At 38.7% G+C, this 51816-nt stretch overlaps 2 protein-coding genes across 2 annotated transcripts; one reads left to right on the top strand and one right to left on the bottom strand.

Annotated features, from left to right (window-relative positions):
• Positions 1 to 13764: 13764 nt before the first annotated feature.
• On the bottom strand, positions 13765 to 15054 carry LOC122060706. Its single transcript, XM_042623817.1, has one exon. It carries the CDS (start codon positions 15052 to 15054, stop codon positions 13765 to 13767), a length of 1290 nt encoding a protein of 429 aa, XP_042479751.1.
• Positions 15055 to 23878: 8824 nt separating this feature from the next.
• Positions 23879 to 27942, top strand: LOC122060430 (UPF0481 protein At3g47200-like). Its single transcript, XM_042623518.1, has 3 exons — positions 23879 to 24733; positions 24878 to 24937; positions 26366 to 27942. Exons 1-3 carry the CDS (start codon positions 24664 to 24666, stop codon positions 27718 to 27720), a joined length of 1485 nt encoding a protein of 494 aa, XP_042479452.1. The 5' UTR covers positions 23879 to 24663; the 3' UTR covers positions 27721 to 27942.
• The last annotated feature ends 23874 nt before the right edge of the window (positions 27943 to 51816 follow it).

The raw sequence follows: 51816 nt of genomic DNA, 5'->3' as shown, positions 1-51816 counted from the left end.
GCCTAAGTTTTCCAAGACTGATAACACATGAGCTAAGCCATTGATGAGAGAACCATTCGTATGATGAAAGTACCTCAATTTAAGAATCTGAGTTCACAAATCATTAATCATTAGGGGAGAACAAGAATCTCCTAGCAAGCTTATCTGAAACCCAAACTGCCCAACATTTGGGGCAAACATAGCTTACTCAAAGACACAGGGGAGCAACCCTTATGATTATCAAGAGCTCCTCTCCAAAATCTAGCATTGAATGAGTCTAGTTGTTTCACCCCAAAAAAAAAAAAAAAAAAAAAAAAGGGTTGGCTGCAAATTGAAATCGGATGAGTAAAGCAGACATCCAAAGGTGGGCTACCTTTCATAACCCCAGTGGATACACACCTTTTGGCTTTATAAAACTATTATTATTTTGAAGGAAGTAGAATACTACCTAGATGTGTTCCCTTCATCCTCTCATAAGGTATCATGAAATGATGACCCTACCGTAGGTGGATACCCCATGCATGCTCCCATGGATACATTGGCCTAGATGTTGATGTGGAGCACACAATTAGGCAGGTTCTTTATCCCTGTTTTCATTTATTAAGTGATATCAAAATACAATTATGTTCATGACTTACTAAACAGTTCGGTAAAAGTAAAATCATTTTAATCAATTATATAAGTGAGTCCATGGGAGAGAATGGTGCCATTCTATGCAATGTCATAAATCCTCCTGGGAGGGGGATCATTGTCAAGTTGTGTGGATTTTACATCAATGTGGGAGTCAATGAGAACAATATGTAGTTGGTAATCCAAGGTGGGATTTTAATGGGGGATATCATTTTGCCCTTCTTATGTCTAGGCACCTTGGATAGGAAAGCCAAGTCACAGACTTTATTTTCGCTAAAAAGTCATTGTATTAATAGAAGAGAAAAAAAAAAAAAAAAAAAGAATATGCAAAAACATTATGACATTTAGAATCTGGAAAATTCTACTCCATCTTTGGCATTGCCATCAGCAGAGAAGAACCCACAACAGAAACCAAATCACAAAAATTGAAAACAACCAGAATACATTAAAAGAAACGGTATCTAGGCCGAGATTGGCAATCAACTTCTAGCTCCATAGCAATCAGCGTAGGCCAAGATTGGATAGGAGAAGAAACTTCAAAATTTACAGTTGTTTTTGCCAAAAAATCAGCCACAAGATTTGCTTCACGCATACAGTGAGTGATTTTCCAGGTAAGAGAGTTCAAATAGGAGGTTAAACTCATCCACCTCTGAAGACAAATCCAAGGGATTCTTCCATTTGATCAACTACTGAGTCGCTCTCAATCCACATATGAGTAATGCCCATATCTCTTGCGACTTCCAGCCCAGCAATAACAGCTATCTCTCAACTTCAAAATTTGTGTGGACACCAAGAAAAGTTCTAAAAGACTGTAATATTTTCGAATTTTCATTCCGAAATACTCCACCCACTCCTGATTTTCCTAGATTTCTCAAAGAGCATCCATCCGAGTTTAACTTCACCCATCCCCTTTGGGGAGGACACCAAAAAACATCCATTACCTCTCTCTGTTTGTATCACACCCTAGAGATCCCCAATTGTCTGACACACATTAAGGAGCTAACTGAGAGAGGGATACCCATAGCAGCGGTCATTTGAAGGCTGATTTCACTTTTAATCATGGCAAAATAGTGTCTAGTCGATTTTGAGACCTCCTCAAAACGTCTTGCATTCCTTTCCTGCCATAAGACACTAGGAACCAGGGAGAAGCCACTAATCCACACCTTTTTAAAGTGGAGGCTCTTTGCTGTTTATTTCCACCAAGTAATAAAGCTGATCATGTCCACCTAAGATTTCCATTGCACATCGAAGCCTTCACAGAAAGCTCTCCACAAACTGCGAGCAAACTCACAATTATAAAATAAGCGAGATATTGATTCTACATCTTTACCACACAAACTGCACCGGGAAGCCATATGCACTCCACGACGAGACACATTTTCATCTGTTGGTAATCTATTTTGAACTAACCGCCAAGCAAAAATAGCTTGCCTTGGTTAGATGAGTTCCATATAAGAGAATACCTAACTCACTTTCTGATATTTTTCTCTACTTTCTTCCCAGACAGATTTAATAGAGAAAATACCTGAAGTGGTCAATCGCCAAAGACATAGGTCATTCACACCTTGGATGTGAATACGTTTAGCTTTCTCCCATATTTCAGCAAGTAAAATCGACTCAACATGAGGGAGGTCCCAGGAGGATTGGCGGATGAAATCAGAGACTTTTTCTTTTAAATCAGAGAAGAAAGAAGGGTCCAAGTTTGCCTTCTCAGCGATGGATTGATTGTCAATCCATCTATCTAACCAAAAGCTAATTTTTTCCCCATTTCCCACAATCCATTGCTCGTTCTCCGCAATGAAACTCCAAACTCTTTTCAAGCCCAACCATATAGAAGAAGACTTATATCCCTGTCGCAACAACCCATCCTCTTTGATAAATAGTTCCCTGAAAAATCTACTCAGGATTGAATCTTCATGTTTGATTTGCCAAGCCAGTTTATATAAATAAGCAAAATTCACTTCTCTCATCCTTTTAATTCCCAGACCCCCTTCCTTTTTAGGCTTGCACACCCCTTCCCATTTCATAACAATCTTCTTTGCCATGTCTGTCACCTGACTAAATAAAATTCCTCATCCACCATTCCACCACCTTAGTAGTCTCATCCGGCCACCAGTACACAGAGAAGTTGTGTATGGAAATACCAGAACTAACTGACTTAACCAATTCAATTCTCCCAGCCATAGAGAGAATTTTTCCCTTCCACCCTGCCAAATGACCCTTTGTCTTATCTAGGAGAGGAAGCAAATGACAGTTCTTCACTCTGCCTTTAAAAATCTCTACCTCCAAAGATTTTGTAGGGAGATCAACCACTGCAATGCCTAGAAAATCACTAATAAAATGACTTCTATGAGGGGGTATCTTCCCAAAAAATATTTTACTTTTTTTCCAAGTTTATTTTTGCCTTGAAAAAGACTGATACTTGGATAAAAACTCATGAAGGTGCTTCACGTACCTAGCTGACCCATTCATAAAGATGAAAATATCATCTGCGAAAAGTAAATGGGAAGGAGTAATTGCCCCTCTAGGGCCTGGGAGAGCTTTCATCTTCCCTTCAGGAATCAAGTTCTTCAGCCCCCTAAAAGAACTTCCTCTACCAGAATAAAAAGAATTGGGGAAATAAGGTCCCCTTGCCTGAGACCAAACTCCACACCAAAGAATTCCATTGGACCTCCATTTAGAAAAATTGAAATCCTTGTTGAGAGCAACATCTGGTGGATTTTGTTGATCCAACTAGGAGAGAAACCAAATTTCTTCATAGTTGCAAAAAGGAATTCCCAAGACAGGGAATCGTAGGCTTTCTGCACATCGAGCTTTAGAGCCATACCTCCACCTCGAACGGATGAGTGCATCAGGTATGCCAACTCTGAAGCAAGGCTTATATTTATTGAAATAATCTTACCCCTCTGGAAGGCACCTTGTTCTTCTAAGATTAATCTTGGGAGAAGGAAATTTAACCTGGAAGTAGCTATTTTGGACAACACCTTACAAAAAAATTTCCCATACATATGGGACGAAACTTATCCAAAGAAGATACACCATCACCTTTATGGATAAGTGTTAGGAAACAATTATTTACCCCCTTAGGAATTTTTCCTACTAAAAGAATGAAAAGACAGCCCTACAAAAATCACTTTCCACAATATCCCAACAACTTCTGAAAAACTGACCTGGAAAGCTGTCAGGGCCTAGAGAGCTATCCGCATCTAGATCCCAGATCGCCTGCTTAATCTCTTCCCTTGAAGGAAAAACATCCAATAAAGCATTGTCTTCATTAGAAATGATCTTAGGAATTTGGTCAAGTAACTCATAGTGTGGTTCTACAGGAATTTCAGAGTGAAAATTCTTGTAAAAATCCAAAATAGAATTGGCCAACTCTAATTGATCAGAAATCCAAGAACCATCTTCATGACGCAACATACTAATCTGGTTTTTTGATCTTCTAATCTTCACTGAAATATGGAAGAATTTTGTGTTCCGATCGCCTTCCTTCAACCATCTTAATTTACCTTCTCAAACCACATTTTTTCTTGCAACTTACTAGCATTTAAAAAGGCTATTTTTGCATCAGCTTCTTCATTAAAAAGAGCATCCGACATTCCTGAAACCTCAATAATATCCTTCACTATTTTTAGATCTGAAGTAGCTTTATTTACTTCCTCATTCAGATTAGGAAAACTTTCTTTAGCCCAAGCTTTTAGCACCCCTTTCACCACCTTCAATTTCTGCGCCAAAATGTAGATAGGGCAACCACCCACAGGATGAGACTAGGCTTGCTTCACCACTGACTGAAAACTATCATCTTCCATCCAAAAATTATGAAATCGAAAAGGAATGTTGCTAGGCTTTTGGATCACATTAGAATGGATCAAGATGGGAGTGTGATCAGATGCAGTGCAGCTTATAAATCTCTGAGAAATATTTTTGAATTCATCAATCCATAAATCATTATGAAAGCTTCTATTCAGAATAGCCATGACATTACCCCTTCTACTATTATTTGACCAAGTATACTTTTTACCCTGTGAAGGGGTAGAAATAAGCATACAAGAATCCACCATTGCTTGGAACTCTGCTGCCAACCCAACATTAAACTTCTGATAACCTTTTTTTCTCATTAGACAATAGTGTCGCATTAAAATCACCAACAACAAGCAGAGGGAGAGAAGCTACTGAAACAACTGCCAATTCCCACCACAAATCTCTACACTCAATTTTAAAGCAACTGGCATGAATAAAAGACAAGCATTTTTTTCCCTGCCAGTCGACCTCAATAGAGAGCTGTTACTCCGACATTGAGACTATGGAAGGGCGACTTAGACCATGTTTCCAAATTATTCACAGGTTAGGCAACCTTTCCTGACGAATATTATGGACAAACTCCACTGAATATCCCAATTTATTAAAAAATAAAACAGGGAATTTACTCACCTGAACCATTGGTTCAGCCACGTACAGAAAATCTAGAGAAGACTCTGTCAAAAGAGATTGTAAAACCCTCTTACCAGCCTCCTTCTTCACACCACGAATATTCCAGAAAAGAACACGCATGATTAACTTGTTGACTTCGCGACCTTGTCAGACATAAATGTCTGACCTCCTTTTTTCTTCCTTCCCTTTTTTCTCCCACTGTTTTACCATGCTTGCCCATCAAAACAGCTCTATCCACTGCCTGAACTCCCATCATAGCGACCTTCCATCTACTAATTGCAGAGGTAGGACCCGGAGCATGCCCAAAGGAAGAAGTCCAATCACCCTTGCTCATTAAGCCGCCTCGACTGGTACCCCGAGCCAGTCCCATTCTCTTTGTGTGCTCTGACATTCTCACAGGGCCCTGAGTCCCCATCGCCAAAGGGACTTCCTACTGAGAAGTTTCCGCCGTTTCAAAAACTGGGGAAGATGGAAACTAATACGGTCCACTTTCTTTTGAACCAGAATCCTGGTCTGAATCGGATTCTAATTTTGATCCAGAACCAGAATTAGACCCCTCCACGTCATCAAGTAGGGTACTTCTCTGACACAACTCTCTCCTGTGCTAATCCCACATTTTTTGAAATAGGAAGATTTGGATTAGCCAAATTCAAATTAATTTGAATCTCATCTTCTTCTACGTTTGGTAACTGAGGAGAGATAATATTTGGTGAGTGTCCTGAGGATCCGTTTCCCTCTTTAATAGGTAACTGCCCTTTATTATTCAAATTCTAATTTGAAAGAGGTGGATTTGAAATATTTCTTTCCAAAAATGACCTGGAACCACCCAATGAGTCACCCCTGCCCGAGTCAACTCCATTTTGTTCGTATACCGCACCTGGTACCCTTACATTGTCACGAGCACCCTGCTTTTCATCCTCAGCCATTTTGAGTCGACAATTATTTACTTGATGACCCATCTGCTTACAGAATCCACACTTTGCACAATTATCTTCATATATTACTCGTTGGGGAAAGCCAAAAATCTTAGTAGTACCTAGTTTGAAACTCTCTACCAGAACCTCCTCAACACGAGTAGCAGCTTTCGAGCTATCAACTTCAATCAACACTCGGGCAAAGTATCCCAAGATACCTTGTCTGGTATGATTATCCAGGGCAACCTGACACCCTATCGCCTTCACAATAGAGAGAAGGACATTGTCATGCCAGTATTCCAAGGGAAGGTTTGGAAAGCGAACCCACACGAGCTTTGTGAAGGAATTTTTTTCATGGATGTTAAAATTTGGTTTCCAATGTTGAAGCCGAATTAACTGTCCACGCACACGCAAAGGGGTTCTTCTCCAAATAGCTGCCTTATTGCCCTCACATTGAAATTGAAAAATTACATAGCCTTTTCCCAGAGGGTGCATCACAACCCCTTGACTCAATTTCCAGTTATCTCTTGCCTGTGACATTAATCATCCAAGGGTAGAAGACGAAAATTTACAAGGCCTATGAGAGCAAACCTGAAATTCTATTGCTTTGCTTCATAATCATTCTGTGGTATGACGATCCTGCTAATGTTTCCTGCTTGAATCGGCTCTGAGAGTGAATCAATTGCAGGCCATGAGGTGAGACCTACACCCCTTGCATAAGAATGATTAGGGGCATTCACCTCCTACCCCTGAGGAGGAGGTCCTCGATCCAAAGCTTCGCGAGCACCATTATCCCTATCACCACCTCCAGAGTGCCTCTTTTCCATCCACAAAAAATTTCCTCCAATAGGTCTAGTACACTTTAGCTCCTCAATTGCAAGAGATGCATAGGTAAATTTTACCTTAAAATTCAGGTTTCTGGATGGAAGGAAATCGATCATTGACCATGAGAGAGCGCCACTAAAAAGTCTAACAGTACCATTGGATGCCCAAAAGAGAGAGAGGATACAAATGACCTTGTAGAAAAAAATAAAGATATATCACAGACGTGTGTGACCGATTGGCAAACTTCCATTCTGTGGTTATTCGATATCTGTAACAATGATGTTGAACCCGTGTGTGACTCACATTAGCATTTCTGTTTACCCAAAAAAAAAAAATACCCCCACGAACGGATCTGGCTCCTCTCTTGAGCGCTAATCGCCCAGATTGGTCCATAGCTGCTTAGGTGATTGACATGTGTCTCGATGTTGATTTAAAAGTTCTCAGTGTGGAGCCTCTACTCTGATCGATAAAAGCACAACCGTTGAATCAACATCTGAACACATATCAATCGCCCAAATAGCTATGAGCATGAAAGAGAGGATCCCAATCCCCTATGGACACAGATCCGTGCACAAAACCTACTCCCTAAATTTGCTAACTATGGTTAATACTTAATATGACCATGAGTCTTAATTAAAAGAGTCCGGCCGACCCGTTAGAATCGGCCACAATGACCAAGGCAAGTTTATGACCGTTTGAGACACAACCATTTAAATAAATCAGTTGTAGTAAGATTTTAAACTTTAAAGCACTTGGAACCACTCTGAATCTCACTTACTCTTATCTCGTTTTCTCTACTTTCCTTGGAAAATCGATTGATCAATCGAAAATTGTAGCTGAAGTTTGGTTAGATTTGATCTTCCGAAATCTAAAGCATCTTGGTAAGGCCCATCTCTCCCTTATCAGTTTGGTTCCTAGTTTTGATTCTAGGTATTAGGGTTTTACCTGAAATCTACCCTTTTTTTTGGTGCGTTATAATCTTGTAAGGTAGTATCTATTGACTTTGTGAAGTCAGAAAGCAATCTGGCGGATATATTCACAAAGCCATTGCCTACAAAGATTATACATGATTTATCTAAAGGAATGAGCTTAAGGCATGTGACATAAGTCATGTGATGGACACCCAACCTATGTGAAGAGGATTTTTCATGAATTAGATTCAAAGGATGAAAATGAAGTTGCCGGATGACTTGATTTGTACAACTATAAATCTCTCATTCTAGTTAGATAGTAAAGTAGCATCACCACAAAGAAAAGAGGATGAGTTAAACTCTTAATTAGCCATAGCTCACAAATGTGAGGGTGTGTAAACTATGGTGCACACAATAGGCTGACTTAAGTGGATGTAGGGGGGTGAGGCCGCCCTCCGATGAGAATTTTATAGGCAAACTTTCTAAACATCCATAAAACCAGGATAAGGGATAAGAACAGCTCTTATTAAAGGGAAATGTCCATTTTATAAAGGGATTGAAGATAAGGTCGACTGGTAGGATATGGCTGGTAAACTAGTCGGCCACAACGATGAGGAAAGGTTCAAGAAATTTGACTTCACCCGTACTCTGTAGCGTAGTTTATCAGACCTAATGCAGGTTCAAGTTCTAAAAACACCTATAATGACGTATCCTATAATGTCTAATACGCTCACTAAGCTCATTCATGTTCTTTATCGGAATTTCAAAACTTGTGGGGGATTGTTGTATTAATATAACTATTTATTTTATGGGAGAGGGATGGGAATGCTAGCAGGATACCTAGGTATTAGGTATGCTAGCTACTTGAGAATGGTCGGATTTAATTTATTTAATCTCTATCGTTGGATGTTCACATCACTTTATAAGGGAAAGTGACCTGAATTTGTCAAAATACACTATTAAACTCTGAATCATACTATACTATTTGTGTTGGGAGATTAAAATACATATACTCTTTACATCATGGGTATCTTAGACAAGCTTTGGGACGACATAGTCACTGGACCTCGGCCAGATAACGGCCTTGGCAAGCTCTAGAAGGAGTCCAACTTTAGTTTCCGATCCAATTCTGAGAAGGGTATGGATTTGATTATTTTTCTTCAGTAGCTTATGGATTGTCTTCCAAATCTTTCGTATTTTGATTCTGATTGCTAATTTGTTTGGGCCTGTTTTGGTTTACAGAAGTGGTGGAGGGAGGGAATGGGAGATTGTATGATGATGATATGACAGAGGAGGCTATGAGGGTTACGTGTAGCATCATGATAGTAAAGCCTCATGGGAATTATGGATCACAGCCAGTTTCATCGGCCGGATCTACTCCTCCGGTATCTCCATTTTTCGATAAGCCTGCGATTTCTTGTCTTTTATTTTTTTATTTTTGGTCAAGATAGTACTTCATTGAAAATTATAAGTCGTGGAAAAACACCGAGCAGAGACAAGAGGCAGATTTACTTGTCTGTTGTCTTGACTCATTCAACTTTGAAGATTAAATTAAAGTTAAATCATCAATCATTGATGGACCACATTACGAAATGGTGTAACGTAGTACCCAGATTAGTAGTAATTGAATGTTTAATTTATTTTATTGGGGTTGGATTAAATAAAAAAAAAGATTTATTGATGGTGGTGGTGGGCAGAAAGTAGGGGATCGAACCAGTTTCGACGGAGGTCAATGTCGGATGCGTACGAGAGAGCAGCAAGGGATGATGGAGCCAGGAGCCCTCTTTCTCCTTACGATTTGTGAATATGAGTGAGAGAATAATTGACTTGACGACGAAGATGATGACGATGATAATGAGGGCTCGTTCTACATATTTTTTACCATAGATTCGAAAATACTCACTGATTCAAACAAGGTGGGCTCTTCAAGCCAAAACTTAGTGCCCACAGAATTCCTCCTTCTATTAATTTTGAAACTATCTCCAGCTTACTTTCTCCCACTAATTGGACACAGATATAAGTGATTCTTCGGCTTTCTGTTAAGAGAGCGAACCAGGTTCAAACATGCGATTTCTTCTTTTATAAGCTGTGAAGAGAAGACCAACAATAACCTAACAGGCAACCTCTTCTTCGAGGTTCGGTGAAAGGATATAATCTTCGGTGTGGTTCTTGTCACAGAAGTAAAGGGTTGTGGAACTTCTTCACAGACCAACAACGAACTTTAGACGTTAAGATATTAGGTTCTCTGGAGATAAAGTGTTATGTTTTATTTTATTTTCTTCCTTCAGATTATGTGTTATGTTCCCAATACCAATGTCAATTATGTATGACTGTACAATTGACACATCTGAACTTATACAATTTTATAATATTTGTACCTTCATTTGTATATGCACATTTGTACACATACTACAACTCCTCGATGGTGCGGCTTAAATCTATTTAATCTAATGGTCCATAATCGCTAGCACACCTAATTCCTAGGTGACCTGCTAGCATACCTGTCCTTTTCCCTTATTTTATATTATAAAGTTTCAAAATTGTGACATATTTCTTTGTTTTAATTTTTACTTTCACTTTGAACTTTTGGGTCTTGAGCTCAAAAGTGTTGGAGGGAAGTTTTTGAATGAAAAATTAAAAAAAACACAAAAGCGAAGCCAAAGACTTGTCTTTTAGGACAAGTTGTTTAGTCCCACATTGGAAGTAGAGGAGTGGGAGTGTGTGTATATATATAGGTTTGTTACTTAAGGGTGCAAGCCCTTTGGAGAGGCACTCTCCCTTGTCAGGTATGTGTGGGGGGTTCTTGGGGTGCTTTTGAATCGTGTGCATCGAGCCGGGCCGGGTTGGGTTGTCATATGAAGGATTCTTATCTTTTTACACCACACCAATTTTGAATTTTTAAAATTCAAATACGTATAGGTATATACGTAGACACCCACCCATATGTACAAAGACAGATCTGTACATATACAAAGGGGTGTCTATACATGGACAGGTGCCTCTATGCAGTGTATAGGTAGCACCCATATGAATCTATATACTCTGTATTTTGTTAAGAATAAGGGATACGTTTTTGGCATTTATCCTCTCCTTCTCTGCTCTCTGTTTTTTTTTTTTGTTAAAAGGTGCTATTATTAAAATAAAAGGGGAAAATACACCAACAGAAAAAGAAAGGAAACACAGCCGAGACCACTAGAGAAACTTGCTCTCTCCACCTTCGGCATGGCCATCAGCAGAGAAAGCAAGAAACACCCTAGTAGAATTTGAATCTATGCCTGTCCATTGCATCATTTTCAATCTCCATCATAATATGACTTGGGAATGTCACAGAGGTTTCTGTGATTCCTGATTTTGAAGCCTTCCTTGCCAAATAATCTGCAACCACATTTGCCTCGCAAAAACAATGAGAAATTTTCCACGAAATAGAGTTCAAATAGGGGAGAATAGCTCTCCATCGTTGGAGCACAAACTATGGGACTTGGTTCTTCTGCACAGCAGACACCACACCAGCAGAATCTGACTCAACCCACACTTCTCTCACACCATATCTCTTTGCCATGATCAGACCTTCCAAAACCGCTTCAAACTCAGCCTCGAATATTTTTTTAATGCCTAAATAAATACTAAAAGAGTTGCAAATCTGACCCTCTTTGTTACAAGCAATGCCACCAGCACCTGCCCTTCCTGGGTTCCCCAGAGAACTCCCGTCTACATTGATTTTAAACCAATTTGAATGGGGTTTACACCAATGAACTTCTAGAGGCAGAATATACTTAGGGGCCTCTACATGTAACCTCAATTTCCTGCAGCATGAGAGATCGTTGATGCTCTTCACTTCACCCTTCGAACTACCCAAACAAAGACCAAGCTCATGGTAAATTAATTCAAAAATATGCGCATCGGATCGAGCCTTGTCCTCATGGCTTCGTCTATTTCTCTCCCACCAAATATTAGTGGCAATGATTGAGAAGCTCAGTAGCCATGGGTTTTTTAAGTTTAAGATTCTTGCCTTGGACTTCCACCATTTTATCAAACCTTTATAGATTGATGCATCGGCCAAGAAATCCCAAAACAAGCACAGAACCTTTCCCATATGCAAGTTGAGTATGGACAGTGAATAAATACATGGTCAATGCCATCTTCATCTTGGTTGCAAAGGAAGCATCTCGATGCCATCATGATGCCTTTCGCTTTGATCAGCTCGTAAATTGGGAGTTTCCTATGAGCAAGCCGCCATCCTAGGGTAGAATACCGTGGGGAAAGACCTTTCCTCCAAATCAAAGAGAACCAAGGAACTTTTGGGGATTTTTCTCTAATTTCATCCCATACAGAAGCCGTAGAAAAATTCCCCATAGGAGATAATTCCCATGCGCAGAAGTCCTCCATCTGATAAGGGCAAATAGCTATCTCCTTGATAGAGTTAAAAATATTATTTAGAAGTTTAGACTGTACTATAGGGAAGTTCCATTGACCATCCTGGATAAAATCACACACTTTGGCATTAGTATTAGGGGGGGAAAGGTCCATAGTCTGTATCTCCTCCATCAGAGATTTAGGTCCCCACCATTTATCCTTCCAGAAGTTTGTCAAATTGCCATTGCCAATAACCCACCTCTCGTACTCTGACACAAAATCCCATGACTTCTGAATCCCCAGGGCAATTGATGAAGGCCTGCTTCCCTTGGAAAATTTACCATCCTTCTTAACAAATCTTGCACGAAGGAAGGAACTAGCATTCGATTTCCCATGTTTAATTCTCCAAACCATTTTACACAGCATAACTTTATTTGAATCTCTTAGCTTCCTGATCCCTAGTCCCCCTTCATCTTTGGGCTTGCACAGAGTATTCCACTTCACTGTAATTGCTCTCGTACTTTCCACCTCCCCTGTCCATATAAAGTTTCGCATCCATCTCTCCATAGTAGCTAGAAGAGATGAGGGCCACCAGTATACAGCAAAATTGTGAGTAGGGATGCTAGAAATCACAGATCTGACTAGTTCTGTTCTTCCCGCCATTGAAAGAAGCTTACCCTTCCACCCTGCAAGGCGCTTCTTCACACTGTCCATAACAGGCATGAGGGCGTTTTTTTTTAATCGACCCTTAAAGATTTCAACCCCTAAATATTTTGTAGGGAAGCTACAACTTCGAATTCCCAAAATATTAGAGATATTCTGCCTCCTTCCTGAATTAATCTTGCCGAGGAAAAGCTTACTTTTATCAAGATTGATGCATTGACCTGAAAATTCTTGATATTATGTCAAAAAAATTTTTAGATTGTTGACATACCTCTGGGAAGCATTGGTGAATATAAAGATGTCATCCGCGAACAAGATGTGCCCTAGGGTTTCAGGTCCTCTTGGACCCTGGATTGGCTTTATTTGGTTCGACTGGATTAACCCCTTCAATCCCCGAGATAGAACTTCTTCTGCGATGATAAACAGCATCGGCGAAATCGAATCACCTTGTCTCAGGCCTCGTTCCACATTAAAAAAACCTTGCGGGCCTCCATTAACTAGAATTGAAATCTTAAAAGATATTAGAATTTGGTTGAGCCAGCCTATCCATCTCTCAGAGAAACCAAATCTATGCATAACCTGAAAGATAAACTTCCAGTCAATTGTATCATAGGCTTTCCTGATATCGATTTTTATGCCGATACTCCCTCCTCTGGTGGATGAGAACATCAAGTTCGCAAGCTCTGAAGCAACAATAATATTATCATGGATAATCTTTCCTTTTTGGAAAGCGCCTTGCTCATCAGATATTAAATCTGGGAAGAAGAGGCTCCAACCTCAATGCCATCAACTTTGTAATAATTTTGCAGAAGAAATTTCCCATGCATAGGGGGCAGAAGTTACCTAGGTTATCAGCCCCATCTACCTTCGGGATCAGCACAAGGAAATTATTGTTCACACCCTGCGGCATGTAGCTTGAGCTGAAAAAATATCTGACCGCATTGCTCACTTCTTTTTCCACAATGTGCCAGCATCTTCTGAAGAAAGCCCCAGGGAAGCCGTCAGGACCTGGTGAACTGTCCGGATCAAGCTCCCACACAGCCCTTTTAATCTCTGCATCACCAGGAAGGGCATCCCAAGTGGTAATGATCAACTTGGTTCAAGATCAAGGGAATGTTATCCAGTAATTCCTCATGCTGAACAGTCGGGGTAACTTTGTGAAAATTCTCATAGAAATCAACTATGTAGTTCCCTATTTGGATGGGATCATCAACCATAGAGCCGTCCTGCTTCTTAAGTGATCTAATCGTGTTCTTATTCCTCCTCATTTTTGTAGAAAGGTGGAAGAATTTGGAGTTTCTATCACCAAATTTCAGCCATCTAATCCTTGCTTTTTCAGCCCACATTTTTTCATGATTCTCCATGACCTTAATCAGGGTAGTCTTAGCCTCAGCCTCCAAGGCAAACAACTGATCATCCATACCTTGTATATCAATCTGCTCCTGAATCTGAGCTAGATCCCTCTTTGCCTCTTCCAGCGCCCTATCCAGGTGAGGAAAAACAGACCTTGCCCAGTCTCTGATCACACCCTTAAGCTTTTTAAGCTTATTGACAAGGACATAGATAGGAGCTCCCGAAATCCATTCCGACCAAGAATCCGCCACCACTCTATCGAAGTCGTCATGATCCATCCAGAATCGGTGAAATCTAAATGGGCAATTCTGAGGCCTCTGACTATATTCAGACATAAGAAGCAATGGGGCATGATCAGAACCAATACGTTGAAGAACATATTGAGAACAATTCTGAAAACTGTCAAGCCATTCTTCGTTACAGAAACTTCTGTCCAGAACCGAACAAACATTTCCACTGCATCGATTGTTTGTCCAAGTGAATTTTCTACCAATCGAGGGAACCTGAGACATGGAGCAAGCATCTACCATGGCTCCAAACTCCGCTGCAGAGCCTAGACTAAAGTTCCCTGGGCCTCGCTTTTCATGAGAGTGAAGAGTGGCGTTGAAATCACCCATCATCGCCCACGGGGTAGGAACCAAAGGGGAATCAGCCGCCAAAAGCGTCCATAAAATTCTTCTCTCTGCTCTGAAGCAGCTGGCATGCACAAATGTCACCTGTATTCGATGGGCCCCCCAAGACATGGAGGCAGTTATGTGTTGCTCTGAATTAGAGACAACCACGGGCACTCTCAGATTGCGCTTCCAAAGAATCCACAGGTTAGAGACTCTATCTGCTCTATGATTAAAGATAACATCGCTATGAAATCCCAATTTATTAAAAAATAGATTCGGGAAATCACTCACAGAGATCATCGGCTCTACAATGCACAGAAGGTCTGGGTCCTTCTTAATTATAATGTCCCTCAAGGCACGTTTACCGAACGCCTTTCGCATCCCTCTGATATTCCAAAACAGGATCTTCATAAAATCACCTATGGAGCACAGTCTCACGGTCAGACCTTGACGCCTGCCCCATCACTGCGATTGTCTTCCCTTTTCTACTTTCTTCCTCTGCCCTGCATATGGAATTATCCAGTTCCGCAATCTCTTGGTGTTGAATAATCATCTTGCCTCCTAAGTATTGAGATGACGCCATGCTAGAGACCACATGAACCTCCTCGCCCCAGTTCTGAGTTCTCCCACTCTTGCCACCTCTAACTTGGGTTCTTCCTGCACGACCAGCGGTATACGACACTCTATTCTTACGAGGGCATAATTTACGCTGCACCTTCTCACTCCCCGCATTTTCTGGCACACCTACCATGATCGGACCAGCAGCCTTATGCATATTTTCATCCTCAGAAGCCTGCGTTTCCTTCTCAGAGGAAGAGAATTCGGATTCAGCTGGGTCTGATCCATATTCATATCCACCTTCACCAAGTGGATTATCCACCATAAGCGGATCATTGGTATTACTAGTAGGAACATGAGATATTGGGAGGAATATCTCCAAATCACCTTGATTCCTATCCAGATTACCTTCCAAAATTGGAGGGGAATCTCCCATTAGAGGATTTCCATTGTTTATGGTATTTTCCTTAAAAAAAAGAGGCGGAATATTTCCTTCCAAATTAGCCCTTCCAATGTCACTGGAAGCATCAGGATTTGCCACCGGTGAGAGCCGCCCACCCTCTGTCCGGCCAACACCTCCTTGGTCCAGAGTCACAGCTGCATCTCCCTTTAAGCCTTCATCGGACCTCTCCTTACCTTTTTTCTCCCTACATTGGTTGATAGAATGACCCAGTTTTTTACAAAACAAGCATCTACCAATCTCGTCTTCATACAAGATTCTCTGCTTAAATCAGAATAGAGTGTTCGTTCTCGGTTGCTTTCTCTCCACCTGGATCTCCTCCACACAAGAACCCCCAAGTTCCACCTCTACGAGGATACATGCATAGCTGCCCATAGTGGCGTTCCTCGTCCTACGGTCTATCTCCACAGGGCGGCCAGAGGCCTTGGCCATTGATAGCAAAATTCGCTCATGCCAATATTCCATAGGAAATTCAGGATAGCGAATCCACACTAATTTAGTTTGGGTTTGGTCATCGTGAATACTAAATTCTGGGCGCCACCGCTGAAAACGAATGACCTGTCCCTTCACCTTAACTGGACCTCGTTTCCACATGGATGACATGTCCCCTTCGATTTGAAATCGGAGAAGAATAAAGCCTTTCCCCAAGGGAGCAGAGTTACTCTACCTTTCAGATTCCAGGCTTCCTTGGCAGCACTTCACACATCATTCATCGAAATAAATCAAAAATTGACTCTCCCGATCAGCGCAAAGTTGAAACTTTGCAGCTTCTCCTCATATGCTTCCTGAGGGATAACTACCTTAGTGAGGGGCCCTACATGAATCGGATCTGGTAGGTTCTCGATGTTCGAAAGGGATCTCTTCATCACCGTAGCATAGGATTTCTCCCTCTGGACAATCCCGCCATCCCTGAATACAGGTAAAGCCTCGATGGTAGCCTCCACCTAAGGCTATGTCTCAGTCCCCTTCTCTATGTTTCTGTCAGAACCTATTTCAGTCTCATGCTGTACGCTAGGGGCCTCCCCAGGATCCTGGAGGGTGTGATGCCTATGTACAGCCGACCAAAAATCAGTGATTTTTTTTTTGTTTACCTCTATCCGGCGGCCGATCCCCATGGGATCCCAGAATTCCCTCCGCCTCAGAGGTACACTCTCCTCTGTTGTTCTTGGTATCCATCCTCCTCTCCATTGGTCCTCTGCTCTCTGTTTAACCATTGCATAAAACAGTATTCAAAACTATGCTTAATGAGCCTAGCCTTTCTCTCCCAAAGGATCAAAGTCTGTGTACAATTAGACATAGATCACAGGGTTGCTTTATCTTGGAGATAAAACGTAGGAATCCCCATTTGTACTGGTATAGGGGACATTTCAGACCTTAAGGAGAGTGTCTTCTGATACGACTCAACACAACTTGGTTCACTTGCTTCATCGTTACTGCATCAAAGGTTATTTTGCTGTATCATTGAAATACTGCCATCTATACAGTGATCTTATACGGGTATTATTTTCTAACAACATAGAAAAATGATGAAAGTTGTGGTGAACCAGTTGGGTAGGTGGAGGTGCTACTAAAGAACCTAGATTACCTAATCATGTGAAGGGAAAATTAAAGCTCTTGTTTATTTACATCACAAGAGAAAAAAGAGAAGTGACGCGTATCAATTCAAAATTCCTGAATTCAGTTTACTAGCTCTTCTTCTCTCGTCTTTAGTTAGGCATTGTCATTGTTGTTATTGGAGGAAAACAAGTCTGAAGCACGAAGGGATGCCACATATATTGCCCACATCTGTCGCTTCTCTCATAGCAATTCTCCCTCAATATCATGGCTGGATGAAGCGACGCCACGAGAGACCTCCATGAGTTCTTCTCTACAACAAAAGAGAGAGAAAGAGAGAGAGAGAAGGTATCTGAGAGAGTGATGGGGGGTTTCACACATAAGGCCTCTGTTGCCCATGAAATATACCCTCTTATGTGTAGCTTTGATATAAATATGGATAGCTCATGAAATACTAGTTGGGGGTTCAATCCAAAAGCTATTGAGGTATTAAGTGAAGAAAACCCAATGGAATATGGCGACACATTTAAGGTCCTAAACAACCGATGTGGGCCTATATGTCTATACTCCTAATATCTTAATAACCTACATTATTTTATTTAGGTTCAACAAAAATATTCAAAATTTTATTTAAATTTAATGGGTTCAGGCTGTTTATGAAGATTCCAAGTATGGATGAATGCGAGGATCCATGCTAAAAGAATGATGAGTGATGGTTAGTTAAAATAAAGTGTTGACTGTCAACGTGACGCACCACTACAGATCACAAATCAGCCACATGCTTATAACGACAAACTATAATAAGGTACCGAATATTTACCTGACATACTACATAGATTGGTCAAGCTAAAGCCTTCTACATACATACATCCATCACCCAACCTACTTTTATGAGAAAAAGAATGAGACAACGAATTCTTGATAACTCCACTAAATATGCATTTTAGGTTCAACAAATGACCTAATTATAGATTCAAGTGGCATGAAGAACAAGGAGTATTGAAGGGTATTGAGTACATTTACCTCTTTATAAATTTGACCGATAATTTCCCATTACAATCTAAGTTCATTTTATTTACTTTTTCTTTTCTTTTCCACACGGTGAAATAGGAAGATCTTACTTTAGATATTAAGGAGAGTTTTTTTTTTTTTTTTTGAAAAGTTCAGATAATATTCTAAGCAATATAAGAGGACACAACCTTCTTTACTTTCATAATTCTATATTACACAGTAGTTGCAAACGGGTAAAGTTCCAAGAGGAAAGTGCCAAAACTTGCGATTTGCCCAGATAGATGAGAGTGAAATGGGCTTTTCTTGATAAACAAGGAAGTAAAAAAGATAAGGCCAGATTTCCCATTAAATTGGCTTTGGAACATCTTATGAACACCGTCACAGGCCCATAGTAACCATTTTTATTTCTTAATTTCTTAGATTTTGCCTTCTTTAGGGAAGGTGGGTGGTATGGTCCATGATCCACATGAACTAATTTGAGCAACATTTAACCCAACCTGTGCCTGAATCCTCTGGTACAAATGGGGGGGGGGTGGGCTTGGGTTTGGAGGGGAGAGATCGGCTCGTCTCCAACGACTCACGCTCCAACGAGCGTCCAATGACCACGTAGATGGTCGAGACGATAAATTCAACGGATGTAAATCATGCGACCCAAAGACCTACTGAAAACCTTCATCTGGGAGAGAAACCCACTCCAGTTGAAGCTTGAACCCTTGAGAAACCCAACCATTACAGTTCTGTAGGAGAAGAAGAGAATACGAATCGAGGGAGGAGGAGAAGGAGGAGGAGGCGAACCAAATCGTGATAGGGTTGTTCATTTTCTCATCTTCCATTCGCATAGAAGGAGAAGGAAAGGGTTTCAAAATCCCTTACCGCATGAGAGAGAGAGAGAGAGAGAGAGAGAGAGAGAGAGGGAAGGGGAACCAAATCGTGATAAGGTTGTTCATTTTCTTATCTTTCACTCGCATAGAAGGAGAAGGAAAGGGTTGCAGAAACCCTTACCGAGAATGGGAGAATAGAGAAAAAGTGAGTGAGAGAGAGAGAGAGAGAGAGAGAGAGAGAGAGAGAGAGAGAGAGAGAGAGAGAGAGAGAGAGAGAGAGAATTAGGGTTAACGATGGTTAGGGTGTGATTTCTCCTGCCCTGGTGATGGAAAGGGTTAAGTTCATGATCTCCTTGATCGGAGAGAAGAGAATGATGGTTCTTGTACAGTAAGCAGTGTTTTAAGACTTCAAAACTCTTTCTCTCTCTCTCTCTATCATCTTTCTAGTGTTAGGATTTTTATGTAGGATTAGCTGATACCAATTGATCCATTGGGCCCAAACAATTACAGATCCACTCTGATTAGGAATCTCCTAGCCCAATCCATTGTGGGAATGAATTAGGGTTTTAGAGATTCTACTATAAAAAGAAGCTAAAGGTCCTTGCAACCGTCACTTTAACACCTTCATGGTTTTGGAAGCATAGACTCCTCCACAGGAATAGTGCATGTGAGAGTATTCCAAAGGTAAAAGGTTGCAGAAGATCTTAGCGGCTGGGACTCCATTATGTAGTTATTTGTTACAATCTTCATGGGACTAATCTTCAAGCACATGGGAGAGAGTTATGTGATCAATACTTATGGGACTTCTAAACTTACACACAGGTATTCTTCTACTCTAATTGATTATCATGTATGGGTAAATCTATATGTTTATGTGTTCTTGGTTTAGGGACTACACCCATGATTAATCTTTTATGATTGGTTTATGATTCTTGTATTCTAACATCAATGGGGTTATTCATATGATTCTATGGTAAGGAATCCCCAACAATTGGTATTAGAGCCAACCCTTATAGTGTTAAAATCAAGAAAAATCAAAGAAAAATTGATTTTGTATAGGGTTTGGGTCTCAAATCATGGATATCATAATTTTACCATCACTTAAAGGTCTCAGATCGAAAAAATTTCTTCACAAACGTTATAGAGAATGAGAAGACGGTCTCAATGGCATACCGCACGTTATCGAAAACCTCTTGATGCATCGGCATGTATTGTCAAAAATCGACTGCCTCTAAGATCTGTTTTATGTTTTTATATGTATCAAAATATTATTTTCATGATTTTTTTTATAAGTGTGAGGCATGATAGACATAAGATAAAATTAAGGCATAAAATGGGCCTAAGCTAAAAGCTGTCAAAGCCCTTTCCAACAGAGGAACTGGGAAGGATAATGGGGACTTTTAATGTCCACCCTGCTGGTATGGGATAGTCAGGGGAGGACCAATAAGGGCTCCATCAATATCCTATTCCACCCAAATGTTGAAATCGACAGTGACAACTGGATGCCGAAGTTGATAAGCAAGACAACAAAGAATAAAAAATAAAAGAAAATATTAAAGATACACTCTCAAGACACGACCCAGATCCTTTGAGCTAAAGAGCAAGAAAAATGCAAGGAGTTGAGAGAGGAGAATGTGGGATGAATTCTCAAGATACGACCTAGATCCTTTGAGCTCAACAGCAAGACAAGAGCGAAGCGTTGAGGGAAAACATCCTACCCAAAGTAAAAGTAAAAGAATAAGAGAAAGAGTAAGAAAGAAAAGATAGGTTAAAGAGGAAAAAGGATAATATTGAGTTTGATAATTGTTTGATTTTTTTACATCATGCATGTCAGTATATGTATGATCAGATATATTATATTCTCTGATTTATGTATTGACAAAAGTAGCACGTGATTTGTATGATGTTTCTTTAGTCATGCATGTTTTACTTCATGATATGATTATGGTTTTCTCACTGAGCTAGTTGAGCTTACCCCATGATATATAACTATTTTACAGAGTCAGAACATGTGTCATGTCATTGTGTACGGTGTGTATTTGGTGATAGATGTGCTGATTTTCCTTCCTCCAAGGAATAATCTAAAGATATAACTATTCCAGACTTTGCTAAACTTTTTGAAAGAATGTTATAATAACTTGACAATGGATTATAGTACGTTTCATGTATTTTATAAGTATAGACATATTAAGACTCTCAATTTGTGATGAAGTTATAAGTACGACGACTTAGCTTCCACTGTAAAAATTTTGACATGTTTTCAGATTAGTTTCCACTGCATATATTTATTTGGGTAAGAGAATTGTAAGATTATGCCATTATTAAACGGTGGCCTGCGAGGGCCTGCACCCATATCTTACCTGGATTTGGGGGCATTACAGTAGCCGAATTGGAAAGGGACCTTCACCTCAAGAAGCATGTGGTTCTAAGTTTGACTACTCTTACCTCCTTGGGGCCACTCACACGGGGGTGTTTAGTGCTTTTCACTGCTAGTTTGGACCCACGGGACTAGTTAGGCTGAAGGCTTGAATACCTATCATTAGAACAAAAAAAAAAAAAAAAAAAAAAAAAAAAAAGGGAGAGAACTGATGGTGCCCAAAATCCCTAGTTATCAGTATTTATATGCTGATTATATATCCACTAAATTAAAGGAAAATATATATTTCCCATATTATGAAGTGAGTCTTTTTTTTTTTCTTTTTTTCTTTTGTTTTTTGATGGATTTTTATAATATATTCATATATTTTTAAGTTAAAAAAAAAGAAAAAAATGGACCCAACCCCAAAACCTTATATTTGTTTTAAGATGGAGATTGGCCTCTTTAAACGTTCAAAAATTGGTCTGAGACTTGATAGTCCACATTTTTTTTTTCACTGAGAAATCATATGTATTAAAAAGAGAATATACAAGCAGATAACACCAAGAGGGAAACTACTCCACCTTCAGCATTGCCATCAGCAGAATAGAAATCGCACCTAAGACCCAAACCCAAAGAGAAAACTGAGATACATTATTTAAACTGGTATCTAGGACGACACTGATTATCTAATTTCAAATCTATGACAACCAATGCAGGCCAAGCAGAGATTGGAGTAGATAACTCAAATTTCGCAGCCGACTTAGCAAGAAACTTGATAGTCCACATGGCTCCCAGGATTCCAAGCTTAATTAGCTTGGGCCTTGATTTGGCAATGGATCATGGTCCTTTTGATTGATTGAAGTTTAACAATTCATCTTTGGGGCCAGATGAAACCTTAACCATGGACTAAAGAGGGTGCAATTACCCTAATTCTACATGATAAGAAAAAGCCAAAGTGCAAATATGGGCCTGGGCCAGCAGAGTTTTTTAAGGCCCAGCAGAGTTTTTTAAATAGGCCAATGCCCAGTTAAAGGCAAACCTATTCTCCACTTTTTTTTTCCTTATTTATGAAGGGAGCTCCTTTCACTTTAACCAACTGGTAGAACAAATTGGCACCTTCTGCCCATTCAATAGCAGGGTGCCAGTACATAAATGACCAATACTTTGTTTTAATCTTTTACATAGAATATGATCTAAATACTCTTCTGACGTCTAAGCAAAGTAAGATCCTCCAATTTTATCCATTTAAAAGAGGGACCTTCTAAATGAAACTTCTCCACTTGTAAATCATCTTTTGATTGGTCTTAACTCGTTGTCATATTCTCAAAAATTATTTAAGACAATAGTAAAATATATATATATATATATATATTTATCAAAGTAATTTGTAGAGATTTATCATTATGTTCTTATATATTTTTTCGAGTACACATATGAAATGATAAGATTTACTCACATTGAAAAAATATATATAAAATACTAAAATGGAAAGGAAAAAAAAAATTGAAAGTTACACTTTTTTCACTAACCTTGGTTACAATATGAATTTTATTTAAAAAAAATTATATATAGAATTAAATTAGTAAAGTAAGATCCCTCTACTTTATCTATTTAAAAAAGAATAAAGAATTAGATTAATACTAAAATAATAAATAAATAAATGAATAAAGAAACAAGTAAATTATTAATTGTTATATCCCTGTTCTACATATTACTTGAATATTGACAATCAGGTCATAGTTTTTTTTTTGGTAGAAAGGTCATAGTTTAATGTAAAGGAAGTAATCGATGCTGCAAAGCTCAAATGATAAGTACCCCCTTAGGTTATCTCTTGCCATGCATGACTGGAACTCAGTTTGTTCAATGTTCTATCTGTGTAGAAGGTGAGGGAGCAGATAGAAGAATTTTTCAAAGAGAGTGGGAGATCAGTCCAAATCCTTGGTATATAGACTCACGGCCGGATGTAAATCATGTACATCCTATTTTATTTGTGCTTAGTATATTTTTTGTTGGCTTATAACAAGAGAAAAAATATAATATTATTGGGGTGCGTGCCTCTATCATTTTTCTGGTTGTATCTAGCAGGTTCTCATCTGTTGGCTTCTCTTTTTATTATTTTTTCTTTCTTTATCTTATATTTTTTTCTGGGAGAGGGATAGGTATGCCGCCGATATCAAGTATGCTAGCAGATAGCACCAGTAGGATCTCATGATGGAGTATCATTCAGGGAGGATATGAGTCATTTTAGAAAAAGGGAAGAGAAAGATAGACATAATGGGTGCTAGCATACTTGATATCGGCTACATACCGAACCTTTTCCCTTTTTTTTTTTTTTATACAATCTGATCTTTTAGCAAAAAGAAAACAAGAAGTATAGTAGAGATATCAACTTCACAAGCTTTATCACTGTTGATGTTGGTATTCACAGTGTTTTAGAAAATCTCATATTTGATTTTTTAGCCTACGCTTAGAAATAGAACTAAAATCCAAGAGGAGCTAGCATGGTGTTGCCCTTGGTTTGGCAAAACAAAGGGTACATGTGTTTTTTCATTGTGTAGGAGAGAGATAGACACATGCATGGGAGCATTGGTGTTGGCCACACTCGATCCTAAACAGAGTTCTTTCCCCTTTATTGAAAAACTCATATAACCTCTTAACAGCCCTTCGAAATTAATCCACTTATGCAAATGACAGAATACACAAGACATCGTACCCCCAACAGTTTGTATAGTTCTATTGAAGTAAGGGTTATTTCTAGCTATCATTCTATCCAAGTATAATATATATATATATATATATATTTTAATATGTAATTGAATGATATATTAGAGGAATGAAACAAGAAGGCAACCCCTAAAAACCCTCTCCAAACATACCAAGAGAGGGAAAAGAGTCCCTACTCCATAATAAATACCATGAGACAGTTGTTAACTACTTGAAACGTTAAAACCACCCAAACTATTTTGAAGTCTTTTGAACACAAAGGGTCCACTGCAATGTGCATCACGTTCATCTTTATGATGTCTTAACATTCAAATTTCCATCTAAAGGAAAAAATAGACAGAACAGACCCTATTCTTTGGAAATTCTTATGCAGCACCTAGCTTGGAAGGTAAATAAAGTGTGATGTTCCCTACCACCTTCTGTGTATAAATAGAGTTGTGGATGCAAGACACAGCAATGCAAATAAAACAATAACAACACACTACGTCCTTTGTGTTTATCTAATGGCCTCATCCAAGAATGCACCACTCAAGACTAGCGAGGTTACAATAGAAATGCCAATGGGTCAAGAAGGTACTAAATGTATTATAATGTATTCCATTACAACTTCATACAATAATATGACAATAACATACTTGCATTTTCCATTCTTGCATTTCAATTCCTTGATTAAGTCATAAAATAATGCCTCACCCAAAATTTCCCTCGTTGTAATAGGTTATATGCTAGACCCATGCAAGGAGTTGATGAATATCTTCGGGTACAAGGCTCAAGCAGGTATTACATATATTGTTATATTTCATTACAATCTCATAGATTAAGATTTAGATAATCATGATTAGGTAATATTATGTAATTTGTGTTAGATTATGATCATCTATGGATCTTTGTCATATTTATATAAGGTTATCACATGTTATCATTCGATGCAAACCTAAAGGACTAGTTCGACACAAACTGGTTCAACCAGCCTGGATTAACCACTTCTAACTTTGGTTTGCCTCATATCTGGAAAAAAAAAATGAAATTTGGGTTTTTTTTCAACCTATTGTTATGGTCTCCACTTAAATCGCAGATGCACAAATGGTGAATCGAACCTAAGACCGTGCTTCTTTCCACACTACTCCCAATTTACCCTAATTATCTGAGCAACCCACATATGGGTAAATTTGGACTTTGAAATACTGGAGGATAAAGTCTTTTCTTCCCCCTCCCCCACTCAATTCCTCCAAAGCATGTCAGTCTCTTGCTTTTTCATTTTTTAATATCAACCAAATAGATGGTCTGATCATCTAACAGCCTCCTACTAATGTGGTTTGACATTTCACTTATTAGTTGAGGGATGCTGCAACAACATTCGAGTTCTTTCCCCTTGGTTTATGATGTGTTTGATACATGTAAAATTTGTGATTTTTTTTTTTTCTTGGGGGGGAGGGGGTGGGGAATAGAAGGAAAGACAAAGTTCTCCAGTGAGGCCAATTCTTTTATTCCCAACCAAAACTGTAAAATGAAGTAGGGAAGCAGTCAATAATTTCTCCTACTTTATTCTATTTATGGTCATTTTACTTAGAAATAAATAGAGCCTTTAATTAGGTTCTCTTCCACCAAAAAAAACACCAGGCACCTTCAATCATATATAGTTAGTTCTTGGGTTTATGACTAATATTGGCAACTGGTTTTGGCAGCATCAAACTAAAGCTCTTTTACATTTTTTTTTCCTTTTCAAAATTTTTAAGGTAAAAGGTTTCCTAAACCTACAAATCTAAGAAATATTTCTGGTTTACAATTTATTTTGTGAGATGTTGTAATTGTAGGATTCTAGGAAATAGCCCACATTAGCCACATGTCAATTATGGGTCAAACTAAATCATAAAGCAGTCAGATATGTGGTTACCCTCCTTTCACATATGTCCATGCATGCTTTTGATTGTCCCAAAATTTTTAATGCTCTATTTTGTCATTTTGTGATTACATTGGTATGAAATTGGACATGTGAACATGGAACTTCTTGGTAGACCAATTATGAACCTTCAACCCCATGCCCCTACTCAACATGTCACATTGCAGTGCAGACTAAGAATTTCCTTGCACTTGCTAGACTAGAAACCCTATTCCCCATTTGGATCTACTATCAAATTGTTTCCATTATAAATCTGTTTGAGAGTTTAGTCCCACACCGGCTACTAATTTACTTACAATCTCCAGGAACAAGTACCTCATCTGCAGGAGCGAAAACAAGACCTAAGATACAGGAGGTTCCACAAATTATGAGGGAGAATGAAAAGAACAAGATTAATTATTTTCCAAAACTAGTCTCCATTGGTCCATACCACTATGGCAACCGAAAGCTCAAGGAGGGGCAGGCCCTCAAGACTAGACTCGTTCAAGAATTCTCATCCAATGTACAGAGTAAAAAGAAAAGTCTCGAGGCTTATTTCCACTCAATGGAGTTCGGTAAGGTAGTCAGTGAGGCAAAAAACTGTTATGCCATGATTCCGAAGGCAGTGTACACTGATGAAGCATTCAAATGTTTGATGTTCTTAGATGGTTGCTTTGTGGTGTATTTCATTCATTGCGTTGTAAACAAGTGTAAGGATGTGCAGATGAAGAATCACCACAAAGCAATCATAACAATGGACTTGTTCTTGCTTGAGAATCAACTCCCATATACAGTTCTTCAAGCATTAGTAAATGAGTTCATGCCTCCCGAAAAAAATAAAGATATCGCGGAGTTCATCAAAAAGCAAACTGGAGCCAGAGGCATTAAAGGAAGGGAAACAAATTTGTATGGACTGCTTCCAAAATATTTTCAAAGGGTTATAGATTATTGGCGTGGCGATAAAAAGGATAACACAGTCAAACACCATCACTTACCCCTTCATCTTCTCGACTATCTCCGGACAGAATTTCTTATCACTGCATCATCACCACCTAGTGATCAGCCTGAAAAAAATTTTGGAGGTGAAATGGAATGGCGGTCCTTCCGTCCAGTCGAAGAGCTCAAAGCTGCAGGGATCCATTGCAAGACCAGTGGGTCATCCTCTGTGAAGGAAATCAAATTCAAACCATACAAACTTATGTATGGATCGCTTTCTCTTCCAGCCATTGTCATTGATGACTCCTTCAAGACTAAGTGGTTAAACATGTTAGCATACGAAGCATGCACTGATTTCATAAATGATGGTGGCATCACTTCCTTCATATGTTTCATGGATTCGCTCATCGATCGTCCTGAAGATGTGATTCATGTGAAAGAGCTCCGAGAGAAAGGTATACTCCAAAAGTCACTTGGGAGTGACGAACATGTAGGTCATCTTTTCAATGAGTTGGCCACCGACTTGACACCAAACCCTTATGAGTATCGACAAGTTAAACGTGACATTGAGAAGCATTTCAACAGGACGTGGGCCGTTTGGTTTGCTGAGGGTCTCCACACACATTTGATGAGTATCGACAAGTTAAAACCCTGGACTGTGCCTGCCTTCGTAGCTACACTATTAATCCTCTTTCTCACTGTTGTTCAGACCTACTTTGCAGCCTTCCCTAAGGGTAAAAAATAACAACACTTAGCCACCACCACTACATGCCCTGCAACTCTGTGGTGGATTCCATCTGTGTGGATCAGTCTCATACGAGAATGATTCTCGCACGAAAACTTGGTCCGCTCTACTTGATCACCACATACCCTAGACCACACTACCACCTTCATATATATATATATATATATATGTATACAAATCTCCTCTTTTATACTTGGTGCCTATGTACATTTTCCTATGATATGCGGCCAATAAATTGTTTGTTTTGTTTGGATTGAAAGTCCCATATTGTTAGATCATGTGGCCACAGGCCTTCGATCTTGTTTTGATGTAGTGTACAAGGGCATATATGTATCTAAGTTGCCTATTGATGTTGATGTAATAAGCAAATAGTCCTTATCTATATGAAATATTGGGAAGTTTGCTCGTTGTCTATTTTTCTCTCTTGGTGTTCTTTGTATCACGCTTGGGTCTCCTTTTGTAGATTGCCTAAGATTGGGCCATGATTTTTGGTAATGGATCAGGGACCTTTTGATTATTGGTTCCTATTTAACCATACCTCCCACCTCCCCGGAAAGGTAAAATTGGTTCTCTCTATCGAGCGGTACCTTCCAACCCCATCTCACATCATCCATGTGGTGTGATCCCACACCCCAAAGGTAGAGGATCTAAACTCTACGTGCCCTGCATCCACTATCTGGATGGACTTGAGATGGTGTTCATAAGGATATGTCAAAGATTCAATGGCCAAATCCGGTATTATCTTTTACTTCCTCTTCATCCATCGGGCCAAATCGAAGTAAGGAATGATCTGTCCTTATGTTATTTTGCTTAGATTTAAACTCTCTCCGTAGCATTTAGTAAGTTCCTCCCATTTCACCGTTTTGGAAAAGTAAGGGGGGGAAAATTAAAGAAAGAGAACTAAGAAAGTAATGAGAAATTATCAGTCAAATTAATAAAAAGGTAATTTTTCCAAATACTCCTTCAATACTTCTTGTACTTCAATTCATGCCACTTGAATCCACACTCAGGTTATTTGTTAAACATGAATAAAACAATTAATCTAATGTATTACTCTTGAGATATTGGGGATTATAAGTGTATAGTCTCACATCGGTTATTTGGGACGTTATCGCCACTTAATAGTTCAAGCTTTTGAATTGGACTCTAAATGGTATTTAATTGATATCTATACCTATGCTGAAGCCACATGTGAAGGAGTATTTCGTGGGCTATCTCATTTTATTTAGCTAAGGGTCAAATCAGAAGTAATAGATCAATTCTTGTATAAAGAAGCTAGTGGTGAGGATCTATGGTGACAGAAACCAAATTTAGCTTAGGGGCTGCAAACTAGCATGGACTGAGAATAGTTGAAATAAGGGTCTTAACAGAGCAACATTCCAAGGTTACTAGTGATGGAATCTGAAGCTACTTGTGTTAGATCATAAATAGCAAGATCAATACATAGATTAAGAAAAAAAAAATATGCATTGAAAAATGTTGTAACTCCCTATTCAAGGATGAAAAGATGCATAAGTTTGCCCATAGATGTTAAANCTACCACCCCCTTCATATATATATATATATATATATATATATATACAAATCTCCTCTTTTATACTTGGTGTCTATGTACATTTTCCTATGATATGCGTCCAATAAATTGTTTGTTATGTTTGGATTGGAAGTCCCATATTGTTAGATCATGTGGCCACAGGCCTTCGATCTTGTTTTGATGTAGTGTACAAGGGCATATATGTATCTAAGTTGCCTATTGATGTTGATGTAATAAGCAAATAGTCCTTATCTATCTAAAATATTGGGAAGTTTGCTCGTTGTCTATTTTTCTCTCTTGGTGTTCTTTGTATCACGCTTGGGTCTCCTTTTGTAGATTGCCTAAGATTGGGCCATGATTTTTGGTAATGGATCAGGGACCTTTTGATTATTGGTTCCTATTTAACCATACCTCCCACCTTCCCGGAAAGGTTAAATTGGTTCTCTCTATCGAGTGGTACCTTTCAACCCCATCTCACATCATCCATGTGGTGTGATCCCACACCCCAAAGGTAGAGGATCTAAACTCTGCGTGCCCTGAATCCACTATCTGGATGGATTTGAGATGGTGTTCATAAGGATATGTCAAAGATTCAATGGCCAAATCTGGTATTATCTTTTACTTCCTCTTCATCCATCGGGCCAAATCGAAGTAAGGAATGATGTGTCCTTATGTTATTTTGCTTAGATTTAAACTCTCTCCTTAGCATTAAGTAAGTTCCTCCCATTTCACCGTTTTGGAAAAGTAAGGGGGGAAAAATTAAAGAAAGAGAACTAAGAAAGTAACGAGAAATTATCAGTCAAATTAATAAAAAGGTAATTTTTCCAAATACTCCTTCAATACTTCTTGTACTTCAATTCATGCCACTTGAATCTACACTCAGGTTATTTGTTAAACGTAAATAAAATAATTAATCTAATGTATTACTCTTGAGATATTAGGGATTCTAAGTGTATAGTCTCACATCGGTAATTTGGGACGTTATCGCCACTTAATAGTTCAAGCTTTTGAATTGGACTCTAAATGGTATTTAATTGATATCTGTACTTATGCTGAAGCCACACGTGAAGGAGTATTTCGTGGGCTATCTCATTTTATTTAGCTAAGGGTCAAATTAGAAGTAATAGATCAATTCTTGTATAAAGAAGCTAGTGGTGAGGATCTATGGTGACAGAAACCAAATTTGGCTTAGGGGCTGCAAACTAGCATGGACTGAGAATAGTTGAAATAAGGGTCTTAACAGAGCAACATTCCAAGGTTACTAGTGATGGAATCTGAAGCTACTTGTGTTAGATCATAAATAGCAAGATCAATACATAGATTAAGAAAAACAAATATGCATTGAAAAATGTTGTAACTCCCTATTCAAGGATGAAAAGATGCATAAGTTTGCCCATAGATGTTAAAGTAGACATCCCATGTATATAGTTTCCCCTCGAGAAGGTTTGGTTCAGAGTTGCAAGGAATTCCTTTGCATACTTCCTAGACTAACAAAGCTTCCATCCTTTTTCGAAAGCCTTAGGCCTTCTAAAAGCTTCCTCTCTGAAATCCATCCCCACCCACATGAGCATAAGAAACAAAATGCAATGCACATCCTTTGCCAATGTTGGAGCCAAAGTAACTGATCGTAGTCTTCCCCGACCAGGTCCAATGTACTATTCTTGTGGCATTCATTGAGGCTATGTTTGGTTGCAAAGGAAATTTAAAGAGTAGGAAAGTGAAATTTTCAAACTTAAAAAAAGTTTCTTTCTCAAGTTCATTACCCCATGTGATTCTTTTTATTTATTATTATTTTTTTTTTCACTAGAAGATTCAGGATTCGTATTAAAAAGAGGAAAATTTGTACAAAGCAAAAAAGCAAAACACAAGGAAAATAGGAAAATTTCCTAGAACTGTATTCCCACCTTCGACATTGCCATCAGCAGGAAGGGAGCCCAAAGGGAAAAAAACCTATCAAAGAGACAAATGGACTATTACATAAATCTATAACGAGGACGCAGAGTTGCATCCTTTTCCAATTCCATTCTTAGCAGGGGAGGCCAAGAGATCACAGGGGCTATATGTGATTACATGTAATATTTACGTTACATTTTATAACAAAAGATTTGGAAGCAAAGTAAAGTGAAATTTAATAACCAAATTATATAGAACTATTTAGAGTTATTGGATAATAATGATTACAAAATTTCCTTTTTCAAGTATGAAAATTTTACTTTCCTTCCCTTCAATTTCCATAGCAACCAAATGGAGCTGGAGTTCGAAGTCTCCCCAATAAGTCTTCCATTGATAGTGGAATCCACACAAACCTGCCCGCCATTCTTAGTCCAGCACATCTCCTATGAGATGAAATTCTTCTCCCATGGGTGATTGAAAAATTAAAGGCATGCTCCCATGACGGCTTGCCTACCATCCTTGGTGTTACAGGTTGACCACCTCAATCTACTGTGAACTTCTACACAATAGATCAAACACAGTACAGGTAGATCCAACGGACAGAGGCATTTTCTAATGCCTAAGTCAATGATACTTGCAAATGATGGAAGGAAAAAAATGGGGTCCAATCAATAGTTTTTTTTTTCCAAAGGTCAACAAAGTTTATAAAAAAAAAAATAGAAGATTACAAAGAGCCTTTAGATCTCTGTTCCACCTTTGGCACGGCTATCGGCAGAACTAAAACACCAAAACTAAAAAAACAGAATAAATTACATGAAACGAAATCTTGGCATATGCTGGGAATCTCACTCTAGATCAAAAGTGATGAATGTGGGAGTCATATCCCAAGTAGTTGAAGTTCTTGATGCAGCTGCATGCTTTGCCAACTTGTCAGCCACAGTGTTTATTTCTCTGTAGCAATGGGAGATCATCCAAGAAATGTTATTCAAGTATCCTTTGTAAGACCACCACTGTTGTTGATAGCACCAAAGAATGACTTGATTTTTTATACAAGTCACCACTGCTTAGGAATCACTTTTGATCCATAACTTGATCACTCATTTGGCTGCAAATATCTTGAGACTATGGAAAAATGTTGCAAACTATTCTACCATGAAGTTGGTCCCAATACCTTCATATATTGCATAGTAACCCCAATTTTTACCATTTTCATTTATGATGATACCTCCTGCTCTTAAGCAACCTAAATGTGGATTTCCCAAGGAACATCCATCAATAGGGCACAGTGAAGATTCAAAAACAGAGAAGCTAGAGTTTAACCCATAACTTGAGATCTAAGTCATGTTTATATATGAAGTCCTTTGTTCCCTTTGGCGTGACTTCAGCTCTCTAAACGGAGCGTCCTTTCTTGAAAGATCGCCTTTGATGGTTATAACTGCAACCCACTACTTTCCCTTCAGTGAGTTCTTATTCTCTTCTCAAGTAGCCCACGTCCAGTGATAAGATGATTTACGGTATATCAAATGGCCCTCACTTTTTTCTATTCTTAAAAAAATTAAGGAGAGTAGGTTTCATTCTTCAACGTATCTAATTAAAGACCCTTCACAACAATACTCTTTTACTAGAAAAAGGAATATATATATATATATATATATTTATAGATTAAAAATGAAAAAAATGAATGATAACAAGATACAACGCCCAAAGGCCACTCAATCAGGAAGAGTTGTCAATGCTCCAACTCCACCTTCGGCATTGTCATCAACAGGAGAGAAGCAAAGGAAGCACAGCCAAGAAGTAGAGAAAATGCTAGAAAAAATCTATAACAAGGACGCATGAGAGCATCCTTCTTCAGCTCCATCCGAATTAAAGCAGGCCATGAAACGATAGGATCAGAGGAATCAAGAATAGCTACTTATTTGGCTAGAGAATCTGCAATCAGATTAGCTTCGCTATAATAGTAGGATATCATCTAATCAACCGAATGCAAAAAAGGAAACAAGATTCCTCCATCTTTGGAACACTAGCCAAGGCACCGCCCTTCACAACAACACATACAGCTCACACACTAATTAAAAAGTTAATTTAGGGTATACCACTTGGTCTTCATCCTCATGTGTTGGCCATCATGATATGTTGGAGCCATATAATTAATAATATTGAAGACTCTAAAGTGTACAATCATTTTGTTTTGTCTATTATACAATCTTTTCAGGTTAATATATCCAGTCATGGATTCCTTCGATTTTGGAAAAAATTTGGTAATTTAGTTGTAATCCTTGTTCACAGTCAAAGAAATGGAATAATTAACATTTTTCTCCTTGGATTCACAAATAATTACTTAGGCTTTAATATTTTCAAAAAATACCTTTTAAGATTCTATTTCTTTGGTTGCAAGCAGGGGTTGCAGCTAAGTGCAGCCAAATTTGCTTAGCTGTAACCCCTTGCTCATACCCAAAGAAATGGAATAATTTATCTTCTCCCCTTGATTTACAAATATCCTCTTAAATTTTAATATTTTCAAAGAATACACTATGAGATGTGGCAAGGTTGCAACTAAGTGCAACCAAATTTTGTCCTTTTCATCTCTAGAGATTTTAGCGATTTTATCCATTTTCAAGTTTGAAAATCCAGACATGTAAGATAGTATAGCGTTATATATCCATTTATTAGTCACCAAGAGATTTATCAGGTCTAGGTAGTAGAAAATGTCGCCATTGCTATTGTTGCCTTCTACAATACCATGCAAAGCTATTACTTGTGGATGAAGTTCGACTTCTACCTCATCACAAGCTTATAATTTTGGTTATCAAAAACTAAGCCAAAATCTATGATGGAACTCGTTTCAATTCCCAGCGTTAAGGGTTTCTTTTATTTCAATGAACCCACAGACACGTCACTCTCCATTAACTTTTACCCTTTTGATATGAAAAACAGGACTGAGTTTCCCTTCTTGGCGAAAAATGAGAGATTCCATTCACTATGATCCACCACTGAGGGAGCATAATAATGCAAGGGTCCAATCACATGTCCCATCACCGTAGTGGAGGGGAGAAAGAGTGCTCCTTATCCAAAGATGGACGACAACTTTCCCCAAAATTAAAGAAACCTGTTTCTACCAAAGGTATGACTCGGACCTACTCCCTGTATCAACTTTTAAAACTTGGATCGGTCTCAGGTTTCTCAACCTTTACCGATTTGGATTTTTTTTAAGGCGCAACATCGCATCTGGCGTGTATTCAAGGTTTAGAAATGCTTTGGGCCCTGTACGATCATCTTGAGTTTTGTACTTGGATGTTTTTAAATTCTAACCATTGAATACTTGCTAGACATCTGGTTGTGCCATAGAAGAATTGATTTGAATGCTTGAATCAAGACTTCTTGGTTAGGAATAAGATGAACAATCATTGTCTACCGCAATGAGGATCTAGGTGGCAGGAGCACTCCTGCATACAAGACGGCATGTTGCGCCACAGAAGAATTGAGTTCTATGCTTAAACCAAGACTTCCTGACTAAGAATAGGACAAACAATCATTGTCTTCTAGCACCTAGATCCTCACCACACGAGTGCAGTGCCACTAAAGATTTTTATACAAATAGGATGGATTTCTTTGGTATGTTGGTTATTGATAAGGAAGGGATTTATTAGAAAAAAGTAGATTCCAAATTGATTGGAAGTAGGGATCTTTGATCTTTAGTTTATCTATAAATAATTACCTAAAAAAAAAAAAAGTGTCTATAAACTATAACCTTTCCCTTCTCTCCATTCATACAACTTGCCCTAGAAGTTATTGTATAATCGTTTACTCATCTCAGAACTTGACTGACTTGCTTCCCATGGCAGACTCAGAGGATGATTATTCTTACTGTTACAACAGCGATGGCGATGATTTTGGCTTCCTTGAAGATGAAGACAGCTACTATGAAGGTGACAGTGATCCTCAAGATGATGATGATGATGATGATGGTGATGATGATGATAAGGAAGAAAATAATGACAATGAAGATGATGATGACAGTGAAGAGGAGGAGGAAGAAGATAAGGACGACAATGTCGCCGGAAAGGACAGCCGTTCGGTGAGTTATGAGTCTGGACGCCTTAAAATTTATGAGAATATTATTGATGGTGAGAGTAAACGTTCTGTGAGTTACGAGTTTGAACGTCTTCGTGTGTCTGAGAATACAAATATTAGTAGTAATAGCATCGATCGACCTTGTGTTTGAAGTCCATCTGGTTGTGCTGGCAATGGTACACTGGTACTTGTTTGTTTTTCTTCTTTTTTGTGATATCTACCTATGTAAGTGAAATTGCAAGTTTTCGTTCACTTGTTATGTGAATAGGTAAATTATGTTAGAAAATATACACGGGCAGAGTATAAGACTTGTCTGAATATATTGTATTTGAAGTCCATCTGGTGGAGATGACAATGGTACGCTGGTACTTATTTATTTTTCTTATTTTTTTGTGATATCTACCTATGTAAGTGAAATTGCAAGTTTTCTTTCACTTGTTATGTAAATAGGTGAATTATGTTAGAAAATATACATTGGCAGAGTATTAAGACTTGTCTGGATATATTGTATTTGAAGTCCATCCGGTGGAGATGGCAATGGTACACTGGTACTTGTTTATTTTTCTTCTTTTTTGTGATATCTACCTATGTAAGTGAAATTGCAAGTTTTCTTTCACTTGTTATGTGAATAGGTGAATTATGTTAGAAAATATATACGGGTAGAGTATAAGACTTGTCTGAATATATTGTATTTGCACCGGATGATGTGTGAATTTACAACATCATAGTAATTTTTATTTTTGAATTAGGAACAAACATAATTTAAATTAATTCGTATTATGATACTATTCTTAAGGTTCTTAAGCGCCCCTAATTGTGCAATTGGGTTGACCATTGCGATTATACCTCCAAGATAAAACAACTCCCAATCACAAAAAATACATTCTGATATGTGTGATTACACAAGAAAGTCGAAGGCTATATTCATTATCAGACACAAAGAGATTTGGAAGAACATAACAGAGTGGGAAGAACAAAACCAATTGTTTAAAAATCCTTTGTCAAATTTTCAGATCATCTATAATATATATAGACAATGTACCTTTTACGTATAGGTGTACATGTTCATATACAAATGTATCTGTCGTATACAGGCATCCTTGTACACGTGCATATATCTGTACAAGCGTCCATGTATACATAAAGTGTGTTTAAACATCTATAGATAGATGTAGACCCACACCCACACCTATCCTTGGCACGAGAAATATTTATAAACCTTTACACTGAGTATAAATAAATCCAACAATCAGTGATCCTTTTTTAATATCCAAAATTGACTCCAATTAATCCCCCTTTATTTCCTCTTATTTTTCTTCTTTCAATTGCCCTATTTGTGGTTTTCTAATCAAATTTGGGTCTATTAAGTGTAGAACATATCCAATAGAAGAGCTGGAATGTGTATTGGGACACGAGTTCGCTATTTTACCCACAATGTCTTGGTGGAAATCCAAAGCAATTTGGGACCCTAAAAATATAAATAGTCAAGTCTGAGAAACCCTTCTCCAAAGGGTGTAGGTAGTATTGCTTTCTTATTCGGTTTTCCAGTTTATCAATGGATTATCCTTGTTGAGCTCCCTGTTTTGGTGGAAGGAAAACTTGAGAATATGACCAATATGATGGAAGAATATGATTCTATGAGTGCCTTCTCACCCTGTTGGTAATGTGGTTCTAGCTAACAGTTAATCAAAGTTGGGAGCCCAAGGTTCCTAGTAAGTCTCTTTTTCCATATGGATAGCAGCAAGAAAAGGTTTTGCTTTAGCTAATAGATGGCTTCTTTGCCAAAACCAGTTTGAAGATGTAGTTCAAGTGACGATTCACTGCCCTGTTTCTTTTGCTTTTATCATTATTGAAAGCTTGGGGGCTAAGCCCATTTCATGGAATGAGAGTAGTGGCCTTGATTTTGAATGCTCTTGTATTTTATATAAAGGAGAGCGTTTGGGCATTGTAAAACTAGCTGCTCAACCAATGGAGGGCTAGAATGGGATGGGCATAGAGTTGTTTCCAAATGAGAGGGAGAAAGAGCGACACAAGTGGGAGAACCCAGCAGCATCCCAGCCTTTTCCCTTAATATACAGATTTAAAATTCGTAGATGACGACTGGCTAAGGATTTATTGGCATAAGTGTGGTTTTTGTTGACATGTTGCCAGCGCCAAAGATTTTTCCCTGAACGTTGGCCAAGTGGCAAAACAAAGCACCAGAAATTTACTACTATAGAGAGGGTTTTTAGTAAAGGAGTATTTGTTGGCCTCTTTGTCAACCAAACTTAAATTTAGAGTAGGGATACGGTAGGACGGGCCAAACGTAATCTAAAGATTAGTAGGTTATTAAGTGGCGGGGGCATATCTGGTGAGTTCTGGAATGGATAGATTGGATTGCATGCTTCAGGGGTTAAGTGATTGTGATTTGAGGAATAACCCAAGTGAGTATTAAAGGTGATGAAGTCTGGTTAAGATTTTCCCTTCCCACTCTCACCCAAGAGCAATGGTTGACACAATTGTGATGATTTCTGGTGAATATCTGTTACATCCATTCTCTCCTAAGGAAGACATTCTATACGATTTGGTCCCATGTTAACATAATGTTCATAGCATGCTAGAGTTGTGTATCAGTAATCGGACTCAAGGTGTTTTTCAAAGACCCTGGGGACAATAGAGTGATCATATAGGGCTAGGGTGACTAAGACAATAGAGTGATCATATAGGGTTAGGGTGACTAAGGGACGTGTACCCATGTCCTCCCAGCCCTAGGATCACTCTCTAAACCCTAGGTTCTATGGAGAGATGTCAGATCCTAAACACACTCCCCTACCAAATGTGTGTGAGAGAGAGAGAGAGTCTTGAACTAGTTTGATTGCAACGCAGCTGTTAAAAAGGGAAGAAAGAAGAAGCTCGACCATAGGGGGGAGTCACTATTGGTTCATCATTCATTGAACATAGTTATTCTAGACAATGATATAAATATAGATATCAGAGTTTAATACTAAAAAATAAATTAAATTCTTATTGAAGAGAAAAACTCTTCTATGTGGGAAAGATATCAATTGACCACGTGTTAAATTTCATATTTTAATTTAAGTACGTAGCACCTCTTGTGTCCATCAGTCCATCCCTCTTCTCTCTCTGAAATGATATATATGTCCCCTATTGTGGGATGATAGAGATAGATACAGGGGAGGGCTGTTATACATTAAGTATCAGGACAAAGAACTCAATCCTCTTAATTAAATGGGAAAATGAACTTTTTCTAGGGGCGTAGCATACTATAGCACTTTTGTTAGTCTGTCTATCTCTCTTTCCTAAATGAAATAATATATCTGCCCCTGTTATGGGATGAGAGAGATCATAGACTCAAGGTCTGTTAGTGTATAGATCCTAAATAGAGAACTACCCCTCCCAAGTATATTGATATGGATAATTATATTTTAATTTTGACTCCACATGCACATGAATTACGATGTATTAAATATATTTAAATGCCTCACTACCGTTTTGAGAACCTTTTATATTTTAAGGGAAAAGGTACACCTTTTATATTCTAAGAGAAACTATTCTCTCAACGTGAGATGCAGGACATGCAGGCAACACCTCCTAGCATGGTTATTTCATATTTATCAGAAGAACATCTTCTAGCATAAGCAGCACCAACACATGGGACCAATGAGGAGGTACATAAGAGTATCTTCCCCACACATCAGGGGAGAGCACAACGACCCTTTTGTGTCTACCCAGTCTAGGTGTCATAGGTGCCAGACCAGTAGCGATCTTTTATCATTTACATTAATTCTTCTTAGGGGAGAGAAAAAAATAATAAATATCTTATGTGAAGAAGCATGGCCTACGCCTCATGTTGAGAGAACCTGGAGAAAAGGCCGTGAAATGACACCGATGTGAATTCCAAAAAAACCCATCTCTTATTCATGCCTTTGAGCACTCTCTCATCAGCCCCCGCAATAATGTGGGACTAAGGCCATGCAACCAGGAAGAGTTCACTTCCCCATTAATTAAAATCACTTCTTGAGAATAGCAACTTTTGTGAATTAAAATGATCATTGAATAACAATAATAAAGGAACCAATTCCATGTCTTTAGCTTAACCATCAAAGCTGCTGGCAGGTTGGGTGTTATTTTCAGAAATCATGAGAGCCGTCTTCAAAAGGATGTTTTATTATCTGAGTGCTTAATTAGCTTCGGTTGCACAAGGAGAGGCTTTTGCCATCAGATTGATTGGGGCTAATACAAACACTCCAGTCTAGTTTTACCCACCTTCAAGTTGAGACGACCAGTAAAGAGGTTCTCATTTACATTCAAGATTCATCACTTCCACTTCATTCTTTCCAAAATCCCCAGGGTACCTGAAGGATGAAGGTGGAAGGAGAATGTCACATAACAATTATAGAAATCTTCTAAATTATTACAGATATCAATTATCCAAGGTGTGACCAGTCACTAGCAGCAGAACAAAAAATTAAATGAGCCAATGATGCCACCAAATGGTGTAGTCCTTGTAGGAGTGAAAATAGTGATTGTCATTCCTAACATGAACACAAAACCCCTTTCAGTCGATCTTCCAAACTGGTTTCTCTAACCAAGAAATGATTTCTGTGAACAAAGTAGCGCAGACACCATGCTCTTAATAGGTCAAATTACGTACCATCCTTCCTGTCCTAACTTCACATTTGATAGTAAAACTCTGTGATGGAGAACCCTTAGGGAAGGGAGGGGAAATCAGAGTAGAGAGGGGGAAAAGGAGAATCACACTCAACACATTCATTCAATAATCAAAATCACTCTCTAAATCTTCAATCGATTACAACCAATATATAGGAAAATAGGAACATGAAATTAGAAACTTAACTGAAATGGAAACTAGCCTAAACTAGGAAACAACTATAAAATAGAAACCAAAGCAAGGAAGTAAATCCTACTAATTTTATTTCCAACCCTTGTTGGACCAAAACCCTAGGCTGGACCGGTTCTTCTTGGCTCTTGGCTTCCAAAGCCGGTCATGCTGGTCCAACCAAGAAAGGGCAGTCGAATCTGCATCAACTCTCCTCCTCTGAAAAGAACTCGACTCCGTCGAGTTAGGGAAAGGACCGAGGAGACCGTCTGAAATAATACGCTGAATGAGGAACGATCCCACCATCTTCTTGAGCTTAATTTCAGGGAGATCTTTGGCAGGATGAAACTTCATAGTCTTGTTAGCATGCTTGAAGGCATAGGTATTGGCATAGCCACAATGCTATACTTTCTTATCAAACAACCAAGGTCGACCAAGAAGGATATGGCACACCTTCAGAGGGAGGACATCACATTGGACTGTATCCTTAAATCCACCAATAGAATATGTGACTAAACATTTATCTGTGATTTTGAGATTAGTGTTGTTCATCCACGCAACCTTGTAAGGATTAGGATGTGGTTCTGTATTCAATCCCAGCTTACGAACAGCATCTTCAGAGACAACATTAGTGCAACTGCCTCCATCAATGACCAAGGTTAGCAACTGATCATTGCACTTCATACGAGTCTGAAAAATACTACTGCGGCGCCAATCTTCATTTTCAGTGGTCTTCTGAGTGGTCAACACATGACGAATGACATAAAAAGGATGTTGGTCTTCGTCACTGAGAGTGTCATTGACTTCACCTGTTGCACGCTCTTCTCTTAAATCAATTATGTCAGAACCAAGTTGCTCTTCGGGAATATATGGTATAGGAGAATCCTTATCAATAAAAGCAACCAAACGACTGGGACATTGAGCACTGATATGTCCAAATCCATGGCATGAGTAGCACCGAACTGTAAATTTTGAAGAATCAGAGGGTTTATCTACGTCGAGGGGGTGAGTATGGACGAATAGGCCGTGAAGATGACATTTCAGATACATGTCGAGGTGAAGAATACGGCCGACTAGGTCGTGAAAAGGCCATAGATGTAGCACTAGCCTGTGGTTTGCTAGATGACCTCTCTTGGGTAGGATACTATTGCCAAACGGAACTAGTACCTCGAGAAAAAATATCTGCAAAATTTCTCTGATTCTATGGGCGTTTCAGACTTTCCTCAACCTGATATGCTACTTGTACGGCGTCTTCCATGGTAGGTAGTCGACTAAATGCAAGGGCAACACTAAGTTGAGGGTGCAAACCATTGCGAAATTGGGCCACTAAGACTTCTTCATCCCACTCAAAGTCAGAACGAGTGGCCAAATAATAAAATCTAGCAACATACTCTTCAACGGTCAAATTCTCTTGTTTCAGTTGTGCAAACCTGAAATGCATGTGTTGCTTGTAATCAGAAGGCAATAATCGCCGATTCATGACTTCATACATTTCAGCCCAAGTAGTGACCAAACCAATGCCTCGGGTTCGGTTCTGTTATTGTTGCTTGATCCACCAAACTCAAGCCGTGCTTTTCAGTTTGGCCTCTGCAAATAGGATCTTTCGAGCCTCAATCAACCCATACCATCTGAAGAATGTATCTAAGCTGTGAATCCAGTCAAGGTACAACTCTGGATTATTGTCTCCATAAAAATCAAGGACATCCAGTTTTGCTGCTCTTTCTGCTCCATCATCATGTCTACCAGTCTCATATGGTGGTGGAGGTGGTGGTGATGTATGATGTGGTGGTGGTGGTAGTGTTACTGGCGGATCCTGTGGAGTGGTGTTGGAAGAATCCCCAGATTGAATGAGACTCTTTCCTTTATCTGCTGCCACCAAACGATCAATAGAAACTTGCATAGATTCCACCATTGTTTTTAGGGACGTGACCATGTTAGAGAGAGCATCAAATTTTGTATCAGTTTCTCCTTTATAAGAATTCGGCTGTTGAACAACTTCACTATTGGCCACCATGGTGATGATTAACAAAATAGCACTCAAGAATATATGGTAGAATAGTAAATAATTTTTTTTTTTTTGGGAAGGGCAGAATTGCAATTACTTGAAATTCAAGTAAACCACAAGGATATCAAGTGTGGTCAGGGATCTAAATGTAAATAAGAAAAAAATGAGGGATAGAAGGAATTAATAGATAAAAGAGGGGTAATTCTGGAAAATCAGAAGAATTAAGGGAAGAAAAAAAAAACAAAAAGAAATCGTGTGGAAGAAAGAGGATTACTGCTGGCCGACTGAAGGGGCAGTGAGGAGGAAGGAGAAAGAGAGATCCAGGGTTTACCTGGTTCTGGCAAGTAGAGGCAGAAACCAGGGAAGGCCTACTCCAACAATGGATCGTGACTTACATGGAGGTTGTAATCAGCGGTGGTGACTTCAATCAGCTGCAGGGACTTCGCAATGACGAAAGTCGACGTGCAGCGGGAGGCAAGAAACTGGGAACCAGGTATGTTTCTTCGTCTTCTCTCTCTGCTTCTACTTCTTCTTCTTTTCTTCTAGCTTCTATCTCTCTCTCTTCTCGACTTTTCTTTCTTCTCGGTTCTTTTTTTTTCTTCTTCTTCTTGCTGCTCCTTTTCTCTTTTTTTTTTTAGCTGCTGCCGGAAGGAACAGAGAAGGCGGAGGGCAGGGAGGTTTTGGGATTTTTTTTTTTGTTTTTTTGCTGCTGCCGAAAGGAACAGAGAAGGCGGAGGGCAGGGGTTTTGAGATTTTTTCTTTTTTTTGTTCTTAGTATCGGTGGAAGCCGACACAGAGAATGGGAAGGGAAGAAGAAAGATGGGGAAGGAATAGGATCCTTCGGCTCTGATACCAAGTTGATGGAGAACCCTTAGGGAAGGGAGGAGAAATCGGAGTAGAGAGGGGGAAAGGAAATCACACTCAACACATTCATTCAATAATCAAAATCACTCTCTGAATCTTCAATCGATTACAACCAATATATAGGAAAATAGGAACACGAAATTAGAAACTTGACTGAAATGGAAACTAGCCTAAACTAGGAAACAACTATAAAAAGGAAACCAAAGCAAGGAAGTAAATCCTACTCCTACGTTCAAGTCTGGAATATAAAAGCATGAAATAAAATACTAAGTAAACTACTAATTTTATTTCCAACAAGCAACCCTTGTTGGACCAAAACCCTGGGCTGGACCGATTGTTTTTGGCTCTTGGCTTCCAAAGCCGATCATGCTGGTCCAACCAAGAAAGGGCAGTCGTATCTGCATCATTGGGATGTTGAGAAAGGGGAAATAGGGACTCTTCAGATGTTCTACCCAGTATATTCATCTCCCTCCCAAACTAAGGAAGCTGTGCCTAAGGATAATGTCTTTGAAGGTGCCTGGGTGAACCCAGTCCTGATTTTAAGCCGGAAGAATTAGGTCCTGGAAGGAGGAAAACAAAGAATGAATTACCATGATCTAAAGCATGGTTCCTCCATTTTCAAGCAACTGTGCATTTGGTCACCATCTGCCACCCATTAATTATCAGTGAGAAAAATGCCATGAGAGGCCAAGCAAGGAAAACATAAGTGAAGAACGAAAAAATGGCTACTTGGGGTTTGATGTAGCCCTTATAAGGGAAACGAGAATCACCTTCAAGCAGGAGGAAGTTGCAACTTGATGGAGAGAGGTCCCTATCTCTTGAATAATTCTTTGAGGATCTACGGCAACTTGCTCAAGCTGTTGGAGCAAGAGAATACGAATGCGTCGGAGTTTGCATCAGTAAGATTCTTTCAAAAATAGTATACCAAGTGATTGTCTTATTTAGAACACTATAGTAGCACATTGCAGCAGCATTCTTATTTATCCAAAGAAAAGAGGCTCAAGTAAAGTTTAAACAGAAGATTACCACAATGACTATCATTCCAGACGCTGAGGGCATCGGCTTTACTGATCTATTCCTTGAATAAATAATGAAAAAACATTTAAGGTGTTGAAGTTTTCCTGCTGGGTCACTGGACCTGATCCAAACTGTTAACCATGTTTAGCACTAATAATTTTTCTCTGACTGTCATCATTAGTCAATCCCCCCTCAGCCATTTCCTAAGAACTGCTTTGTTGACTACCTTGGACGGCCTAAAAAGCTCAGATCATCTCACTCCTTGAAGCAGAACCGATTGGCATTGTCTAATTCATTCCTATGGTTTTGGCTTCTGGTGGTGTCGTCAAAGACCATTATGTGAAAAATCCGTTTCCCTCCCTGTGAAAAATTTGGGTTGTGCCCTGTTCGGACTTCAATTAGTCCAGTTCAAGTTGAACCTTTTTAGCCTTCTGTAACAATGTTCTACCATTCTGCATTTCAGGTTCTCTTCAGCCCTTCTTGTAGATTGTTTGTTTCCTCCAAACAAAGATCTTCAGGATCATTTCCATCTTTTTTATGCTCCCCTACCTGTGGGTGATGTGCATGCCAAGATACCATTTTCTTTTCCGTTTACTAGTTGGACGTTCTACTTATCTGTTTATCTTCCTATGGTTATTAAGGCTAATTGATGTCTCATGTATTCTGTGGCATTTGTGCAGGAGAAACTTCAGAACCAGCAGGGACAGGACTCTGGAGTGGATGGTCATAATGATCTCCCAGAGTCTGATCCCCAAACAGTGGCTAACACAAAAGCAGTGGAAAGAGATAAAGTTGAGAGTTGGTAATATGAAGTTTGAACACATCGTAGAGCTGACCTCTGGTGGTATTAGTTTGCCCTCTGTTTCCCTCTTCTTTTTTTGTGCAGGAGAGAGGGGTCGCTATAGCTTTAGATGTAATGGAATATAAAGGTGGCTATTCAATTGCAACTAATCAAAATTTAAAGAGATAATGTATTATTAGAGAAATCTAGTTTTAAAGGTGGTGATCCGAACTGTTAACGGGAGAGCATCCCAAACTTCCCCTCCCCAGATAAAAGACAAAACCCTAGCAAGCTAGTAGCACTAAGGTGTCAAAAATGAAAGATTGTATTAAATATTTGAAAGACTATTCAATTTTGGAGGATATATCTTGGATTAAACCATCTTGTGAATGAATGTGCATGGATACTTCTAAAATTTTGTAGGACGTGTCGGATATCTGGCCAAATGTGTGATTCCCCTAACAGTCAAATAATGGCTAGTTTCTTGTGTTGGTTTTTGTGGTTTATATAAAAGGAACTTGGGGACATCTCAACCCATCAATCGACTTGGACTTAATTGTTATGCATTAGATCATTGGGTTCAAGGGTTGAGAAAGAGAACAACTGAACTTTATTTGCAAATGTAGCCCATTGAGAGGCTTTTATTGTTATTTATTCTTACAACTTGTTTGTTCAAGTGCTTCTGGTGGGAGAGGGGAGAGGCTTTTATTGTTGTTCTTTATATATGCAACCAACTCCTCCCTAAATCTTCTCATACACCCAGCTCCTTATATCATCCTTCCATTTTCTTGGTGATAATGTCTGCATGTCTACAGGTGAATTACCAAGCAGAAGAAACCATGGATTTGTGAGACTTTTAAGAAAACAAGGATTAAGTTTTCCTCCACACAAGGTGAGTGAAGGGAGACACTCTTCACCAATAGTCATGTGACACTAAGATTGGACTCGGTTCATCATTAACTCTCCCTATTTTTCATGGTCTAAAGTACCTTTCTCTAGTCCAATCAAAGGATCAAATGGGATGAATGAACAGATTTTCTTTTTACCATTGGTGTGGAGTCAAACTAGTTCCATTTCAGGATGGTCATTGTATCTGAATGATACAAGGCTAGACCCCTAATTTAGGCTTTGGTTCAAGAGGAAACACCTCACATGTAGTTTGTATTTTGATTTTAGGACTCTAGCTAAATCAGATTTCTCTAGAGGAAAACCCGGCTGACGTGGCGGTAAGAAGAAGCTAGCCTCATATAGATTGATTTCTTTGAAGCATGAGTATATGAATTTCAGGGTTTTAGGACCTCTCCCTGTTGGAATGAATTTGAGGATTTGAAGGACTCCTATATTACAAAAGGATTAGTATTAAGCATTCAAATGTTCCAAAATTGATCATTCCTCCAGAATATGGTATGCAGAGATTGCAGAATGGAAAAAAGTAATTCTACACGTCTCTGAATTGGATCTTGTGGGGTTGTCACTTAGGTGGATAAATCTCTCCTCAATCTCCAAGGATAGAGATTCTCATGACTTGCAGTGTCATTGAAATACGGCGAAGGAGAGTTAAAATCCAAGAAATGGGTTCATGAGGACTGGAAAAAGTCATGGGTTTGTCACCAGATGTCCTCAGCCTTTCTCTGTGTGATCATTTTCAGAGAAACAAAATAGAACTTTAGTTGATAATTGGACCAATTGGTCTGTTCACTCTCTGTTTCCTCACAAAATTTAAGGCTCTTCTTGACATCGGCTTTTTTTTATTTTATTTTATTTTATTTATTATTATTATTTTTTTGCGGGTTGAAGAAATTTCATTCAAAGAGGTGTGATAAACTCGTGGATATAAATATGGCATTCTTCCTGTATCTATGGATCGGAAAGGGGCCAAGCTGTCATATAAGCAAAAGAAGGGCCTTCTTTGCCTGAGGCATTCAATGCGCACCAAACGCCTTGTTGCACCACAGAGGATCTTAACAACTATCAATATAATAACTAGTGGTGAGGCTTTGGAGTTAGTCATCTTGAAGATAGGCAATCACATCCTTTTTGTCCAACTTGATAATTAATCATAAGAAACCTCCTGAAATTGCTTCAAGCATCTCAGAATGAATTGCTAATCTTCACCATCAGTAGGCAATTGGAAGGAGACTGGTTCTGAGACTGCAACCAGAAATAGATGGTTCAAAGTCAGTCGGAACGACGACAAATTCACATTTCTCCTGATTACACTATTGAGGGCATCTATGATCTTGAAGACAACATCAAGTGACATGACTCAGCTCACATCCACTGTTGACAGAGCATTGACGAGGCTTCGGAGTTATTATTGGGATAACATAACATATTAGTTTTACAATACTCTATTGTCATTATCATTATTTCCTACATATCATATTTATATTGGCTTATCATTTGTCTTTTGAGAAACTCATCAAGAGTATAATCACATAACTAATGTATTGTTGTGTTGTTAATCAATAGGCTGCACAAACATTTGATCACTCTCTCTCTCTCTCTCTCTCTCTCTCTCTAGCTTTGCAAGCTTGAAGGCAAGAGATAGTCCCTATAAATAATATAAGCTGTGGACCATTAAACATAGGATTTGCTTCCCATGCGTATAGCTTAGTGGCATAAGCATGTGGAACATGGTGGTATATTATGACTTTGGACCAATCATATCTTCCCTTTACATTTTTGTTTTAAAGGATTTATATCTTCCATTACTCTACTTTATTACTAAGGTCAAATATGGTCCCCTTAGAATTGAAAGGCCTCCACTTAGCTCCTGGTTTCAGTGGAAGCTCTTCTTGCTTTGAATAAAAGAATTTTGAAGTGAGCAAACAAGGGTGGCCTCTTCCTTATCTTGTTTTCATAGAAGTTGTTTAAACCCACATGTGGGAACTGCACTTCTCTTTTCCATAAAGAAGAGTTCTACACCCACAAGCATCAAATACTGAGAGGAAAAAGTTATAATAATTAATCAAGCAACATAGGCATCAAAGTTAAAGGATATTATAATTAATGGTTGAGAAATTAATTAAAGTTCCATTTAATGGTAGTGTGGTCCATAGGCTTGTGATGCTTAGTACTAGAACAAATCTTCATATGGTCATGTTGTATGGTGCTATAATACCCATTTTAAATGCCTTAAATACTAGGGAGTCTAAGCTACTTGCACACCTGAAGTAAGAGGATGGTCTTATAAATAATACATATACTTGACCAATAAAAACTTAAAAGGCATTTTGAGTTTAAGCTCTACTAATCCAAGGACCTTCATTATAATCACACATGTAAAGATGAAAATTTTTAATGAGAAGTGATATAAAAAGACAACTTAAATAACTTTAAGGTCACTAATATTGTCCCATAGATGAGAATATGCCATTCTTAATCTTAAAAGAAAGGAGCTTTTGTATAAAACAGATTTTTGACATCAACCCACAAGTGGGTCACAGCTTTCTTGATATATTTTCTTAGAGTAACATAGTCAATTGACCTTGAATTCAAAAACGCATCTGAAATTAGTCTTTCTCTAAGTTCCCTTTTATTGTCCTTCTGGTTCAGTTCCCCTTGGAAGTTTCAAAAATAAAGGCAAGGGGACCTTGGTACAAGCATTTCATAATAAATTTTTTTTTTCAACTTTTATTCCAAAATTCTCTAAAAACAAGGAATTTTCCAAAACCATTTTCCCTGTGCTTGCTTGAACTTTTTCATGATTAATATTCTTTTTTTAGAATGATCAATTGATTATTTGCACAAAGGCATTAAAGGTGATTTTCAAACCATTCCATGGCTAATTGCAAGTTATATCTATGTGAGATTAATTATGTGTCTGGATTAATATTTCCACTCTTTGATCAAGAAAGGCTTAGATCACCAAATCAATTAAACCAATCAATTATCACTGTCATATCCAACGGAAAAATATATGGTTTCCTCACACTAGCTATTTTCCTCTTAAGTGCCATTTTTATATAGAACCATCCAATATAGAAGGCAAAAACAGCTTAGTGGGTTAAGTCTATCCACTTAAAAGGTGGTGGAAAACACTTGTTTGGTTTTTTTAAAAAACAAAGGAAAAAGTTATAACAATAGACCAATAGTAAGTGATAAGACCAACCAACATATAATATAGATTTTGTATTAAGTTGATGAAAAGGTTACAAACTAGGTGCCATTTTTTGCATCAATTGTAAAAAAATTCAGGCTACCAAGGTAAATGCCCGGGTTTGAGTCTTGAGAATGGTCACTTTCCATAAGAAATGGAAAAAGGTTAAGACCCTCTCTAAACTCATCTCTCCCATGTGCATAGGCGGGGCCAACATTAGGTAATAACCCTTTAATTAATTTTTTTTTAATATAAAGAGTAATTTACAACGCCACCCCCTGGAGAATGCCAGTATTATAGGAACACCCCCTCACTTTCACCAAATTAGACTCAAACCCCCTACCGTCAGTCACTGTTATGGAATATACCTTATATGCTGATGTTAGCTATTATATTTTTCTTTTAATACCAAAATGCCCTTACTAAATGTGAACTACCTAAATACCCATTTAACAAGTTTCCATCCCCAAATCAATAGATATTATACCCTGACCCCAAATTGAGACCTAATATACCCATTCCCAAATCGATACCTTCACGTTCGGAGCACTAGCGATCAATCTCCGTGAAGAGTAGTGGAAGCGGTGATAGATGGCGACATGGAAGGAATCACGGCGGAGCTTCTAAAGACATGGGGTTATGGCAAGATCGAGATCTCAACAGTTTTGTCGCTGACGTTGTTCCTGAGAAGCTAATTTGTGGACGAATCGACAGACTAGAGCTCGATCTGCTCGTCTCTATTTTTTCGTCGAAGGAGATGAAATTGCAGAGGCTAGCGTCTGAGTTGACGAAGGGAAGTGAGAAGCTACCGACTACGACCAATGTAAACAGGTCGTGGCGACTTTTACTTCCATGCCTCAGCTTTGCAGCTCCAAAAAGGGTTTTTTTTCTTTTTTTAGAAAAAAAAAAGATGTAAGAGTAGGAGGATAGAAGGAAAGGCAAAGCTTCTTCTATCTAACAATCTGAGGCTATTTTAAAAGAACTAGAAGTCACGGGATTCCTACGTGTGAATGTTTATTAACAATCGCATATCACGCTCCACTTTCAGCTGTTTCCCTCTCAATTCTTCAACCTAATGACTTGCCTTCTTTCAGTTTACTGAACCTGCAACAAAAAGTAGCGCAATAAGTCAAATTGAACAATCCTAAAAGGTCATATTCAAATCTGACCATTCTTCTCTCGCCACTCTCTGTCTCAACATAAAACCCCATATCCCAAATTTCTTTGCAAGAAATAGAACAAGAAGAAGAGGCTTAAGAAACCCATGTCACGGACTCACGATGTGTTCGCCCCTATGCAAAAAGGCTTCTCAACTCCAGTGAGTAGAGGTATGGGTGAAGAGGAAAACATGAGTTTTAGTCAAGAGGGTATAACAGTCATTTTGACTTTTCACTTAACTATGACTGACGGTAGGGGGTCTGAGTCTAATTTGATGAAAGTGAAGGGGTATTCTTATAATATTGGCATTCTCCAGGGGGTGACGCTGTAAATTACCCTAATATAAATGACCCTTTAATATTGAAAACCCTTTAATATTGAAAAGGTTACAAACTCAAAGCAATTCAACATTCCTTTCCTTATTACTATACAATAAAAAGCATCAGATGGGCAAAGCTAAAGAAACAAAAAACTCTTAACAAAAGAATTGAAAAAGAAGTCTTTGTTGAGTGGGAATCAGCATTCCATGAAAGCCATGATTAAGTACACTATGAATACTACTACTCCTAAGAGGTCTTGTTCTATGACTGGTTTAGTTTGATGTGGTGTGGAGGGGACCAACCCATATAGGTCTTGAAGGGGACCAACCCAAAGGTCTCTTCTTTAGAATGAAAATGCAATGTCCACGTATGTAAGTGGGGCCCGAGATTGCCTCGGGTACCGCTTGGACGGCGTAAATCATGTGACACGTACATATGATGTGGCAGAGATGATAGAAGCTAACTTTAACCTTGTGAAGGAGAAGAAGAGCTAGAGGATGAGATAGACGGGAAGGATATATATGGTCTTTATTTCTATAGAGCTTGGGTCCTGGTTTGGCAGTTTCAATGAACTGGACCGGGTCAGCTCTGGAAGTGGAGTGTCCCTCACAAGGATCTTTTGGTCAATGAATGGGAGTATTACATTACAATATCTATACAATTATTCTCTCCATCATCACTATACTTACCAATAATGCTAGTCCTTGCAAATAGGGAGTGCCAATTTACTAACCTGACCCAACATACAAGCTGAAAATCGGACCAGATGGTCAAACCGGCCCGCTTTGTCTGGAGCTCCTTTTTTGCCACTGGCCAGCCCAAAAGAATCAATCAAACCAAAGAAGTGGAACTGAATATAGAAAGGTTGGGTTAAAGGTATCCACTTCAGTTTCTTGAAACTATGGCTTAAATTGAAGCTTGGGTTATTGACTTGACCTGGTCATTCTTGGTTCAAAACCCCCTTGTTATGTTTCCTTATGGCCTAAATTGAAGCTTGGGTTATTGACTTGACCTGGTCATTCTTGCTTCAAAACCCCCTTGTTATGTTTCCATTACTACACGTTGACTAGTCCACAATCTCAAGTTAAAACAGCTTAAAAAGTGAATGGCTGGTCTTGGTAGGGCCAATTTAATCTGGTCTTCTGGGGTATGACTCTGTGGTTGAACCAGGTTGATAACGGCATCAAAACCAATTTTAAGATAAGCCGGTTGAACCAGGGATTGGATGGTTTGACTGGGTAATGAAGATGCAGATGGGTTTGGAGAGAGAGAGAGAGAGAGGTAGATCCAATAATAATGCACTCCCCTACTTGTTTTATTCCCCAGGATCCAAGAAAATTAGAAAACAACAACTCATCCCATGCGTATGCGTTGAAAAACAGCAGTCTCTTTCTCTCTCTCTCTCTACCCTGAAGCTATAAATTAATCTATCTTTACAAAAAAAAAGTAGGGAAGAGGTGGGGAGATTTATTTATATATTTTGATACATGGGGGTTTTCTGGGTTTTC

The sequence above is a fragment of the Macadamia integrifolia genome, chromosome 14, assembly GCF_013358625.1.
Source record: "Macadamia integrifolia cultivar HAES 741 chromosome 14, SCU_Mint_v3, whole genome shotgun sequence".
Classification (NCBI taxonomy): Eukaryota; Viridiplantae; Streptophyta; class Magnoliopsida; order Proteales; family Proteaceae; genus Macadamia; species Macadamia integrifolia.
Note: the sequence above shows the minus strand (reverse complement) of the source record. Positions and strands in the feature narration are given on the sequence as shown.

Bases quoted from the DNA above. Each gene is read 5' to 3' on its own strand.
- LOC122060430 (XM_042623518.1), top strand. From the start codon at position 24,664: ATGGCCTCATCCAAGAATGCACCACTCAAGACTAGCGAGGTTACAATA. The intron at 24,734-24,877 runs GTACTAAATGTA...TCGTTGTAATAG, and splicing joins AATGCCAATGGGTCAAGAAG to GTTATATGCTAGACCCATGC. The intron at 24,938-26,365 runs GTATTACATATA...TACAATCTCCAG, and splicing joins CGGGTACAAGGCTCAAGCAG to GAACAAGTACCTCATCTGCA.
- LOC122060706 (XM_042623817.1), bottom strand. From the start codon at position 15,054: ATGCGAAAGGCGTTCGGTAAACGTGCCTTGAGGGACATTATAATTAAG.